The sequence below is a fragment of the Phlebotomus papatasi genome, chromosome 2 (genome assembly GCF_024763615.1).
Source record: "Phlebotomus papatasi isolate M1 chromosome 2, Ppap_2.1, whole genome shotgun sequence".
Taxonomy (NCBI): domain Eukaryota; kingdom Metazoa; phylum Arthropoda; class Insecta; order Diptera; family Psychodidae; genus Phlebotomus; species Phlebotomus papatasi.
Window position 1 is genome coordinate 10,988,275 of NC_077223.1, and position 60,948 is coordinate 11,049,222.

The window sequence follows — 60,948 nt, forward strand, 5'->3', positions numbered from 1 at the left end:
AACTAAATAAGACTGAAGTAAGCCACGAAGTTCTGTCATATTTCTCGTAAGAAATTGCTCACACTGAATGTTCAACAAAGCAATTTCAACTCAAATCATATTCAAATTTTAACGTATTTAGTGTTAAAATCTTCCAAAAAGAACAAATATTTAGATAGAATTCATTATTCATCAAATATTGGAATAAAAATCCATAATTTTAATCAATTTATTTTTAGTGTCCAATGTTATCCTCAAAGTGTCCAAAATAAGAAACTGGACAAAATTATGAGCATTTCCCCTACGCAGAAGTATCTTATAAAATATCAAAATATTACCTTCTTCAGTCAGTATTGCACTGGAAAATCTCAGCTAATTGATATATCACACAATATTACACGAATAATTAACTATTTTGCGCACACATAAACAAAAACATGAAACATTCTAACCTCAAATCTTGGAAAGCCCACTAGAGTGACAGATTCGGTGTTTTTTTAACCTTTAGGGACGATTGAGTCATATATGACCCATGAAAATTATAAAGCTTTCCTGAAAATACCAATAAACTATAATTTTTACTTTGTTGAAAAATATTATGTATAGTTATTAAAGTTTCTAGTCCCAAGAGGTTTTTGCTTAAAAAAATTAGAAATATTAAAAATATTAAAATTCAAGCACCAACGTGAAAATTCGTTATTTTTGAGCTCAAATATTTTTTATATATAGCAAATAGCTGGAGATTTACAAAAAATATCCTAGATTCCTACATCTTTCTACTTTGTGATTTGGTAAAAAAACATTAGAAAGAAATAACTTCAGGTAGTCAGGAAAAAATATTTTCTCTATGGGTCACGGGTGACCCAATCGTCCTTGAAGGGTTAATCCGAGTTAACCCTTTAACTCTTAAAGACACCTTTAAGGACGACGAGAAATGAAGACCAATTATTTAAAATAAATAACAAAAAAAAGGAAAAGACAGAAATAATTGAACAAACAAATATTTATTTACATTTTCTTCAGTTTTAAATTTTTATCAAGGTTTAAAATTAATTCTGGATAATATTGCAAACTTTTCAAACGTTTTATCCTCAATTTGCAAAAAAATTCTCTCAATCTCTGCTCTTGTGCTTCTTTTTTCTTTTCTTGTGTTTCTTCTCCTTTGAGTGCTTTTCTTTCTTTTTCTTCTTCCTATCCACTTCATTTTTTTCCACCCATTTTTCTCCTTTTCTATCGCCTATTATCCCAAGAGTCTCCGGAAAGTTTCGTGCTGGAATGACTTTTGCAGGGTTCTGAAATGTTGGCGGAGGCAACTTAGGACCAAAAATCTCTGGATCATCTTCATCCTTTGGGCTTTCCTGAATTTTCTCCGTCTCTCTGGCATCTTGGGCATTTTTCTCTAGCTCTTCCTTCTTCTTTTCTGCAGCTTTACGCACGAAGAAAATTTTTGAGAAAATCCCTTGGGGCTCTGAAGGGTTTCTCAGCGGATTGATATCTTCCTTGACAGGGACTTTCTCCTGAGGTTCCTCTTCCTTTTCATCCTCTGATTCCTCGGAATCCTCAAAAATCGCCCTGAAGAGATCCTTTTTGTCAGCTGGATGCTTGTCTTTGGCTTCCAAAACTGCCATTTCCAGCTCGTTTTTGGGACGCTTAATCGGCGGAGGCACTTCTTTGGTTTCCTTGGGTTCTAGACGTTCTGGACGTCCGGGAGGAGGAAGCTCAGGTTGAATTTTGGGCATTTCAGGAGGAATTTCCGTCTGAACCTTTGCAGGTTCAACTCGTTCGACAATTTGAGGGATTTCTTTAGGACTTTCTTGGATTTTGGACGCTGTAAAATCTATCCTTTGGCTTATTGGATCCCTCAGGCACTCGAAAATGTTGGAACTCTTCCTATGCTTGGTCTTCTCTTCCTTCCCTGTCATCATCCCGCCAAATGGTTCGGGTACATTGAATCTCTTGCAGAGAAGAGAATCTGGCTTCCACATTACCTTCACCCTTTTGCTATAGAACCCAGTATTATCCGGACCTTCTGTCTGCCCGAGGACTTCTTCAGGTTTCTCCTGGGAAGGTTTTTCAGGCTCCTCCGTGGATTTTAGAGTATTTTCCGAGACGAAACGATCCGACATGAGTCCCGCTAGGGGTTTGTGCATTTTTCTAGCCTGCAGAAATTCCCTCTGTTCCATTTCCCGGGCATACTGGGAGAGATTGAGAGGTTGATTGGCTTGAAAAAATGCCTTGACTTCTGCTTCGCTGGATTTTTCGCTGATTTCCAGGAATTTATCAAACCTCTCTTGTTTATCCGGATCATTGAGAAAGAGTTTGTAGTTTCTCTGTGGTTTCTGTGGCTCCTGGATTTTGGGAGGATTTTCCTGGGATGTACCTTGGCGACTAGATTCTGGTTTTGAATCAGAGAGGGCATGCTTATCGCTCTTAAAACTTTCTTTGAGATGTTTCTCAATTTCTAGAGGAAGTGGAGCAAATCTGCTCTTCCGCTGGAGGAAATGGCGTGGCTGGAAGTCTCGTGGAAGGTCTATTCTGAAGATTTTGCATGAGAACTTGCCAGTAGTGGGATCAGCTGCAGCCAAAAATCCCTCAAGTGTTCCCATTTCTATTCCTTGAACTTTTCCCCGGTTCTTGGGAGTTTTCTGATCATCCAGGGAGAAATCATACTGCGTCATGTCATCTCTTGAATAAATATCCTCATCATCATCATCCTCCAGAGCTCCCAGCCCAAATCCCTTTCCCGAAATCATCATCTTCCGGTTGTTCTTTCCTAGAATTGCAAAAGCTTCAGACTTCCCCGGCTTTTGGTGCACGAGGCTCCGATCCAGGCCGGAATATCCCAAACCGAAGGTATTGTCCTTGGGAGAGATGGTGAAGGTGTCAAAATCATCTGGAGCAAAGGTAACTTCTGCACCTGAATCGTCAGAACTTGACTCTTCTTCTGATTTTTCATTGAGACCGAGATCACAGCCATATCTCCTGGCTAGTTGCTGTTCTTTCCTGTGCTGCCGCTCAGCCTGCTTCTTAGCACGCTTGGTAAGCCGAACACCCACTCCCTGACCCTCCCTCCAGCCCATTTTCCGTAGCAATCTTGTCCCAATGTTATCCCGTGATGGCATCATCAACTTCTGCAACACATTTTCCAAATTTGTCGTCTCAAAGGCAACTGTGTACTTTCTTTTTTGCCCTCCTGATCCACTTGTAAAATCCTCCTGAGCCTGGATCCTTTTGGGCGCAATCCCAAACTCTCCAGTATCTTCACTGTCCATAAAATCTTCAATACTCTGTGTAACTTTACCTGCTTTGTCTTTGCGGGAACTCTTGAAAGTCTGCGGCTTCCATCCTTCCTGTGAGCCCACTGTATTCCAGAAGCCCGCGGAAAAGCCCCCTGTAAATGCCCCATGAAATCTCCTCCTGCCATTGGCATCCACGGCTATTTGATCCTCCTTTGCGATGGGCTTCTTCGATGGTACTTGATCTGAAAATACAATAAAGAGGTATTACAGGAATGCAGAAATAATTTATCAATGAAGAAAATGTGTTTTCCCACACGGAAAAGGTCAGGGAAGATCCTTCTTGTACCCTCCGGAAAACATCAACAAAATGAATTTTCTGAACTTTATTTTTATATCTTACCCTCTTCAATAGGATCAAGAGGTGTTCCATATCTACACAATTCATTTTCCTCATCCATTTTCTGTTGAAATTTTAGGAAAATGGGAAAAATTCACAGGACTTTTTTTTGTAAACAAACCCCTTTTCACTTTGACATTTGAATTTGAGGTTAGGTTTGCAACGAACTTGCATGCAATTTGAATGAAACAGGGAGAGCAGAAAAAATTTATAATTTGTTTTTATTATTTTTATTGCCCCAAAAAGTGCTTAAAATTCAGTGAAAATACTTTTAAAACACTGTGTAAAGATTCACAGAGCTCTTAAATATCTAATAACGTTGAAATATAGGTGAAAAGTGTGTGGAATAATAGTGAAAATTGTGTTTGTTTTGTTTGGTTGATGGAAGTTGATGAATCCAGAAGGAGAGTATCAACAAAAATGAAGAAACTGAGTAACCTGGCCACTGAAGGACGCATCTTCCTGGTTAAGATGTACTACTATCACCATATGAATGTGGATTATGTGAAAAATGCCTACAAATTGTCGTATGAAGGAGTAGAAGTGCCATCGGAGGAAGCAATCCTGGCAGCAGTGTCTCTATTTGAGACCACAGGATCAATTCACATTTCCCAGGATTTCTGCAAAGAGAGCACCTTTGAAATTGTCCAGGTGGAAGACAGTGATGTGCCGTTGGATGTAAAAACCGAGCCAGAAGATGAAGATTCATGCAAACCTGAAGTTGTTTATCTTCCGGAAGGTTCTTCAGGTTCTGCAGAAATGCCAAATTCTCCCTTTGAGACTCTGGATGAGATCAAGGAGGAGAATGTCAAGAGTAATGTAAAACAGAGAAAAGTCAAAAAGAAATCCCTGGTCGGTGAAGCATCTCAAGAGACTCTCTTTTGTTCAGAATGCGATCTCAGCTTCAAGACAAAGTTCTGGCTGAAGAAGCATCTCCAGAGGACTCACATCCACAAGAAATTTACCTGTTCAAGGTGCAATAAAAAATACGTGTCTCAAGCTAATTTCGATGGTCACCAGAAAGCTTGCCAGGGGAAGTCAGAAGAAGTCTTCTTGTGTCCAGTGGAGGGCTGTGGAAGAACCCTGAAAACAAAATCCACTCTCAAGACGCATCAGCGCATCCATACATCCAGGGATTTTATCTGTGAAGTTTGTGGCGGGAGATTTCTCACCCAAAGACTTCTTACCATTCACATGGTCATTCACACGGGTATAAAGCCCTTTGAGTGTGATATTTGTTTTAAGAAGTTCACAGCCAAAAGCACCCTCAAGACGCACATTCGTTACCACACAGGAGAACGTCCATATAAATGTGATTTCTGTGAATCCGCCTTTGTGGATCGCCAGACAATGATTGTCCACAGGCGACAGCACACCGGAGAACAGCCCTTCAGTTGTCCCTATGAGAATTGCAACAGATTCTTCAAGCAGAAACAGAACCTCAGGAGCCATCTCAAACACATCCACAACGTCCAGCCGAAGCCCAATGCTAAAAAACCCTCCAAATATTGAGAAATTCTTGGTAAGTTTGCTTCTTGCAATATAATTTTTCTTTCTCGTACTCTTGCTGGGATTTTACAGTACCCGGAGGGAATGTTAGGCGCAAATTATCTTTTTATCTCGATTAGGGCACGTTTATACTAAGTTTAAAAAAAATCCTAAGCTTGCTTGTAAATGAGTTTATTCTAAAAAAAATAAATTGAGTTATTCACGATGGAAAATCTCTCATGGCGGTTTGTTTCTGAAATAAAATCTGTTATAATATTCCCGAATAGTTCCCAAATATGTCTTGGCTAAAATGAAAAGTCTAAAAGGCTTTCTGTTTTACTTTGAAATGTTACAATTTACTTACAGACTCTCTCAAATTCGGGCATTTGGGACCGAAATGTCAACCGAATTAGATAGAAATTCGGGCGACAAACTTTTTGAAATGCAACGATTTTTTATTCATGTGCATATATATTGAGTTTACACACTCATATATAACGTAAATTGCATGAAAATCCCTCAATAATGCAAAATCATATCAAAACTAAGACAAACCATGCCAAATTTAAGCATATTTAATTCATTTGATAATCATAATAAAACTTGAAAAAAAAACAACAAACTTTTTTCAAATGTAATTGCTGCCCGAATTAAAAAGTAGCCCGATCTTAAAAGAGCCGAATTTGCGAGAGTCTACTGTACTTGATTTGGAATTGATGTTTGGATTCGTATTTTGGTGAGAGAAGCCAGAAGTTGACGAATATCAAATGGAAAGGAATAATAGCTTCATTTCGATCCCTTCCTTTTGAGCTTTCGAAGAGGAAAATTTTAGTGCTCCGGAAAGTATAGGAAAATTAACACTGAATTAAAGCTCAGTGAGAGATTTTGCGTGCCGGAAACTGATTAATAAACACGGCGATAAAACTGTGAGACATTTTTATTTCAAAAGGGAATTATTGAATCAAAGTATCTCCAATTTAATGCTGTATAACAGGGGAAAGTTCCTATGCTACGTACGTTCCCAAGCTTTTCATCGCAATCACATTTTAAAAGTAGAAATTGTCCATTTTTTTTAAATATATTGCAGTCATATTTATTCGGAAAGGTAAAAAAAAATTATTCATTACGAAGCTTGGGATCGTACGAAGCATAGGCATTTTGCTCTAGTTTGTGTCTGATCTAAAATTTCTCTTACGTCTGTAATAATCTCGTATGTGTGTCTCGGCTAAAATATAATTACAGGAAATACAGCATTGAGCACAGATATAAGAAATCCTTAATCGAAACTTTAAATCATTGTGCAACTATCTATTCCAAATAAAATTTTTTCAGGAAATAAATATTTAAAATTTAAATGCTCGACTTTAAAAGATTTTTATGCGTAAAAGAGTCGAATACATCAGAGAATGAAGCTTTGTAGCAAGAATTATAACAATTACGGAATTGTGAAATAATTTTTAATCTCCTAAAAACTCTCCTGACTGATTTTCGTGCTAGAGATATTTTTTTCGACAATACTACAAAGCTAACGAATTCTCAAGAAAACACAAAAACATGGTTTTAGACGATTACTGAAGAGCGGCTATATCCAGACTAAAAGCAGAGATCAAATTCTCGAACATACGCAGTAAAACTGGTTACTGGTTGCTGTCTATTTCGTTCGTCGATTGACTGACTAATTGGAAATTTATACATCGCCGAAACCAATTATCTCGTACAAAACTCCATTTTGTCTTAATCCGAGACACTTTCCCTTCTTTTAAGCAGTAAGGCAATCTTTTTAAAATACATAATATTAAGAACTTGGCACTCAATGGGTCAAGTTTTAGAGCACTCGTTCTACGATGCAAGTGTTCCGGGTTCGAATCCCCTTTAGGTCACCAGGAATTTTTCTGGTGTTAAAGATGTTCTTCAGTGAGCATCACTGGACTTGATTTCACGGGTATGGGATTGACAACCTCATCCCGTACAAGAAAAAATAATAATGCATGTCTAGAAATCCCCTATCGGAAAGGCCTTGTTCCTTCATGGAATGTTGTGCCGCCAACTTTATTATGATTAAATAACCACCAGCCAGTCAAAAACTTATCTGGTTCTGCTCGTAAATTTGGACTCAGATTTAAAAAGGCGCTTTAGTCCGGAGGCAGGCAAAATCCCGAACGCCAAAATCCTGAAAGGACCAATATCCCAAATATTCAAAATCCTAAAATGGGTGAAATTATATTTAGGATAATATGTAGAATAATTTCCTAAGACACAGAAAAAAATCCCTCTTGGGATTTTGGTCCATTCGGGATTTTGACCGGGACCCATTTTAGTCTTAAGATGAATAAAAATCTCACTGGTGATCACCAGAATATTCCAAACCAAAATATTCTTCTTTCATTGGTAGAATTTTGGGAATAAGCTTTCAAAGCTACTTATTCAGATTAATTTCATCACCTCCACTGAATGAATTTCTTCAAAAGAGAACACACAGAAACACTTTATAGAAAATAAAATACAAAGTTTAGTTCCCAATAAATTTATTTTTCAATCACTGGGATGTTCTTTAATAAAAAAAATTGTTTTACACAAATAAAACTATTTTTTTTCAAATAGTACGAATGAGAAACACGTATTTTTTAAATCAAATTTGAAATTCAATTTGATCCATTCTCACAAAATTACACTCACTTTTAATGGGAATGAAATAAATTGTTTCAAAATTTTATAGATAAATAAAAGTTATGTTTTTTTACGAAATGTCATAAATTGAGAAATATAAAATTTCCTTTGAATATTTTATAAATTTCATGATTTATTTTACAAAATAAGGTTTTGAAAGTTGATTTACAGAATTACTCATTCAATCCACTTTTATTCGAGATCCATATTTTTCTTATTGTTTGTAATAGTCCTAGCAAGTACTGTAAATTTCACAAATGCTCATACATGTAAAACTGAAAAAATTAGAACTTTTATGATCCAATGCATAAATAATAGGTAATCAGAATAAGCATAATCATGCGTAATCAATTAATTAGTTTATGAGGTAGTGCCTTGAATTGGACGAACGAAAAAATAATCATAAATTAAAATCTTAAGCTAGGGAGGGAAAGAGCTCAGATAGAGTCTCATTCCAAATATCCATTTCACAATCTGCCTCCGAGAAGGGCGAAAGTGAGTTGCAGATGGAAGAAAATCCATCATCCGGTGACAGATTCATGTCTAGATAGTCTTCCTCAGCCTCATAATGTTTATTGTAGGAATGCTCCATGAATATCTTCTTTAGATCATGAGGAGAGTTTTTCGATGGAGGCAATTGAGGATAATGTGAAATCTCTCTGGCGCTTGGGCTTTTCTCGATGGAATCTTCAGGGTCATCAATAAAGTTTCCATCAGAGATCTCCTGGATGTGAACAACAGGGAGAGAATCGTGCAGATTGCGAGAAGGTTGAGCGCCATCACCTTCTCCAGCACGTTTCCCGACTCTGTGATCACTGAAGCACTGCCTAGTACACCTAGGCGCGATTCTATATCCTTCAGGCGTTCCTCCAAGAATGTATTGCGCTTCTGAAGTTGCTCATTCTCCTCAGATAATTCTTTTATTTTTTGTTCCATACTGTCCATCTTCATTTTCTTGCGATCTCTAGAAGTCTGGGCAGCAACGCGATTTTTCATTTTTCTGAAAGAAAAAATTAAAAAAAAAACTATTATACAAACTATTATAAATTTTATTTATACAAGATTTTGAAGGCGTGGCTTATTTTTTAATGGAAAGGCCCCTTCGATCTCATCTATAACACTGTGCAACAATTTTGAACTTTTTTTTTGTCCCTGGGTTCTCATGCTATTTTTTGATTTTGATTTCGTTTGGATTTTCCGCCTGGAATCTAGGCAAAACCGTTTTTGCCGTTTTTTGATACTTGGGTGCCTATATCTCCGATTCTGCTGAACCGATTTATTTCTCACTATGGAATAATTTGTTCTCCTTTAGATGCCCAATAAATCCTCTGAACAGATGAAGTTCGTACAACTGACACCAGGGGCGCTGTAGTCTCAAATATGTCAGAAAACATGGAAAAATCGAACTTTTTAGCAACTTTGATCAAAAATATCTCGAAAACTAGAACTGTCCCTAACAATCTGTTTTGTGGGTTTGATAGAGAATTTAATCAGCTACATTTTCGTCCATGTACAACTTTTCTCTCACTCAGATTATTTTTTAACCTCGATATTGAGGTTCAAACGAAAAACGAGCACTCAGCCAACTAAAGAAAAACTTAACTATTTCGCATATTTTGACTTTTTCTTTTCAAGTTTATATAACCCAAAGTATTATTTTCACTTTTCTTACAGTTGTAGGACTTTATTAATACTTATTGCATTATAAAATGTGTTTAGATATAATACAAGGTAATAACTCAAACAATATCTTCAGTGAGATTTCAGTGTTATTTCAATCTCAAAAGACTATTACAAAAAAGGCATTAACTGCATATTGCAAAATTTTAAATATTTAAAAGAACATTTCTTGTTAAATTTACGTTTTAGAATCAATAAGTATCTATTTTACCTTTTACATACCAGTTACATATGGAAAACTTTGCAAAAAATCCCTTTTCTAAATTCATTTCTTTTTATAATTCTTTAAAAAATTTTCCTACATTTATTTACAATCCTACAATTTTAACCTCATAATTACGTGATTTTCGTCGAAATAAATCTAAAACTAGTTTTTGAACTTGTAATGTAATTGTTACTTTATGAATATCAAATACGTTAAAGTTTTATACAAATTTCCAAGTAATAAAATAATATTTAAAAATTTAAAATGTCATTAAAAAAATCACCAAAAAAACAATAACACTCGATATTGTGAAGGTTTTATTTAGTTGGCTGAATGCTCATTTTTCGTTTAAACCTCAATATCGAGGTTAAAAAATAATCTGAGAGAAAAGTTAGATAAAAGACTCAGATAAAATATCTTTGCCTCCCTTAAAATTTCCCCAGATGTGTCTCGGTTAAAAAAGAAAGTAAATCATTCTCGGAAATTTAATTCAATTCAATTTGGCATACTAAATTGGGGCATGATAAAAATTAAAAAAAGATAAATAATAATACGAATTTAAGAATAATAAAAGAACAAATATTAAGAATTTTAGATGAAAAATTTTGAAAGGAAAAGAAGATAAGGCACGTAAGACTTCCATTCTTTGTATGAAACCCGAAAAGAATTTTATGTTAACGATTTTACTAATTTAAGAAAAGATTTTATTAGTTTTTTTCCTGTTTATCCTGAAAATCATCAATTTTTCAGATTTCAGAGGATATTTTTGCAAAATCCACAATGTATAAGGTTTATTTATTTATTTATTTATAGGTAAACTTATTTATTTCATTGCAATTTTATGAGGGTTTTATGGAATTTTTGCATGAATGTTATAAATTGGTCTGATCTTTTCCACGTCTGACAGTTGATTTATTTATTGATTAATGCATTACATAATGGCAGGACTATACAACACAAATTTTTGAATAATACGATTAATTGGAAAATATTATTTGTTGGCGCCAACACAGGAAAAGGCGCCAATTTAGGTCAGCGCCCCAAGTCGCCAGTGGCGGGTTCTCCAAACTCATCCGAATGACTCATCAATGAGTCATCATTGATCATGGACCGTTAATTGTCACTTTGTGAAAAAAAGCTCTATGCAAATACACGCGAAATTTTGTTCAGCCCAAATTTCTTTAATTATTTTGAATAAATTCGTCCAAAGAAATAAAGAGTGTTTGGTGAAGAGTTGAGACGTGAGTGGATTAGATCCAGACAGTGAAAGTGGTTTCTAACCAGAGGAAAACCCAAAAAGTGTGGAGGTGTCTTGCTGGACAAAGGAGAAGACAAGGAGGCTTTATCACCTTCAGCCCGTTGACCTTCTCACCAGATTGGCTCCTAATTTGTCTAATTTCTTCATTTATCTATTTATTTCAAAGGTGAGGAGCTCACAATTAAAGGAGTAGAGGTTCCCCCAGGCTCCCCTTATCTAATCAATTTGCTTTACTTCATTTTATTTCAAAGGTGAGGAGTGAGACACAAACTCCAAGGGGCTTACCATTGCAGTACAAATATACTTTTCTTTTTTCACATTTTATTTCAAAGGTAAGGGCTCCTTGACCAAACATTTGGTCCTTCGTGGGAAAACAGCGCCAGTCATTACTACAAAATCCACTATATACTGCCACTAATTGGAAATGTCATCAGAAGAACGTCAAGCTCTCGTTGCATCCCGTGGTGGATACAAGTCAAAGTTCACCAGAGTGAAGAACACCGTTCACAAATATGAGAAGGATGAGACACTCCTGACCTTACCTTCAGCCCTCGCCGAGATTGATCGCAATCTCGACCTGATGCCAGCTCTACGCAACAACATTGAAAGAATTTCCGAGCGTATTATCTGCCTTACAGTGGGTGCAGAGGAACAGAAGGTCGAAGAAGAAAGTCTCCAAGCATTACTGGATGAATTTGATATATACGATGATAAACTGATTGAGTTGAGAATCCAGGCAAAGGCAAAGGCCCCAACTTCTGACAGTGTAGAAGGCATGTTAAGCTACATCAACACCAAGCTTGATGAACAACAAATCCAACATGAGGTGGAAAAACGCATGGCAGAAGAAAGGTTTAAAATGACCCTGGAATTTGAGCAAAAAAAGTATGAGGCTACCCTCAACTTGCTGGTCACAGAAAATCAATCATTTATCACATCGAGCCCACATATGAGAGATGCACCTTCACATGCAAAATTGGAACCATTGACTGTTCCTGATTTCAGCGGCAAATACACAGAGTGGACAAGCTTCAAGGAATTGTTTTTGGCCATAATCGACAGGAACACAACTTTAACCGATGCTCATAAGTATTACTATCTGATGAAACACCTGAAGGATGAAGCCAAAATGGTTGTCGAGAACATACCAGCATCTGCTAACATCTACAGTGTTGCATGGAAAATATTGATGGACAAATACGACGATAAGATGAGCATCGCAATGAGTCACATCAGGTCTTTCTTAAGCATTCAAAAAATGTCTGAACCATCTGCTGATGCTATGAGACGTACTCATGTAACTATGGATTCCGCAGTTCAGGCTTTGGATGCATTGGATATGAAAAATAGAGATATTTGGTTGATTTACATTGCATTGGAAAAGTTGGATCCTGAAAGTAAAACTCTATGGTCAAGAAGATGCTATAATAAGATTCCCACCTGGCAAGAATTTGTCGATTTTCTCAATGAACGCTACAAGACGATGGAAATGGCCAATCCCGACAAACCCTCATCGTCAAAAAGACAGGAGGTGAAGTCCAAACCGAAGTCAGCATTATCGGTAACCACTTCATCCGACCAGGAAGACTCAGATAATGCCACTCCAGGCAATCTGTGTGCTTCGTGTGGCAAACCTAATCATCGCACAGTCAAGTGCTACAAGTTCAGAGGCCTAAAAGACACCCAAAGGCTTGAAATTGTGCAACGCGCCAAACTGTGTGTCAACTGTTTGGACCCTGGGCATCCAGTGGAAAGCTGTAAATCGTCAGCATGTAAGCAGTGTGGAGAAAAACACAGCACCTGGCTCCACCTGGCTTTTCATCCCAATGCTCAGATCCCACAGACAACAACCGTAGCTACTGTTCACCCAGATCCATCATCGCCTGCTCCAGTCACCACCGACGCAGAGCAACTATTTGGATCAGCTACAAGATTTACTCTAAAATGCACCACTACATCTTCTTTTCCCACAGTCTTACTGGCTACAGCAGTAATCTGCGTTCGGAATGATGAAGGAGAACAAATTCTGTGCAGGGCTGTACTGGATTCCGGTTCTCAAGCTAACATTATCACCGAGAAGATAAGTCAGATGCTGAAATTGCCCAGAAGGAGGACTACTTGCACATTGGAAGGAGTAGGGGGTCATGAAGCTCCATCAAAATATCAAACCAGTTTGAGTTTTGGCCCCAGAGGTTTCAATAGATGGACTGAGACAGATTGCATAATTCAAGAGAAGATCACCGGCATTCAACCATCAACAAAAATCCCTACTGAGTCACTTCCAATTCCTCCAAAGTTGGTTATGGCAGATCCACAGTGGAACAAACCACAAGTCATTGATATGCTGATTGGTGGACAACATTATTGGGATCTTGTCATGGATCAAACTATCAGATTGGGACCTGGATTGCCTATCCTGAAGCGGAGTGTATTTGGATGGCTTGTGGTTGGAGAAGTCACATCTAGCCCAGCTTCAACCAAAGTGTGCAATCTCACAACCCTTGAGTCCATTGATCTTAACCTCAAGCGGTTTTGGGAAATTGAAGACGTGACTGGTCCCATTAAACAGAGAAAGGAGGAAGATGAAGAGGCAGAGAAGTTTTTCTCAGACACTGTCACCAGAGATCCTGACACGGGCAGATTTATCGTGCATCTTCCGTTCACGGACAAAGTGAAGGAACTGGAAAATAACTACTCGAACGCTGCCAAACAACTTTACTTTCTCCAGAAAACACTGCAGAACACACCAGGAATGAGTGACAAATACCAGGAGGTATTCGATGAATATGATCAACTCCACATCACCGAAACCGTCCCAAAGGAAGAACAGTCAAAGAAGGCATTCTACTTACCTCATCATGGTGTCTACAAAGAAAGTTCCACTACCACGAAGCTTAGAGTTGTCTTTAATGCCAGTTCCAAAAGCAAATCCAATGTCAGCCTCAACGACACTTTGCTTACCGGTCCCGTAGTCCAGCCACCCTTCATTGAAATTCTCTGGCGTTTCCGACAACACAGATATGCTCTTACAGGAGACATCACAAAAATGTACCTGCAATTTTTGGTAACTCCTGAGCATAGAGATTTTCACCGATTTCTGTGGAGGAATCTTCACACAGGAGAATTGGAGCATCGCCGCTTTAGAACTGTGGTATTTGGTGTGGCCTGTTCACCATATTTGGCAACACGGTCTTTAGTTCAGTTGGCCATGGAGGATGGAGACAAATTTCCGGAAGCTCAGAAGGCAGTGATGTCTTCATTTTACGTGGATGATTGTCTGATCTCTGCACAAACAATTAAGGAACTCCAGGAAGTTAAAGATCAACTCTCAAATCTTCTTCAGTGCGCAAGCCTTCAATTGTCAAAGTGGACATCTAATGCGCCTGAGCTCTGTGGAGATGATACCATTAAAGATGTCGGAGCCAACCAAGAAGCAGCCAGCGAACCCGTGAAGGCTCTTGGACTCTATTGGGATCCCACTACTGATGAATTCAGCTTCAGGGTGTCATGTGACATTGATGGAATTCCAACAAAACGACAGTTGCTTTCAATCATTGCGAGGCTCTTTGATCCTATGGGAGTACTCGGTCCGATTGTGGTGAATGCAAAGTGTCTTATGCAGACTTTATGGAAGCTTCAATGCGAATGGGATGCACCACTGCCTGAGTCAGTGGTAGATGAATGGCTGTCGTTTCTGGAATCTTTAAGAAATATTCCAAAGCTAAGAATCCCACGTCATGTTTCGCAGTTCTCTGAAGTCGCTAGATGGGAGGTTCATGTTTTCACTGATGCAAGCAAAAGGGCTTATGGTGCCACAGTCTATATAGTCACAGAAGATTCTTCAGGGAACCGTTACTCGTGCCTCTTAACCGCCAAATCTCGTGTCGCACCAGTAAAATTGGCAACCATTCCTAAACTGGAACTTAATGCTGCCGAATTGGGTTCGAGACTTGTAAAATCAGTACGTGAATCACTCAAATGCACGGATTACTACTGCTGGACAGATGCAACCGTCGTATTATGCCAGATACGATCACCAAACAACCGAGAAGCATTCGTGAAAAATCGTTTGAAAATCATCTTGGAACACACTTCTGCGGAAAAGTGGCATCATGTGCCCACAGCACAAAACCCAGCTGACCTGATCTCAAGGGGAACATCAGCGGAGTTCTTAAGCCAATCATCATTGTGGTGGAATGGGCCGAACTGGCTCCTGGATTCTCCTGACAAGTGGCCTAGTCAGGAAATTGTACCAGAGCAGAAAAGCACCTTGGCAGTCACTATCCAGTGGCCAACTCCACGTGAGTACCTTCTCAATAGATCTAATTCTTTTTCGTTTATTCGAAGAGTCATGGCATGGGTGAAACGCTTCATCACGATCTTCAAGAACAAATATGGACGTCCCTCGTTGCATACTCAACCCCTTTTCACTGGACCATTACAAGCTGTGGAGATCAAGCAAGCAGAAGTTACCCTCGTTAAACTTGAACAGCTTGAATTTCTGGCTGAGGACATCAAGACGTTATCTGGCCAAAACCAGAAAGAGCTCTCCAAGCCATTGCGCCACCTAGGAACGTTCTTGGATTCAGATGGATTGATTCGTGCGAGTGGACGGCTCAACAATGCAGATCTTGAGGAGGATGTCAAAAAACCAGTCATTTTTCCTAGCGGACCGCTAGCAAAACGTTTAGTGTATCACATCCATCATCAGTTAGCACATGCCGGACCTACCCACATGCTTGCTGAAATAAGGAAGAGATATTGGCCACTTTTTGGGAGACGTGTCTTGCAAAACACCTACAAAGGTTGCGTCTTATGTTCCAAACGTAAACCTCATCCTTGTCAGCAACAAATGGGACCCCTTCCGTCACCGAGAGTCAACTTTACCAGGCCATTTGAGTCCGTTGGAATCGACTTTGCCGGTCCAATTTTGATAAAGGCAAATCGTCTTCGTAGATCTCCCACCATCAAGACCTATGTCGCTGTCTATGTGTGCCTCGCTGTTAAGGCTCTCCACTTAGAAATCGTCAGCGAGCTTAGCACTGAGGCGTTCTTGGCATCCTTCCGGAGATTTGTGGCCAGAAGAGGGACTCCAAAAATCATCTATTCCGACAATGGAACCAATTTTGTCGGTGCAGCCAATGTCCTGGGAAAGTTTCTCTCGGAAACTACCAACCAAACCGCCATCATCGATGCGACCTCAGGAGATGGGACCACATGGCAGTTTATGCCACCTCGATCCCCTCATTGGGGAGGATTGTGGGAGGCTGCGGTGAAGGCTCTGAAATACCACTTCACCAGAGTTATTGGGTCAACAATACTCACTTACGAGGAGCTTGCAACCGTAGTCACTCAAATTGAGGGGGTATTGAATAGTAGGCCTTTGACAGCGATTCCTAGTACCACCCCTGATCCTACTATCCTTACTCCGGCGCATTTTCTATTGACGGCTCCAATAACAGGTCTCCCAGAATGGAATTTGAAGGAGATTCCCCATCTTAATCGCTGGCAAATGACCCAGAAAATCTACCAAGACCTCAGCGCGAGATGGAAGAGAGAATATCTGGTCTCACTACAGCGCAGAACTAAATGGACGAAGAATATCACCAATATTCAACCTGGTGATGTTGTCTTGTTGCTCAATGAGTGCACACCAGGAACTTCTTGGCCACTAGCAGTGGTCACTCAAGTGCACCCAGGACAAGACGGGAAAGTGCGACTCATCACTGTCAGGACAATGAAGGGAACATACCAACGAACTGTGCAAAATGTGGCCAGACTTCCCATCGCAACTCAGGACACCGAGGATGAGGAGATTGCCAGCTTTTTTCCTGGGGAGTGTGTTGGCGCCAACACAGGAAAAGGCGCCAATTTAGGTCAGCGCCCCAAGTCGCCAGTGGCGGGTTCTCCAAACTCATCCGAATGACTCATCAATGAGTCATCATTGATCATGGACCGTTAATTGTCACTTTGTGAAAAAAAGCTCTATGCAAATACACGCGAAATTTTGTTCAGCCCAAATTTCTTTAATTATTTTGAATAAATTCGTCCAAAGAAATAAAGAGTGTTTGGTGAAGAGTTGAGACGTGAGTGGATTAGATCCAGACAGTGAAAGTGGTTTCTAACCAGAGGAAAACCCAAAAAGTGTGGAGGTGTCTTGCTGGACAAAGGAGAAGACAAGGAGGCTTTATCACCTTCAGCCCGTTGACCTTCTCACCAGATTGGCTCCTAATTTGTCTAATTTCTTCATTTATCTATTTATTTCAAAGGTGAGGAGCTCACAATTAAAGGAGTAGAGGTTCCCCCAGGCTCCCCTTATCTAATCAATTTGCTTTACTTCATTTTATTTCAAAGGTGAGGAGTGAGACACAAACTCCAAGGGGCTTACCATTGCAGTACAAATATACTTTTCTTTTTTCACATTTTATTTCAAAGGTAAGGGCTCCTTGACCAAACATTATTAAAAAAAATTTGAGCAGTAAGAAGAAATGGGGCACCTGCTAACTAGAGTACCCTTGAAATTGGGGTTTTTACCCTATTTTTAAATGGAACTGAATTTTACCATAATATAATCTTACTCTTCAAACTGAAGGGTGAATAAATGGCTCTCAGAGTACACCGATCTGCAGCCAAAAATCAACAGATCGACATTATTTTGCTAAAAAATCAACAGATCGACACAATTTGGCCAGAAAGCGATAGATCGGCATGTTTATTAGCAGAAAACAGCAGATCGGAACGATTTTAGCGAAGAATCGACAGATTTAAATGTCAATTCACACTTATAAAGTATATATCATCATAACATTATGAAGTATCAATCATAATACGGTTAAGATTGCGCTTAAAAACACGCACAGCCTTATCATAAACAGATTAAGATTGCGCATAAAAATACGCACAGCTCAATCAAAAAATGGATAAGAAAGCGCTTAAAAACAGGCACAGGTCAATGAAAAAACGGATAAAAATTCGCTTAAAAACACGTACAGTTGAATCAAAAACGGTAAAACTATATATACGTGTAACATCATAAATTTTCTACGGACAATTCCAGTGGTAAATTTTTACAAAAGATCGGCACTCAAGTAAACCGCTAGCGGCACAGTTACCCCTTGCATAAAACCATCAAGCTAAATTACATCATAATAAGTCTCAATTTCTTTTGTTTTTTTTTAATTTTCTTTAAAATTTTAAAATTTTCTTTAAAAAGGCATTTTTTAAAAAAATTTCTACTAGTGTGTAGACGCCACACAAGTTATACAAGTTTTTTTAAGCACTTAAATTCTTTAATATCTTTTAGCTGGTTTAGGTCAAAATGGGTTTCAAGACCATTCATTGATAAGGACAAGGGCTGTGCTGAGAGATACGTAAATTGAAGAGTGAATAATGCGGCTCAAGTAAAGAGATTTTAGTATGATTATTTTAAATACAAACTCAGATTTAAATGGATCATTAAAGCTTTTCCTAAAAAATATTGTATAGTCTGGGGTGACATGATAACTTATTTTCGATACTATCGACTGTCGATTCTGAAAAATTTAAACGATAGCTGTACAGAGAGTCTCGTTATAGTCCATATTTGGTTTCAGATTTGACACTTGGGTCGCACTATAGTCCATGTAATTTTTTAAAATTATCAACGACTTTTAGTATTGAAATTGCTCGACGGCTTCCACTTTCTTTGCGATTGTGGTACTTGTCCTTGCTCTCTTCATTGTGGATTACAATTATCACAACTACTTAATAAAGTTTGCCAAAAATATTAAAATAATTATGAATTTCGCATACTAAAAAACATAACCTAACTTAAAATCAGTGTTTTGAAATCAACGGTAGATAAATTGTGGACTAGCGATGGCCTATAGCGAGACTCTACTGTACTTCCTGTAGCTGATATAGTTATTATTTATCAACAGTTGTATTCTTTTAAGAATGTCACAATGAACAGCCTAACAATGCGTAAAAAGTCGACATTCACTTAATCTAACAGATATAGATTTATCGATACTGTCGATTCGATAATGTCGAAAAAAGTTATCATTCCACCCCTGATTTCTAATATATTTTTGGTTAAAAATATAATAGAATATGATAGTATGATGAAAGAATCAGGTTTTGGATAGTCGTTTTATTCTGTTAACATCGGTTTTGAAGAAAAAAGAAGAAATATTGCATAAAGTTCATGAAATCTAGTTTTTTCAATAGGTCAATTAAAAGTTAAATAAAACATTAATAGGTGGAATATATACAGATAATTTGATATCAAGTTAGTAATTTTTAATTATCGTATATACCTAGAGCACAATGTTCTGCCGAAAAATATAAAACAATTCCTCAGTATGCTTTTTGGTTAATAAATCCAATTTGCATTTTATTTGGTTGGCAGACGGTGTAAAATACCTTATCAACATTAAATTGAAACATGTTGGCTAATAGCTCGTGAAAAAAACTATTAATTTATGCGACTTTGATGGTCTTTAGCGATATGAAAAAAAAATCACTTTTATTAAATAAGAAAAATGAACTAAAATTTTTCTAGGATATAGACTTACTTTCTCTCAATCTTCTCTTCCTTGGAGAGATGATCCAGCCGGTGTTTCCTTCTCCTGCCCAGGAAGTCCTCAAGGGATTTCTGGGGCATATGGAGAATCTCCTGGGATATTTTCATTTTTCACTTTTATGCTTTTTTTTAATTCAATCACCATGAACAGTATTGTTTTTCACCACACTTAATTATTATCAGTTCTGGCTGAAAATTTTATTTATCTTTTCCACCTTGTGCCTGCACGAGACAATTACTAAATAACTTCCAATTTGTAGAAGAAAGTTCTTTTATATAGGCGTTCTGGTGAGACTGATGCAATGCTGTGTGGTTCAAAATAAATAAAATGAGCTTCCCTTTGGCGCGCACATGGCGACTTCTCATTGGTTGAAATTTCGCCCTCTGATGGGCAGTAGTTGAAATTGAAATGGTAAACACAGCTGTCAGTGTGGGTGAGATTTTTATTTTGATTTGATAAAATCGCGTTTTTTTGAGGAAAATCCCAGGAGATAAGCAAAGATTGTAGTATCAAAATGTTGAGAGGATTGTCCATGAGGAGTTTGTTTAGTCTGAAGGGATGGAAAAATGCCCAAAGTGTTTTAATTCAGAGGAAGTTGTCGGAAGCTGCGAGGGTACCGGAAGTAGAGCCCAATGCTCAAAAATTGATCAAAGTAGCTGTAATTGGGGTACCGAATTCTGGCAAGAGTACCTTTATCAACAAGATTATCAATCACAGAGTAATTGAAGATAGTAAAATAAATTCCAGGAGGAAAAATAATAAATTTTTGGGGTGGTCTTTTCAGATTTGTCCAACTTCCAGCAAAGTTCACACCACTAGAACAGCTTCCAGGGCGATAACTGTCCAGAAGGGGGCTCAGATGATCTTCTACGATACTCCTGGACTGGTGACAATGCGTGAAATTAAGAAACACAACCTCGAAACATCATTTACTTCAGCCTATCGTCACTCAATTCAGCATTCGAATATTATTGGGGTGATTCACGATGTGTCTAATCACTGGACAAGGGGGGAACTTCATCCGACGGTTCTGGCTACTCTGGAGGCATACAATAAATTACCGTCATTTCTAGTGCTCAATAAGATTGATATGCTGAGATCCAAGAGACTTCTGCTGGAACTTGTGGATAAGCTGACGATGAATTCGATTGAGGGGATTGTCCGGAAGGGAGCCAAGGAACCTGAAGTTGAAAGGGGAAAACCTGTGGGCTGGAGGAATTTTTCCAGTGTTTTTATGGTGTCTGCAATGACGGGAAATGGGCTTCCGGAAGTGGTGAATTTTCTTCAATCCAAAGCTAAGATTTCCAATTGGGAATTCAATGAAGGAACTCACACTGATCAATCAAATGAGACAATCATCCAGGAGACTGTGAGAGCCAGATTGTTGGATTTTCTACCACAAGAAATTCCCTACAGCCTGGAGACTCAACTTGAGTACTTCAGCAATATCCGGGGGACTCTGTATGCTTCCGTTCAGGTCACCTGCCCCAACAGTCGCATTGAGAAGTTGGTGTGTGGTGAGGCGGATGGAAAACTGAAGCAGATTACGGAGAGAGTGAGCTCAGACCTTGTGGAAACATTTCGCATGCCCATCTCAATCACAATTAGCACGACGAGCCGGAAAAAAGAATAAAATGTGTCGTTGAATTTACGTCATTGTTTTTCTTTTTTTTTTGTTTGGGGGACTGCCACCGAAGGAAAGATGATACGCAGCCACACAGCTCACAAAGTTGTATGGAGTGTGTAATGTCTCTTCTCGGCAAAATTGAAGCTGATAATTGCATTTTGGTCTATGCGGTTAATGGATTTAAATGTTCTCTCAAGAAACTCCTGATGAGAATTTATAAACTGGAGGAGCAACAACTCCCAAGTAATCCCACAATTGAAGCTTATTTTAGACGGGGGTTGGCAGGTATTTTCGAGGGTTTTAAAGTGGTTAGGAAAACTTTCTTCAGTCGCAAGCATTGAATTTTCTTTTTGGCTAAATTGAAAATTGCGCAACAATTGGAGAAGTTTTCTTCAAATGATTAATTGCATGAGCTGTAATTTTCACATTTTCTACTATAATTACTTTGCTGGGGAAAATCAAGATGCAGATGAATACTTTTCCCATTCTTAAAAAACGAATTTGTACGGTAATCTAGACAGAAAAGAACCTACAAAGAATTTCTTAGCACATGAAGCATAAGCTTCTTCTAATTTTTCAAAACGCTAATCAATATGGGGGCAAATGGGAATGCTCCCCATCGGGAGTCATTACAAGTTTGAGTGAGTTACAGTCAGAATTTATTAAAAAAAAAAAAGAAATTTCAAGTATAAAAAAATAAAAATGGAAATTTAAAAGATATCTTGGTTCAGATGAAGCATATGCTTCATGTAGTTTTCCAAAATGCAGTGGAGGCGGTCCGGATGGTCGAGAGAGCGCGTATCTTAAGGTTTACGGTTTACCACAGGCACAGGGGGATGTGAAACCAATCAATTTTTTTAATATATTATTTAGGGGAAAGTACTATCCCTTCGAACGTTCATGCCTCCGAATAATGTAAATTTTCTTTTATTTTTCTTAAGAAATTTAAGGGAAAATTTACCACGGATTGGAAAGTTAAGAGACATGCTCCATATTTAATTGAGAATTATAAGCCCCTAAATACTCTTTGATATTTTTCTTTTTGTTATTTGATTTATTAATTATTCATTTAACTCTTTCCGGACCGCAGCATATGCTGCAAGACAATTTCACAATTTTTTAATCAAACATATCTAAGCTCAGGAATTAATTGAGGTCCTATAAAAAATATCTTAATTTGGACATCCTTATAGTTTGTAATCATCTACAAGAATAGGATTTTTATCAGTTCTAAATAATTAAAAAACATTGTTTTTCACAGAACATGCATATGCTGCTTTGGGTACTACAGTCCCAAAAGAGACGAAAGAGTTAAGGACGATTGGAACACCGGTGTCCCATAAAGAAAATAATTGTTCATGACTACCTAAAGTTATTTTTTCCTTATGTTTGTACCTAATTGCAAAGTATAAGGTTGAAGGAATCTAGGATGTTATTTGCAAATCTCCACCTATTTGCTATATAGTAATTTTTTAAGCTCAAAAATGGTGAATTTTTAAATTTTCAAATTTATAATTGATTTCATTTATTTTTTATACTTCCAATTTTTTAAGCAAAACCCTTTTGGCAACAAAAACTACAATACTCATACACACAGAAAAATTTTGACTCTAAATTTAAGAATATATAAGATCCTGGGAACTTAAATTGGACGTGAATCCCCGAGGCGTTTAAGTTTAGAAGCTCTGAGCGAAAGAAATGGGCTAGAATCCCTAGCTCTTTCAAGTTAAAAGATCGGGAACTTAAGTTCAGCATTAGTTGGAAAGTGAAAAATGTCTACACATTCGCAAATTGCAACTAAAACTATAATGATCAAGGATTTAGAATTAAGGCATTGGCATTCATTGGATGAGATTTGAAATTAAATTCCTGGGTGTTTCTGTTTAAGAATTTTCCATTTTTCTGTGTGTACGTAATATTTTTCATTAAAGCGAAAAATATTATTCATTGGTTTGTCAGAAAAATTACTTAAATTTTTGGGCTATTTTTGTCCCTATCGTTCATAGAAGCACAAAATACACCGAATCAGACTCTGTTGGACTTTCCAAAGTTACATGTAAGACTTATCATTGATTATGTTTCACAGTTTAATTTTTATTGTTGATTTTCAGTCCGTAAAAAGTGTCTCGTTGTTAAAGGGTTAACTAAATCAGTGCATTTGAATTTTTAATAGTTACCATAAGGGCAGAATCACATTGACAGTAAAATGCTCACCGGTATTTCGTTAATTTACGCATTTTCATTGCAATTCTTACGCAATTTCTCAATTAACGTATTACCTTATCTGGTAAGGAACCGACGTAATAATTTTTGACAATAATCCGGTGATCGTCGGATGGGAAATTTCAGCCCAGAATAAAAAACTCTTCTTCCCAAAGCTTCCCAAAGAATACCAAAAAGGCGCCAAGAAAAAGAAAAAGAAAGTCATATTAGCCAGAGAAAAAACTTTATTTAACTTGTATAGTAAATTTATTGTGAAAAGTAGAATATCGCTGTAGAATTGTTCGTGAAGTGTTGTGATTCCGAATCCATGTACCCAATGAAGACATCTCTCTGGCCCCCAAGAAAGACAAAGCCCCAGAAACCTGACATTTTCGACCAATTCGCGTAGGGCACCGAAAGCTTTGGGAAGAAGAGTTTTTTATTCTGGGTTGAAATTTCCCATCCGACGATCACCGGATTATTGTCAAAAAAAGTATTACCTTATATCATACTCAGTGGCACTAGGTGAAAATAATATAAGAAAACTGAAGAAATAAAACGCAAATACGATAACTCTTTCGCGTCACATTTTTATTCAGCAAGTGAATTCATGTAAAATTGAGTTTTTCCTAATGCTTTATGATCAAATATAATAGTTCTGAGAGAAAAAAAATTTCCATTGCGTGAAAACTCGGAAAAACTCCGGGTCATATATGACCCTATTGTCCTGAAGGGAAGTGTACATTGTACATACCATTTTCAAAATCTATATCACGGGCTTTTTATAAGAGTTTTTTTGCTTGAAGTTATAAATTTGGCCAAAACCATGGCAAACTGGATTGTCTTGATGAACACTGTACTCCTGGTGCTCAAGGAATCTTCCTGGTAATCCCTTGAACAGTCACTGTCACAATATTTTGAGTGGTATTTGGCAAAAAGAAACTTATCCACATATTTTTTCACACACAAATACAATTGCACAATATGGGACGCTTGCAGAATACTCTAAAAAATATTGCAAAATACTCCCTCCGTTCCGAAATAAGTCGTACGTTTGGCGAAAAATTAGGGATTAAGGAATAGTTTCAGAGAATGTTTTTGTTATTTGCAAATATAATATCTTGTGTATGAAATATCCTCCATGTTCATGGATAATATGGGGATCCTATCAAATTGGTAAGTTGAGGAACCGATGTGTTGAAGTTGTCCATTTTTCGCATTTTTTTCAAAGAGCTCCGGTAGATAGTTAATTACTACAAGATGGACTGTGATTAACATTAGGCTAGAATTTGTTCTAAATTTTTAGTAGGCACAAGTAGAACTCAACAGTTATTACCGTTATGACATTTTTTATATCTCAAATTTTGCAGAATGAGCAATAAAAAGAACATCCTTTTCTACGTGTTCGAATATCTGGATGCAAAATGGTGAGAGATAGGGACTTGGGACTTTCAGCGGACCCCCCATAAGATGACCCTGGGACCATTTATATGTTTCTCTAAAACATATCCAGAATTGAAAAAAGAAATCGCACGAAATGTTTTCGAGCAATCCCAAAAAACATGACTTTGGAGGGGAAGGGGAGGGTTGGGGGCAAAATAAAGGACTTATTAATGGTCCCAGGGTCAACTTATGGGGGGGGGGGGTCCCCCGAAGGTCCCAAGTCTGTATCTGTCATCATTCTTCATCTATTTTAGATGAAAATAAAACGCCAAAAATAAGACATTTTTAAGACATTGTTCCTCAACATCATCAAGACTGGACCCCAATTTTAGTACTGGACATTAGCAATAGTTCTTTACAAGAGATAATTGTTGATACACAAAATATTTACCAACAAACTTTCCCTTAATCCCAATTTTTCCCAAACGTATGATTTATTTCGGAACAAAAAATTTTCTCAAACGTACAACTTATTTCGGAACGGAGGGAGTAATACAGAAAATTGTTCTAAACTCACTATACTTGAGCTGTGTACAGTACCACACTTTAGAAACTTTAACAACACATATTCTTTTTTTCTAATCCTACTTAAGTTAGTTAAACTATTTGAAATAAATTTGATAATGCACTGTAAAATGATTTGCAATAAGATTTTCTTTTTAAACTTAGTGGAACTGTGCCAAATTTTGGACAGCTTGCAATATCGGTCAGTTCTTTTCATTCTTAAAAAAATGTCGCCTATACGAATGAAATACTGTAGAAAGATCATTGAAAGAGTTCTAGAGGGACAAGGGACTTTGAGGAACTTGATGTCCGATATTGTGCACAAAGCAACCTCTACATATTTATTCAATTCAATTTTATGTGTATTAAGAATATTTTTAAAGGAAACAAATATGATAAACTACTTTTTAAGGTTCTACACAACACTCCTGAAAAAGAATTGAGAAAAAATCAGTTTGTATTAAAAATATTACATTTCAAATTTAGGACCTTATGGGGTATAACATGTAACATGTCCGAAATTTGGCACAGTTCCTCTACTCCTTATTTCAAACTTATTAATGCTCACAATTGTTGTCAAAGAAACTTTTTATCTTAACGAGTCTGTTATAAATTTATTAAAATCATAAAGTTTTAAAATTGCAAAAGTAGTGTAGATTATACTTTATGATTATTCTATTATAATGCAAACGGTATTATACGCAACAACTTGCGAAAGATTTTTTTGCCGTTTTCTAAAAATTGGTTACAATTATGCAATTTTTTGCTTCATGATCATTTAAATAAGCTTAAAAGCAATATTTATATATAAATAAATCAAGTAAATAAATTAAAAAACTCGTGATTATTTTGATTTTCTGGCGTTTTTTTTTATAAAAAAAAACAAATATCATAAAAAATAAATAAGGGAGACTGGGTCAAAATTAGTCAGCAAAATGAAATTTTTAATTGTGTATAATTTACAAAAAAAAAATAGTATGGGGTTTATAAATATTTAAAAAATAGAAAGGGAAGTGTTTAGGGGAAACTGGGGCACCACCAAACATGGGGTAGCACCAAACACTGCAGTTTTTTTAATCGAATGTTCGACTTCAGAGGACAAGACTTATAGAAGTTTATAAGCATTATAGGGATGCTTGTCCACTGAAGAAATGATCGAGATAGTCCAAGTAGTTTAGAAATAAAAATTAGTGTTTGGTGCTACCCCGTGTTTGGTGGTGCCCCAGTTTCCCCTACTTCGATAAAGTTATGGTTTCCTCAATATTCCTTGTAAGGCAAACTATTCCAATATGTAATAATAATACCAGCCGTGACTAATTTTGCCTCAGTTTCCCCCAAATAAATGTGTATGAAATCCAGTTTTTTATATTATTATATCCATTGACAGATGATTTCTTGAGACCCCAAAATCCAGTCCTGTTTTAATTTTTGCACTTTCAGAATTGAAAATTGAATTATGATGCTATTACAATTGAAAATTAACATATTTTTAGCACTTTACTGTTCTCAAGTGCTTCTGCATTATCGATTATTCTTTGTATTGGTTCCTGTCTCGACTATTTTCCCTAGTCTTGGCGAGTTATAAAATCAGAAAATAGTTCTGACAAGAACCACAAAACCAGTTAATAATGTAGAAGCACTTGATACAAGTAATGTGTTAAGAAAATGTTTATTATTCATTGGAATAGCACTATTATTTTCTAAGTAAGAAAAATTATATCATGTAACCAATTTATGTAATAGTCAACGTTCTTTACTGTAGCATTAATTTTCAACATTTGATGGAAATAACTCATGTACGTGTTTTATAAATCACGAGTTTCTTTAATTTATTAGAAAATTGTATTTTCCACTATCAAGTGCGCTTTTCTCTTATGCTTGAAGTTAATGAGGAGCAACACTGTGCAATTCTTTGAGTGTCCTGGATGGGGAAGAGAATACTGCTTGGTCATGCCGTCTTTCCAGTCTGGTGGACTTGGAGACAACAACAGGCGCGACCCCAATTCCTCGTGGAGAGGGAGAGGATCCCTGACGACGGAAGTGATCACTTTATGGGAAATGGCAAAAATTGACAAATCATCGAGAGGGTGTCGGTGATTCTGCAATTGAAACTCTTGTACGCAGCAGCAACACCGAAGAATCCACCTTCGGCACGCGTATAAATTCAACGGCGGGATCCAACTGGGAGTCAGTTTTCTGGTGGCAGCCTCAGCAAGTGGCCTGGCCTTCAAGTGATCCAAAGTGTGTATTTAAGTGAGGAAATATCTTGCTATATAGTAGAGATTTTTTGCCAATTTATTTTCATCAGTCTTTTGTCTCAAAATTTATTGGGTGTGTTTTGAAATAAATTAATCCCAAACGGTGTAATGTGTCGAGCTCAAAAGAAAATTGTTTTTGTTTTTCAAAATTTAAAATATTTGTGACTTTGGTATTCACAGTGAATTAGAGTTGAATAAGAGAGAGAGAAATCCAAAATGAAAAGAGCCCTCTTCCATCATTTTAACGTGATTTATTGAAGAAGTATTTTAGAAAAGTGGAAAAATTGAAACTCAAAACACAAGCCCACCATTCGCCCAATTTTTCCCCGTTTGATAATCCGCGCACAAAATAAATTTCTTGAGACATTCTTTTCCTCAAAAAAAATTTTTTCTTCTGTGAATAATTGGTGTTTTTTTTCCTATTTCTTTTCGGCGCGCTTGGGTTAGTCAACAAATAAAAAAAAAGAAAGAAAACTGAAAAAATGCCCGTTCCGGATATAATTAGCTTGAAGAATTAGTGATCTCCTTGTGACGCCTGAAATCGAAAGAAACCTCCTGATTTTGGTGAATTGTTTGTCTTGTGAACAAAATGGTGAGTCCAATCCATCATGTTAATGCATAACAAGTTCTAGTTTTGTGAAAATGTTGTGAGAAGAAAAACCAAGAGAATTTAATAAAAGTTCCTTTTCTGCCTGATTTACGACTCAAACACGCGGAATCCGCCGGGGAAAAATGGTTTGAGCAATAAAACAAGGCATCACACATCCTCTTCAGGTAAACCCAGAAAGAAAATTGGTATTTCCCTCCTGGAGAAAAAAAAAATTAAAACTTTCTTCATAAGAAGCTCCTCTAATTGCGACAGAGTGGCGCATTCTTCAAATCACGGAACACACCTAAATTTAAAAAATTCATCAGACTATATCAAAAAAAAAGGGAGGGAAAAGCCATTTTCCGCTCAATTCTTCCACCAAATCAATTTCCATTGCGTTCTTTGCCCTCAACCATTTGTTGTAAATGTTGCGGGACATGACCAAAAAAACACTATGCAACTCTTGCTATGCTAGATAATTAATTTTGGGTGAATGTTTGTCGGGAAAACCACAAAAATGATCCAGGGATTGCTCTAAATAAGCCAGTTTATTTTCTTTGATACAACATTCTATTGAACATAGGATATTGATTGTTACATAATATTGGTCAATTTTAACAAATTATTCTCGAAAGACTCACACGGAAAGAGGATTTTCCGCAAAACGGAAAAACGCAGAATGTAATGATGTGTGAAATATTCTTTTATTTAAATATACCAATCTTTTTTTTTCTGTGATTCGTAACAAAAATGAATATTGAATATGTTGCACTCAGAAAAAATCACAGAAAATTTGTAACTTAGCATTATCATCTACATTGTAATGCATTATTTGAAAATAAACAAAATATACTATATTTTAGTTCTATCGCATTCTCTAATTGGCTGGAGCTTTTGATTGCTTTAAAGCTCTAGCCAATCAGAGGACACGAAAGATGTGAAATATTTCAACAAATTTAATACTTAAGTTGCATGTCAATAAGGCTTTAGATTAGGTGTATTTAAAGCATTTAAAATTATCTATTCCGAAAAGCAAGGTCGTAGCGGAGAATGGACATGAAGGGGCGGTTGCACCTCAGATCGCCTAAAGGACATTTTTACCCAAGAAAAGCACTATTAGGGGAGACCGGGGTACAATTAGCCAGGGGCAGAAGTAGACAGTGGATTTTTCTCGGTTCTCTTAAAATGTACCTTGAGCAAAGTATTTTTTTAATGAAAGTAGGAACACATCCCCATATTCCCAGAAATATTTATAAGTCTGATCCTGTTATCCTACAATTTAGAAGCATTTTTATAAAATGGGTATAAAACTGCAGTTTTGATGTTTCAGTTTTTGGACCAGGATTTTGTTTTCTGAGTTTGTAGTCAAGATTTCATAGTTTTGCCTCGTTTCTGGTTTCATAAACCTAATTAAAAATATATAAAAAATTGGATAATTATTATCCAATTTTTTATATAAGATGAAAAACACTAAAACAGCCCTCGGGGCAGTTGTAGCCACTCTTCCGTGGCCGGATAAAACTATCAATGATTTTTCACTAATACATGGATAATTGTTAGATGAAAGAGTACTATTGATATTCCAAGCAATATTGCCATTCGGATGAAAAATTTGTGAAATAGATTTTTTCAGGATATTTTCATCAATTTTGCCACAATTACAAAAATGTCATAAAAAAGTCGGCTAAAGTCTTTTTCATTAGGTTTAAGTTACATATTTAGTATCAGTGGGCTTCAGTGGATCAAGTGAAATAACACTTGGTATTTCCAGTTTTAAAATTTCGTCTGGAAAACTGGTGGCAAATAGCACCCCGAAAGTGGCTAAATCTACCCCAGGCCGGGACAGGTGTAGCCAATGTGTCATACTTTTTTCATTATCATCTCTAGAAAAAGCCAAGGATTTGAGAGCTCTGAACTATACGGTTTTATACAGCCAATATCTTAATGCTACTTATGAAACATAAAAACATTAGACAAACTTTATCATTTTTTCACAAATCATGCGCGAAAAAAAAGCTTCATTTGCTGGCTAATTCTACCCCTGTCTCCCCTACTAACTCATAATCGTCAGTTAACACTAAACCTACCAAGACCCGGTCAAATTGACCGGTTTAAAATTAATACATATTTCAATGGTACATTGTCACTATCTTAATGAATTTCTTAAAATTTGCATGTAATATATTTTTCAGTGTTTAAATTTTAATTTTTTGCTCTTTTCCCATACAAATTTGTTGAATATCATACACCCTACCGCGCTTTGTAATTTGACCAAAAAACGGCCAAAAACGGTCGGTAGGTTTAGTGTTAAATAATTAGCATTTGTCATAACTAGGGGAAAGTGACCATGCTTGATACGATCCAAGCTTGATAATAACTATTTTTTTCTTGTGTTAATCAATAGTTGTAACTCTTGGCAATATATTTTAATAGCTGGTCCTAAGACTCACACTTCCTGAAAAAATTAGGAACCTAGCTCTTTTTTCCTAGTTTCAGGAAGCAAAAATCAAAAATAGGTCCAAAACTGTAATTTCAATACATGATATTTCATAAGTTTTTTCTTAATTAATGTCGCTGTTCAGGAAAATTGCTAATCATAGGCACATAGAGGGTTCATCAGTATTAATATTTATGTAAAAATATTTTTACTTGGGGACACTGTTTTTGAGGGTAGTGACAAATTCATAAATTCTACCTGTGTCCATCCTATATTTTAAGAAGGGTCCATGAATGATAATTTAAAAGTGGCAACTCTGTCATTAGATGTGATTCTTTCATAATTACACCTATTGTAATCCTCCAATTTTATCGACAATTGACATAACCTTCAACCCTGTTGCCTGAATTTTAAGGTTGCAAAGTGACATTTTCTTGGACTCAAAGTGAAAAAATGGTTTTCGCAAGTGCCCTAATGTCATAAAAAAATTACATAAAACTGATTTTAAAACTAAAAACCAGTCGTACAAATGATTTAAGCAGATAGATTAGAGTTCCGTCTAAATATTAATGTGAAATTTTTTGTATCCGGTGCAATTTTTACAGTGAAAATGGGCCTCCGAATTGTCGAATCAATTATTATACAGGAAGGCACCGGACCCAACTTGTATAAAAATCGCCACTGAATTTCCATTTTCTTCTTGAGGAAAATCTAAGGTTTTTCAGGAACTATTTGAGGTTGGATTATGAACCTAATAAGTGAGACATTTTTTTGTCATAGTGGGAGAATCGCTTCGGTTTGTGTGATAATCAGAAAATAATCACAAACCTTGGAAATCATTTTGCAGTATAAAGCATGGTCACTTTCCCCTACCCTTTGAAAATTTTTCCGGAGAAAAAATTTCAGTTCAGTTTTATTTTTCTTAAAACGAGCCCTTAATGCGATAACTTTTAATAAATAAATTATAAAACTGTAAGCTAACACAGATTGATTTTATCGTAACTACCAAATCATTCAATTCGAATTTAAAATGGATTTATATCGATTTTTTTTAAAGAAACGCTGTACATAATCTTAAGAACTTCAAAACGGATATTTAGAAGGACTTTGGGAAAGCTTTTGAGGAAATTTTTCAAAGAAATCTGTAATATGTTTCTTAGAATAAGTAAATCACTCAAGAGTTCTACATCTGCACAAAATAATCAAAATCTGTGCAGAATTAAAGTTTTTTTTTAAAGAGTTTATAAATGAAAACTTTACATAAAATATTTTGACTCTCTAAATAAAGAGTGTTTTCCATTAAATTTATTGTCGATTTCAAGGCATTTTCTTCAAGAAAAAGCTTTCTAAAAAAAAAAGTCTTCCTGTCAAGCTTTTCATATCTGTCTAAAATTATTAAAATCGGTGCAGTATTAATTTTTGTATGAATTTCTAATAGGAGCTTTACAGAAAATATTTTTAGACTCTAAGGCGGCATTTATAGGGGGGACTTTTGATTCGAAACTGTTCTTTCGAAATAAAAATGTCTCACTGAGCTTTCTGACCGTGTCATTTTGCCTACTCTCAGGCGCACAAAATATCGCACTGAGCTTTCTCTGAGTGACAATTGCCTACCTTTTGACGCATAAAATATCGCACTTTTCATCATCCATTAATATTTACTTAGTAACCCTTTGGTTTCTATTAAATTACCACGTACCTCAAAGCAATTTTGAAACGTTTTGGAATAAAATAGAAAGTCTGCTAGACTTTCTATTTTAGTCGAGACACAAATGGGAGTATTATAACAGCTAACTGAGAGATTTTATTCAGACACAAACCTCAAGGGGAGATTTTCCAAGACTCGCCGGTGCATAGCACAGTGGGGTGCATTTTTTAAATGCCCTCGTTTAAATGCAGGCTAAGAGTATTTTCCATTCAATTGTTGATGAATTTCTTGGCATTTTCTTCAAGAAAAAGTCTTCTTGCATGATGTATTTAGATAGCTTTCACCTTACGAAAACCGCAAGGTGTTTGCGGTTGTTAGGTTTTGAAATACGTAAAAGAATATTTTTGTCGGAATTTTCACCAAGAAAAAAATCACAATTTAGAAATGTTTGAATATTTTAAACAATTTGAATTTATTGGTGTAAATTTTAAACAGAAGCTTTGTAATTTTCCATAAAAAGAAAGCATCAGAAGAAGATTCAAGCTACTTTTGATCCATTTTCTCTAGAGCAAAAAAAAATGCTAATATTCACTGTTTGAATAACTAATAAAAAAGTTTAACAGCTATCCTCATCACTTTTAATAATCAAAATCGGATTAAAATAAAATAATAAAAAGATTTGTGCAGCTCCGAGTTAAGTCTAAAGACCTTTAAATTTAAGGATATTTCTTTTGGGATATTATTCTCAAGCTAAAGTCATAATTTCGCCTGAATAGACCTATTCAGATCCCGTAAGAACGTTTTTGTACCTCTGAATTCGTCAAAATCGTCAAAAAAAATGCAAAAATGGATCAAAGAACACCTTTTTAAAAAAATAGTTCCTAAATGGTTATCTAAAGATTTAAGGTCGCTTAAAGAATTTTATTAATTTTTAGCTTTTTAATAAGTTTAAATTCATTAAGGCTGTATTAAAACGATTAAAACTAGTTTCTTTTTGTTTGATTTTTCATGAAAACTTATTCTTTAAGTTAAAAAATTGGTTTAACTCTTTAATGACGAGAGGATCAAAAATTGGGAGTCAGAAAAATTCTTTTTTCTGACTTCTTAGAGCAAAATATATAATAGAAAACCGTAGAAAAAATTGTTTTTTTTTTTGTCACCCGTGATACAATCATCCTTAAATGGTTATTCCTCCAAAAATATTCTCCTCAAATACCAATATTGACATAATTTAAAATTTAGAATGTTCAAGCAATGTTCTAAAGCAATGTTCAATGTTTATTCAGAGAATGTTTAATCCTTATTTTTTATTAAAAGTCACTGATTTCTGGAATTATTTTTTGATAGTTTAGTAGATATTCGACACCTTAATAACACAAACTAGTCCAAGTATAAATTATTTTAAATTTATACCAAACTTTCATGGTAATGATTAACTAAAACTGTCATATTCCTTGGAAATTCTAAATAAAAAGGCTCACTTTGGCTTCATTCTTTAAATTAGTAAATAGATTCACAAAGTTTTTGATATAGTCATCGGTAGTTTTTCATTATACTTTAATTATTATTAATAATCGTGTCGAGAAATTTTTAGCCTCGTGGTGGAAGGATTAGTCAGTCCCCGGGGACTGTCCAGGAGCACCGATTTAGTTCTGAAAAGCTCTAAATACACGTCGAGGTTCCTTGCCATGCTCCCATACATTGATTGATATCATGCAAATAAAGTCATATAATTAAAATAAAAAGTCACATTTGTTCAAAGAAAAGTATAACTGCAAACTTGAGCAAAATTTGAGATTCATTAATCTCTATTTTTTGCGTTTAAGTTGCGTATTTTTTTCTATTAAAAAATTCAAAAAATTTATAGACATATTTTACTTTCAATAATTTTAAAAGACTGAAAAGCATTATTGGCTACTTCTTTACAAGATGGAAATAGCCGTGGCGTTTTATTAAATTGGGTTTAAAAAGCTTAAGATGCACAGCACATCAATAAAGCTCTTTAGTTATTTTTCGCACAAACACCTTAATACGGATCTTAAAAATATCAAAAATCTTTTAAATAAGAGCAAATTATCAAATAATTTCTTAAATTAAATTTTCTCTCTGTCCAATCAAATTTTCATCTTTATTCTGATTATATTTTTCAAAATTGTTATATACAGTAGCTAAATCGTAAAACTTCTGGCTTAGGGCATTAATATCATTCTTTTTTTTAAATTTTTTGATTTTTTTTAAAAGACTTTTCCATGTTCTTTCCTGAAATTATGAAGTCAGTTTGTTAGAATGTTTTTTTAGTTAGTCTATTTCCCCAATTTGACAATAGATTGATATGTTTATGAAGGTTTAGGTGTGAATGATTTTTTTTAAATTAAAAACACATATCAAAAATGTAACAAAACCATAAATATATTTCACTAACCCTTTTATGTTTGTCTCTTACATAGGAAAATTGTGAAAATATTACGAGAAATTCATAGTGCTACATACAGCTTGGAAAACTTTATTACGGTTATGGTCAGCATAATCTCATACTAACTTACGCTTTAGGTACAATTAGAAATTTAGTACCATTATTTAAATGTTTTGCAAACAAGCGCGAATATATAGTTTATTAAGAGTAAAGCACTCTTGCAAAAATAGTCATGAGCTGTGTCTATTATGAAAATAGCGATATCTTCATTATCCTCTGTCCTTGCTTATTGATATTATTAAATATACTTCCGCAAACACTCATAATAATGACTAATTCTCAAGGAATATTAAATCCAATATGACAATTTTTAGAAGAAGCCTTTAGATATTTAAAACAGACCCAAGGAGCATTTATCGCTATAAATGAGTAGAGATGTCTGACATATATGAAAATAATGGCGAAGACTTTACAAATTTCTTCTATATAACCGTATAAAAGAGGTCCATATTCGGGTGAATGGGGAATTTTTACATCCAAAATATAACAACTTTTTATTTTATATATAATCACGGCATTATGTACGGCAAAATGTATCGATTATGACTGAACAAAATATAATCACTCAGTAATGTCAGTATTATAACTATCGGCTGAAGAGCTGTCATTTCTTTGGAATTTTTCTTTAAAACTTACTCAAATATTTTCCTCGAATCAATTATTATTTGTCCTCAACAATTTAGTAACATTTTGTATGTCTCGTGCACTTTTATCGCGTATGAAACTTTAATGCAATGAGTGTTTTCCGTTAGAGGATACAATTTTAGTGAACAATATTACATTCCCAACTTGAAATTCGTAATAGAAAGCCGGGAAATTAAAGAAAATAAAATTATGTGGTTTTATTGCTTTTTCCAGCATATCATTAAAAAAAAACTTATAGATCTCAGGTTTTTATTGAGTCTATTGATAGAATACATCAGTTTAAACACAATTCTGGACAAATATCGGTGCTCGTCAATGTTTTTTGCATACTTTTTCCATTAAATTGAGTTTGCCATCACCTATTTTCTGTAATTTTCCACGCCATAATCCTATTTTAGTTCCGATAAAATAAAATTAAGATATTATAACCTGATAGAGCAAGAAATGCGGAAGAAAATACGTTTTTACACATTTTTGTTATTTTATCTACATTATGTCGTGCAGTATATTTACAATGCAGATTCTTTACAACAATAATGTAACTACACAACATCAAGTGTCAAAACAGGCCAATTTTATGATTTTGGTAAAATTTTTCGACATTTCTGGGCATATTTTCTGCAACTCAGTTTTACAACAAATGATTAGAAAAGTGTGTTCTAACGCTTTCACTCCCGCTATACACTGCAATTAAAGAAAGAAATTTTTAGCAAACAAACACAGTATTAATTGACTATTTATCCGTGAATATTCCTTATCTTGCTAAATTTTATCACTTCTAACTCAGTACTCCACTCTACTGCTGACATTGATGCACTTTCATACTCTAATTTTGTGAAACACATCACTTTTTTCACAAATTTGAACTCAGGGTGATATCGCTGATTAGTAAATAAAGCAGATTTTGACAAACTGTCAGTGTTATATAAAAAGAACACAAGTTGGACATAACTTGTCTCCTTCACGGAACAAATGTAACTAAAATATATCAAAACATGATGTTCATATAATTTAACGACATTATGTGAACATAACAGCAAGAATATGTAAAGTAATTATACTTTCGATATTTTCGACATAGATTTACACATTTTCACTCAAAAGTGGATTATATTATGACTTATTTATGGATTATAAAAACATGTAGTCATAATTTTAAGGGAAAATACCAACATATTAACTCGAATTTATCAAATAAAACGTATTGTTTGTATTAATAGAAAATAACTGATATTTTCTATACATTTTTTAGTTAAGTTATTTTTATAGCATACAACGCACATAATTTTCAGATAATATACCTTCATAATGTTCATACATTATATTTTTTAGTAATAGCTTGATTACGTTGAAAATATGTTGGTTACATTTGAGACATACATTATTTATATATCTAATGCCGCTTGGGGAGCTTTTAAAGAAGAGATAAGTAGCGGACTTTAAATAGTCTAATCTCTAATCCTAATTTTTTAGTTTATTAAAAGGAAAGAATGATTGTCAATTCTGTTTCAAGGAAACTATTGGTGGTTAAATGTAAGTTTTAGAATATTTTAAGTGACGTAATTTTATTTAAATACGATATAGGACATTTCTCTAAAAGACCTTAATACTATTTCTATTTTCCCCCCAGAGAGAGTTAATTTATTTTTTATTTTTAAACATAAATTAGCTTTAAAAGCGTTTTATGAGGATTAAGACATTTTGCACTAGGGGAAAGTGCTCTCCCTTCGAACGTTCATGCCTTCGAATAATGTGAATTTCTTTTGTTTTTCGTAAGAGATTTATAGTAAATTAACATGGACTTATCAACATTTGACAATAAGCCAACTAATATTTAATAGAAATGTGTAAGTTTCTTAGGAAAACTAAAAGAAAATTCACATTATTCGAAGGCATGAACGTTCGAAGTACTTTCCCCTATTTGTCTTTTTCAAATAATGTTTTTCCTAATTTTACTCTTGATGGCTCCTGCACACCTTTTAGATCAAGAAAATTTCATGAAGTCGAAATTGGAATCCTTGTCTTTCTCACACGCTTTTCATATGTTTATCTTATTCTTTCGTACTCTTCTTCTTCGTTTAAACATCACTCTAAATTCAATTTAGCTTAATCGAATTTGGGGCGCGAAAGAATAAGATAGACATATACAAAACGTGTGAAAAAGACAAGGATTCCAATTTCGACTTCATGAAATTTTCCTGAACTAAAAGGTGTGGCGGAGCCATGACGATTGAAGATTTTTCCACATAGAAAAATAATTAAGGTAATTATAGTGTTTATAATTATCCCTCTCAATTTTGTCATGCTTTTCTCTGAGTGCATCGTGAAATCTTTTTACAGAGAAAAGTCATTCGCTTTTTTTTACTCAAACTCAAAGCAATCCAGTGAGACTCTACTCTCGAGGGAGTGAAGAATTCTCAAGATGCATCTCTAAATATTTGCAGAAAGTCAACCACGGAGGAACATGAGCGCCAGATCCATCGAGAAGATTGTCTAATAAAGTCGCATTAGGCAGTCGGAATATTTGCGCGGGGGTTTGGCATCAAAAGAAGATAAATACGGGAGGTTACCAGTACCCGGGGCAACATGACGAATGAGGACTTGATGAATACATCTGGTCAGAGTGGTGAGGGTGGAGGGAAAGGATCGCACTGGCCAGCGGCGGAAGGTGAGCGAAATGCAGCGTCGGAGGACACGGGAGAGGCGCATCCGACGCCAGCCAAAGAGAGTGACCCACTCCAACCCAAAATGGTTAATACCAACAAGGAGGTAAGTTACTGGAGGAATATTTTCAAGAAATTCCATGTAATGTTTTATTTTATGGCGTGCCATCGAAGGGCATAAGTGTATATCTGTAACTGTTTAACCTGTAAAAATTAATACATTCAGTTTAGGCATCTCAATATTTTTCACATGAATAAAAACTCCGACAAATTGATTGAGAATTAAACCTTGAAGGTTTAATTATGAGCCTTCAAAAATCATAACGTCCATCTTTTCGGGTCAAAATAGAAGGATTATATTATCGCTCTATCTATAGAGTACGGAGCAATAAAATTAATAAGGAAATATTGTGCGAGAAGATAAATTCAATTATGCAGCACTTTCTTGGATTATCCCCCTTTTTTGCAGCGTGTCCTCGTTGTCTCCCTGACGCAGGAGAATGGCCGCGAAACTTGGGGTCAGAAGGCGGAATTTCTGCTGGCCGTTGTGGGATTTGCCGTGGATCTAGGCAATGTATGGCGCTTCCCCTATATCTGCTACCAGAATGGTGGTGGAGCTTTCCTGATACCCTACTGCATCATGCTCCTCCTGGGCGGACTACCGCTCTTCTACATGGAACTGGCCCTTGGGCAGTTTCATCGATGTGGCTGCCTCAGTATTTGGAAGCGAATCTGTCCAGCACTGAAAGGTAAGTGGAAATCTCTCGAATTTGTCCTGGAGGCACATATGTTGATTAGCCTTTGGGAATCAATCTGAGAGTGATTCTTCCTACAAATTTGCAACTCTTCATCATTTTGATTTGATTCTCGGCAAAAGAAGGGGAATGAGCTGTAGATTTTCTCTTATGGAATTCAATTACGACGAATAATGTTCATGTCACAAATCATTAAATTGTCGTGTTAGGAAAATATAAAAGGGAGAATCATCCACTTTTCCATATGTGTCTCCTCGGGATGGTTTTATTTGCAAAATTACACAGATGGAAATAAATTTCATTTTAATTATTGCTCTATCTCTTGCATTGGAAACTCACAGAGACACAATTTCATATTAAACACCTCCATGTCTAGCTTTTTTTTCCAATGGTTATTGTCCTTTTCGTCCTTGTTTATCAGACTACCGAAGATTAAATTTTCAGGTTCATTATTATAGTATTTAGCAAATTAAATTCTAACTATGGTAGATAATATTTGTAATGCTGTTTGTTAAAAGTTTGTCAAAAGGATGTTTTTGTTTTGACAGTTAAGTCAGATACACATCTTTCGGACGATTTGTAACAGAGAAATAAATTTTCATGTATTTTATTATTTTTACAAGCCAAAACGTAGTTAATAATTAACTTAATCTCTTAATTTTAAGGACTTGCAAAGCAATAAACTTCTTAAAAATGTGTGATAATTAAACAAGCGTCAGCATTTTGTGACGAGTAGCAGAAAGAAAAATCGCAGAACTTATCCTTAACGCTAAGTACTTAATTAAGATCTTTGTGCAAACCCTTAAATAAGTGTTTTGTAAGGAAGACATATTGATTGCTTTTAACCGAATATTCAATTAAATGTATGAAATTGAGGACCTTAAAAAAATATAACATGAAGAGTTAAATGATAGGGGAAGGCTTGCAGCACTCTTAGAAAAAATTAGTTAGGAGAAGCTCATATACAGTTATTAGAACTATAAAATATAGTAAATATAGACCCAACTTCATATGTAGTTCGGGTAACTAAATGAAATAGTTGACCAGAATTAGTTGAATAACCCTGCGTAACTCTTGCAAAAGTTGACAGAACTATATAAAAATATAGGCTCATGTATTTATATTGGTAGTTATGACTAAATGAAATTCGTTACTGATATTAGTTGCAATTATCAATTTCATTTAATTAACACAACCATGTAATATTTTGTGAAATCTATATGAAATAATTGCCATAACTTATCTACCTAAATATTGCCTTTCGTTCTTATTACTAATAAAATTGTTATGAAAAAAATATTTTATGATTATTGTAATCATTTTAAATTAATATGGCAATAATATCCCATTCTACTATTATACATTAGTAATCATGTCTAAACTTTTCTAAGGGTGAGGCTTTGCTAGTCTTAAGTCACACATTTCCTGAAAAAATAGGTCATAGTCATTATAAAGTTGTGTTTGAGGTGTTCGTGTGTTCTTTTCAGGGGGGTGACATTAGCTCTGAAAAATGCGACCGGTTTTAGTATAATTTTTTCCCTATTTTTGTACACATTTCACGAGATATCTCCAAAACTACGAAAGTTGACAATTTAGGGTTTTCAGTTGCCTCTTCGTTATTAAATTGGCTTTTATTTTGTATTAGTATTTTTTGCTAATTCATTCTATAATGACAGAAAACAGCTAATAAACTCAAAAGTTTTTTCGGCTCGCTAGAAATATATGGGAAACATAGGACATGTTATGCCCCTGGTTCTTTTCGACACTCAATTTTAGCATCGTGGTGGAAGGATCAATCAGTCCCCGGAGACTGTCCAGGAGCACTCATTCAGTTCCGATACGAGCCCTAAATACGCATGGAGGTTCTTTCTTGCTCCCGTAGTCATCAAAGCAATATGGAAAAAATATGAAACTTGAAAACCTTTCCCTACAACGAGGATAAGTCGGTAAAAAATATCGATATTCTCAGATACTGATACAGTAGAGTAGACTCTTGCTTATCCGTTAGAAATGTCACACGAATTAGAAGATTGATAAATATCAAATCTTTTGAAAACCAACGATTTTTTTGTTTACTTAGTATATTTATGGAGTGAATCCTGACCAGACCGATGCGACGTTCCTAATTCACATTTTTGCCGTTGCATTTCGCTAATACCGTCTAAAAAGTGCTTTATTTAGGGACTTAGTAAGTCCTTTATGAATTAATGTTTGTCCTTAACCAATAATGCTTTTAAATAAATGTATTGACAATGCCTTAAATCATGGTATTGGACTAGTAACATCATTCCTTGTATTACCCAGAAATCACTTTTCAAATCAAACTTTTTATTTACGATTAAAATAATACTCAAACACTGTAACATTTCAGAATTTATTTAGGGGAGGGTGGGGCAGTTTCACCCCTAAATTGCAAAATGGATTTTGGGACCATTTTGCAAAAAGATGATAAACAGAAGTAAAACTTTGTATATTCTGTGAATTACAGTTGGGTTTAGGGTTAATAAAAATAATAACAATAATCCCTTAATTTCATTAGTCTACTGTGGGGAAATTCATTTCACTTGAGAGGCAGAATGTGTGAAAGTCCCCCATTGCGGGGCAATTTCAAGATAAATATGAGGCAATTTTTGAGAAAGATAAAACGTGTTTATAGGAAACTTGCGATACTAGAATTGATTGAAATTACTATTTTGAAGTCTTCTAATACTCTAAAACCTAAAAATATAATCAAATAAGAACTTTATAACAGAATTTGAACACTAATTTATCATACAGAGAAAATAAAATATCGCCAAAGATTTCCAAGTGTAGGGGGAACTGGGGCAGTAGTAAACTGGGGTAGTTGTAAACACTGTGATTTTTTTCATTAATTTTAAGACTCCAGAGGATAAATCCCATAAGCATTCATAGATACCATGGGGATGTATGTCCACAGATGAATTGGTCAATAAAATCCTAATACTTTAAAAATAAAAATCGTTTTTCCCGAAAATGTTGATATTTTGATTATTTTAGTCATTTTGATTTCCACCTGGAGATTAAAAACTGTGTAAAATAATCGAAATGTAGCAATACCAGTTCTTTCCTACATCTTTTAGGATTATATTTATGCATTTACTAGAGAAATTGAGATTCTCATTATTTCAAAAGAATTAATAATTGGTCAGAAAACAGCATTTGGGGTAGATGTAAACAGGCAATTTCAATTTCACAAAATGAGTAGGTAAAAGAGCGGAAAATTGACCTTTCATGCGAAATATCTATAATTCATTCATTCATTTTTTTCATTCATTTTCAACCGCTTATCCCTATTGGGGTCGCGGGCCCATGACATCCAATCTAGCAGCCCACGCCTGTCGGTCCTCCGCCACTTCAGGAAGATGTTCGAGTTCGATCCCGAGGCGTTCCAAGGCAAGATTCTGAATTTGATTCAGCCACCTTGTCCTAGGTCTGCCTCGAGGCCGAGGTCTCCTCACAATGGCTTGCATAGCTTTTCTATAATTCATTTTCATAATTTATAATTCATTTTCTATAATTCATAGATTACGAAAAAATTGGTGGTGCTGTGTTCAATAAAAAGTCACATGATGTCAAAATATGGGGAAACTCCATTGAAAAATGTCTTTGATATGCATGCTTTTACTTTTTTTGCTATTTTAATTATTCTTTGTAAAAAGTGTCGTGATTTTTTGAAAAGTATGCTGTCTTTATATATCTCTTAAGTAATTAAAATAATCGAAAGTGGTGCAAAGTTAATTTCAAGGGTGGAGAAAAGGGTGTTTACATCCTCCCCAGAAAGTGTTTACTTCTACCCCAGGTATTTTGTGAAAAGAGAAAAATGCACAGTGAAACAAATTTTATTTTTATGGAAAACTCAATTCTTTTCCAGCATCCGCATTACCCTCGATGTATTGCCTATACCCAAGGGTAAAACATTAGCTAAGAAAGATTTTCTAAAAAATAACTGTGTGCTTGGAAAATCACCTCAAATTCGCATCTATCGAAAATGGTTACATGTGCCCCAGTCTCCCCTATTTCTCATTAATTAAGCAATTTTCTTTGAATTTTTATACGAAAGAAATGTCTTTTGTAATGCTAAGCCAATTCTGTACATTGTTGGATCATTATAACGCCTTAGAACATGCCCTTTTTAGTATAACAGTATTATAATAGTATTTTAAAGACTTGAATTTTTATAATACTAAAAAAATTTACAATATCTTGGAGAAAACATTCAGAAAATATATTAAAACAATTAAATTCATCATTTTTAAGCACTTAAAAAACACTAAAAGATTATTTTTAAAAAAAATTTATGAACTTTTAGTAAATACTATTTTCTATAATTTCGAAATTTATATACAAAATAAACTACAAAACGTTTTCAATGATCATTTTAAGTTAATTTTGATTAAAAAAGTAAATTGTTAGACTCTGGAAACTTCTCCGTGTGCTTGCATGAAACTGCCCCTCGCGAACTTTCGGAACTCAAATGAAAATTGTCAGAAGCGCCTTAGATTTCATTCAATGCTAAATGCCTTATAATAATCATAAAACCACTAGTAAATTAATACAATAAAGTTACTTCGATAGATAAGTGCAATAGTTGAGAAATTGTTGAAAATAAAACATTACAAAAAGTTTCATTTTGATGCAGTTTTATAAAATCAATTACAGAATTCAAACGCGAAGCGTCACGAAATTAATTATTTTTATGAACATGGGTCTCGGTTATCTCTTCAATAACATAAAGGTTTTATCCCATTTCTTTCAAAGGGATAAGAAGAATATGCAAAAATTGAAACTGCCCCGTCGTTAAACTACCCCACCCTCCCCTAATTTAATTTAGTTATTTGTTTTATTTTCTATTTTTTCCATTAAAAATAATAAAAATTCTACTATAACTTTTAAGCTCTTTTGAAAATGCTCACTTAGTTAAACTGCCGCTAGTGGCTCTGTAAGTAATTGAGTTGCGAAAATGAATTACTGGCGATTCTAATGATTCGCAACAAATTCTCTGGACTGTAAAGGGATATATACAAGGCTAAACGTGCTTTGTTAGCTCCGATAGAGCTACCAATGCAAGATATTTTTCTGCCATCCTTGATGAAGGCAATAGAGACACGAACGTTCGGGAAATACGCTGATTTTTTTGCTGTTCAACATTTAAAAGAAATGGCTGTAAAAATCAACAGGACTGCAAAAGTCAAGAACGCAATTTAATTTTATTTACTAAAGCAATACTATTATGTGATAATTTTGTGAGAACCCGCATTTCTCAAGTATGTTCTGGACACAATCAATTGTGTTAATCATTCTTGCGCGGTTGACGAAAATGTTCCCAAAAGAGTTAAAGAGCCTTATTGATTACAGTTTAGCTACATAGAAGAGCCATTTGTTCACCAAAAGAGCTTCTTTTTTACTTTTCTGAGTGGAAAATCTCAAATGATGGGAAACTCTTGAGGGTGTCTCTCCAGAAAATAGCTTTTCTGTGTAATATTTGCACAGCAGAGAAGGATGGAATATTGAACTAACTATTTTCAAATGCACAGAAACAGCCACTCCAACTCTTTGTGGACAAATGCTGAGGTGATATTTATTTTCGTGAGATCTCAAGGGAAATATCTATTAAACACTTTTTTTCACATTCTCATATTATTCGCCTTTATTTCGTGACAAACCTGTGGTTTGAAGCAACTTCCGAAATGGATTAAGTTTCACCTGTAAATTTGATATTGATATTGTTTTTGTAAAGAAAAGATTTTGGTTAGTTTGAGGACACAGAAGATAGATTGTATTACCTCTAGAGAATTGACTAAAAAAGCATCCTTGTGTAATTTAATAAATAGCTATCGCTTAATAAATTCGTGTAAATAGTTTAACATTTCCATTATTTATAAATTATTTAAGCGTGAAAATCCATTTATTGCATATATTTTGCCATTTTAGCTGATATTGCTCCACAGGTGTCCACTCGATTTATGGTAAATTCAGTGGTTATAATTCATGAGAATCTTTGTCATCTAAACACTTATTAAAATAGATGGGATTCATAATAATTTCACCTGTTCAAAATACAATTATTTGTTTCAATAAATATTTTTGATTCATAAATTTTGCTCATTTGAAATCAAGTCTTATGCCCAACGCACAATAACTTTTGTTTTAGAAACATGTTATTGACATTTCAATGAGAGTGAGCGAGATCTAGATCTAGTCATCTCGCTCACTCTTATATAAAATTTTAAAAACATGTTTACAAACAAAAGTTATTGTGCGCTACTCATTATACACAAATTTAATACGAATGAAGATGCGGATTTAACGGATAGGGGACACGGAAGCAGAACTGGTTACTGTCTATTTCGTTTGCCAATTGCCTGGAAAATCGAAAATTTAGCCATAGCCAAAACCAATTATCTCGTACAACACTGCACTTTGTATTTATCCGAGACACTTTCCCTTCTTTTAAGTAGTGACGCAAAATTATCTTTATAAAATATATTAGCCAATAACCAGTGAAAAACTTATATGGCTACGCTCATGAATTACCTAGAATTATGAAGAGAGATGTTAAAGTTTTTCTAATAGAAAGAATATTAAGCAATTTAACATATTCAGTCTTAAGGCGTCTACACATTGGGAGCAATTTTCGTCAAAAATTGCGTTTTTGACAGAAATTTGACGTTTCCACCTACAACACTGCAGGGAATTTCCTTCAAAAAAGCAATTTTTGACAAAAATTGCTCCCAATGTGTAGAGGCCATTATGGCCTCTACACATTGGGTGTAATTTTCGTCAAAAGTTGCTTTTTAAAAGGAATTCCCTGCAATGCAATAGGTGGAAACGTCAAAATTCTGTCAACATTTGCAATTTTTGATAAAAATTGTTCCCAATGTGCAGAGGTCTTTATTCAAACATGTTTTTGTATAAATAATACGCAAAGAAAAATTAATTTTTCTGGCTGATCTACCCTGGTCGCCCCAACGCGATGTAAACTTTAAATAAATTTTCGGGAGATTTTTCAGGTCAGGAAAATTTCAAAAAATCAAAAATTCCATCCACTTCTTCTTCAAAATTAATGCATATGTCTATCTCAATTTGTAGCACTCTGCTTCTTCTCATAAACATCACAATAATTTCAATTTAGATTTCAATGTTAAAGAGTACGATCAATATTTACAATTAAGTTTTATAAAAAAAGGTATATGGTAATTTTAATTTCACGACATTTTTTTGATTTAAAGTCCTGAAGGTAGTGGAAATTGGGGCATAACCGAACATGGCGTTGCACCTAACGCTGATTTTTATTTCTAAAACTAGATGACTTAGAATTGAATAAAAACAAATTAACGTGAGAAATCAATTTTGAATTTATCCTAATTTCCTGATTTGTTATCTTTGGTTTAGAAGATAGACTATAATCTTTAGACTTCTTATGGCTGCGGCAGATTTGATAGTATTTTAGTAAAAATGATCAGTAAAAAAAAGTTTATCAGTCGCAAATCATAAAAGATAAATATCCAAAAATATTCTAGTTAACACAAAAATTTACGACCCATCTTGGTATTTTTGTTTTGATTTAAAAATATATTTTGAACACTTTTCAATTTTTTACTGAATAAAATTGTAGTTTTTCTACTAAACCATTTTTAATACTGACCGATTTGAATGTTTACCGACGTGAAATATTTTTGAAACTTGTTTTGGAACTGCCTATAAGAGTGAGCGAGATGACTAGATTTAGATCTCACTCACTCTAATTGAAATGGCAAAAACGTGTTTACAAAACAAAAGTTAGTGTGCGTTGAGCATTATGACCAGCTCACAATAACTTTTGTTTGTAAACAAGTTTTCAAAATTTCTCATGAGAATGAGCGAGATGACTAGATCTAGATCTCACTCACTCTCATTGAAATCTCAAAAACATGTTTACAAAACAAAATTTATTGTGCGTTGGGTATTATACGTAATGTTAGATTTATGCATAGGAATTATTCTCTTATAAAAACTTTATGGATATAACTCTGGTATAAAAGCTTGATCTTGTTTGAAAAACATCAACTTTGGTGATAAGTCTCACACTGAGATGATACTTCTGTATCACGCAGGTAAACCGACATTATAAGGGGACTTCCCAGAGGTTTGTTTTATTTACCTAATACCTTTCGGCTTTCTCCCCTGAAGTATATGCTTAAGTGTTGATAACGCAAAACGCACAAAATTGATAAAATATTACTTGACTTACAGAAAAAATACTGTAATTAGGGGGAGGTGGATCTATTTTGAGCTGTGGGGCTACATTGTTATACGATTTTTCGCATATTTCTGAAGAAAATTTGGTTTAGGGCAAAATCACATTGACAGTAAAATGCTCACCGTCACCGTCAAAGCCCTCACCGTATTTCGTTGATTTACGCATTTTCATTGTAATTTTTACGCAAATTCTCAATTACCGTCTTACCTTATCTCATACTCGATGGCACTAGGTGAAAATAATATAAGAAAATTGAATAAATAAAGCGAAAATGCGATAAACGATAAGCAAAAAAAACTGTAGGATTTTTTTGCTACAGTTTTTCATACAGTTTTTTTTGCTCACCGTTTATCGCATTTTCGCTTTATTTCTTCAATTTTCTTATATTATTTTCACCTAGTGCCACCGAGTATGAGACAAGGTAATATCGTAATGGAAAATTTGAGTAAAAATTACAATGAAAATGCATAAATCAACGAAATACGGTGAGGGCTTTGACGGTGACGGTGAGCATTTTACTGTCAATGTGATTCTGCCCTTAAACACTCGCTCCTGGCAAGTTGCCTAAAATTTGAAGTCACTTTCTCATACTTCGATTTAAATTATGGGATTTTTTTGCACTCGCGACCGTGACGCTAAATATCTAAAAATTGAGAAGTTTTTTCGTATTATAAGATCCCTTACCGCGTCGAGGGATAAATATACTAAATTTTTGTTTAAATACAACTTTTCCTCGGAGCACTGTGAGCTGAGTCCGAGATGAATTTAGGGAATTAGCTCCAAATAGCTCCATATAAAAAAGTCAACTTGCCATGTGCTTGTTTTTAAACATGATGTAATTAGGATAGACAAAACAAAAAAAAAGATTAAGTGTGGATCTAAATAAATAAAATAATTGTAATGACTCCGGCACACCTTTTAGATCAGGAAAATTTCATCAAGTCGAAATTCGAATCCTTTTCTTTCTAACATGTTTTCCATATGACTATCTCATTCTTTCGCACAGCAAATTCGATTGAGCTAAATTGAATTTGGAGTGATGTTTAAAAGAAGAAGAAGAGTACAATGGAATGAGATAATCATATGCAAAACATGTGAGAAAGAAAGTGATGCGAATTTCAACTTCATGAAATTATCCTGATCTAAAAGGTGTGCCGGAGCCATAAGGACCAGATTCATTTAGAAATAAGCTTCGTTTTATCCAATTTAGCCCCATAGCTCAAAGTAGCCCCACCTTCCCCTACATATAATTTTCATCCAAAAACTTTAATAAAAAGCATCCTTTTATTTATTTAGATTTAAAAAAAAATTGAAAATAAAAATTTAAAAATAAATTATTTCAATCCTCGTCCTTTAGTTCTTTTCAAATTTATTTTTACTGGAGTCGAAAACATTGAAAATTTATGTTTCCACATTGGTTTTTCAATTTTCTTTTAGATAAGCGTGTGTCTGTTTTAAAATCATCATGTAATAAATTTAAATAACGAACTTCAAATGAAGTTCTTTTGGACAAAATTAGTGTGAATTGTTGATCTATGCAAATATATACTTTTAGGGAATCTCTCTTGAAGAAGAGACATTCATTAAATGAATTAAAAGTGAGGATTTCTTGGAAGAAAATTAATTTACTTGTCTCAATTCTCATCTCATTGGGTTGGTTTAATGAATTTGCAAGACACAAAACTGCAAGCAAAAGGAAAAGTGCGGAAAAAAGGGCTTTTTCCATCCTCAACTCTATTTATTCATCATTATTTTGGATGAGTCTAACGATTTGGTATTCATCCACTTCAGGTGTCGGCTACGCAATCTGTTTTATTGATGTTTATATGGGGATGTACTACAACACTATCATCGGCTGGGCAGTTTACTACCTATTCGCATCATTTAGCTCAGAATTGCCATGGACATCGTGTGGCAATGAATGGAATACACCAAACTGTTCACGCGTCACGAACCTCACCATTGTCAATGGCACGAGTCCGGCCAGGGAATTCTTTGAGTGAGTTAGCCAAAATGCTGATAAATCTGCTAAAAATTTGCATTTTTGTTTGGTTTGGGGGTGGATAAAAGTGTTAAGTGGTCGCACAATTTATGTTTGTGGAGTTTTTATGAGGAACTCTAAGTGCTTTCCCAGTTATTGCTTGCAATCCATAAAATTGATGGATTTTTTTGTACATCTAATGTAATTGATTGATTGGATTTTGGTTTTGGGATTCGTATTTTTATTTCGAGTGAGTTTACTTTGAAAATAGATTTATTTTTTAAGACCTTTTTTTAAATAAAAATTTATTAAATTTCTTTTAGAGTTAAAATATATTTAGGATTTAAAAAAGTGATTAGGATTTATCCATATGGGGCATTTTTAATATTTTTCAAAGACGTAAGGTTCTGGAGCAGCAAAAATCCGATGGATTATCCTACATGGGCCCTGTGAAACCATCTCTAGCCCTCTGTGTCTTTGGTGTCTTTGTACTGGTGTACTTTTCCCTATGGAAGGGTGTCCGGAGTGCAGGAAAAGTCGTCTGGGTTACAGCCCTAGCGCCCTATGTTGTTCTCCTAATTCTCCTGGCACGTGGAGTAACTCTTCCTGGCGCAGCTGATGGTATTCAGTACTATTTGACGCCAGAATGGCACAAATTGAAGAATTCTCGCGTATGGATTGATGCTGCATCGCAGATTTTCTTCTCCCTGGGTCCAGGATTCGGCACCCTTCTGGCACTCTCCAGTTACAATAAATTCAACAACAACTGCTACCGTGATGCTCTCCTCACCAGCAGTATTAACTGCCTCACCAGTTTCCTGGCAGGCTTTGTCATCTTCTCTGTGCTGGGCTACATGGCTCATGTGCAACATAAGTCCATTGATCAAGTGGGATTGGAAGGTCCAGGACTTGTGTTCATTGTATATCCGGAAGCCATTGCAACAATGAGTGGTTCGGTGTTTTGGTCCATTATTTTCTTCCTTATGCTCATTACATTGGGCTTGGACAGCACATTTGGGGGATTAGAAGCTATGATTACAGCTCTCTGTGATGAGTATCCACGGACAATTGGACGGAAGAGGGAATTCTTCGTCCTCATCCTCCTCGTGGGCATTTATCTCTGCGCTCTACCCACTATGACCTATGTAAGTATTCATAATTCCGATTTTTCATTGCTTTTAGATATTTTAAAGCTTTAAAATTTAGACTATGAAAAGCTCCTGATCCTTCTAATGCCTTAAAGATTGAAAGAAATTGTCTTTGGATAATTGTTCAGAGACTAAAGTTAATTCGTCTCTTTTACCACTCATTTAGGACCTAAATGAGAGCTCATCGAATGCAATTGATGCTCTTGTAGGATTTTCTCTATTTGTTGCGATAAATGACAAACACATTCAATTGGAGATTTAAGTAAATTGAATCCTCCTTTCACCTTTTTCCTCCTATTTCACCCTTGCATCCGAATTTCAAATGTAATTCTCTTTAGTGATTTTATTGGGATGTCTCTCGGTTTCAGCTGAGTTTCTTTAGGATCTGAGCTTCTTTGGGTTCGAGGTGAGATTCAATCCCGTAAGATTGGGCAAAAACTTTGTAAAAATACGTTTTAATACTTATAAGCGGTCTTCAGATTAGAGGTTTAAGGCGTCTACACATTGGGAGCAATTTTCGTCAAAAATTGCGTTTTTGACAGAAATTTGACATTTCCACCTACAACACAGCAGGGAATTTCCTTCAAAAAAGCAATTTTTGACAAAAATTGCTCCCAATGTGTAGAGGCCATACAACGCTGCAGGGAATTTCCTTCAAAAAAGCATTTTTTGACAAAAATTGCTTTTTTGAAGGAAATTCCCTGCAGCGTTGTAGGGGGAAACGTCAAATTTCTGTCAAAAACGCAATTTTTGACGAAAATTGCTCCCAATGTGTAGACACCTTTAGCCTAGTTCCTGAAGGTTTCACAATCCTATAACAACGTTTTTTTTAAATTAATTTTTAAGAATCTAATAGCTCTTAATAATCTAATTGCTATTAATAATTTGATCCTAAGTTAATTTTTCCCAAAAAATCTTAAATGGCCTCAGGTCTGAAGCCCTTTATAGATCGATACCCGCTGATATCTTCCTGGCTGTTTCTCTTAAAAACCCTTCTGGAGAGAGAACGGAAAGAGTTATAGATTTGCGGTTAGCTGATTTTTGATAGCCAAGCTTTAGAATTTTTCTATCAAATAAATACTTGCTCTCTTCCGACCACCCAGGTCCGAGATATCAAGCGTACAAAAATTAATCCTCTACACATTGTTGGCAGTTTTCATCAAAAATTGCTGTTTTGAAGGAAATCGTCCGCACTGTTGCAGGTAGAACGTCAAAATTTTGTCAAAAATGCGATTTTTGACGAAAATTGCTCCCAATGTGTAGAGGCCTTAAAAGAAAGAAAGATAGCTAAGATTTTTTGTAAGTTGACGAGCCTTGCGATTTTTGTAAGCTGAAAGCTTGATAAATACATTACATCAAGAAAGCTTTTTCTTGCTGAAAATGTCGGAAAATTGATTAAAAATTAAAATGGAAAACATTCTTTATTATGTCAAAATATTTTCTATGAAGTTTCTTTCAAAAAATTCACAAAAAAATAATATTGAACCGATTCCGATTATTTTGGGCAGACATGAAAAGCTTGTAAGGTTCTCTAAAGGGTTTACACATTGGAGCTTATTTCATCAAGAATTATTTCAAAAATTCTTGAAAGAAAAATTCCTATTTTTGAAGGAATTTTTGAAGAAAAATGCCTTCACACGTTCACACTGGATGTATTTCCCATCAAAAATTTTTGACAAATTGTTATCATTCCCAAGTCTCTTGCTCTTGTAATTGTTTTTCATGAAAATTTGTTGTATCTCTGATGAAAAAAAGCGAGAAAAGTGTTTGTGGAAGTTCCTTGGGATAGGAATTAATGAATTTATGTAGAAAATTCCCCAAAAATGCAAAGGAAAAGTGTTTTTCTAAAGATGTCGTTCCTGGTGAAATCCAAACCAGCTTTTGAAGGGACATTTCCTCTGATTTTTCAATTTTTTTTTATATTTTGTTTCAATGTATAGCGGGTAATTTCTTTCAAAAATTTTGGATGAAAATTACCATGAATTGAATATGATTTTTAAAAGTAATTGCCTACACATTAGACAAATTTTCTTCAAAAACCCACCTTTTTGTCAAAAATTCATACCAATGTGTAGGAAAATTTTTTGATGCACACTTTTGAAGCTCATTTACTTCACATATAGCTTTCTTTAGGGAAAAGTGTATTAGAAGCTTCCCCAAAGTCCACTCAAAAATCCATTTTGAAGTTTTATGATTTTGTGCAAAGTTTCTTTAAAAAAAAATCGGTAAAAATCCATTTTAAATCCGAATTGAATTATTGCTGACTTTTCGCAAAGGTCATACAGTAGAGTCTCGCTATAGTCCATATTTGGTTCCAGATTTGACACTTGGGTCGCACTATAGTCCATATCATTTTTTAAAATTATCAACGACTTTTAGTATTGAAATTGCTCGACGGCTTCCACTTTTTTTGCAATTGTGGTACTTGTCGTTGCTCTCTTCATTATGGATCACAATTTTCACAACTACTCAATAAAGTTCGCCAAAAATATTAAAATAATTATGACAACATTGCATGTCGCGTACTAAAAAACATAACCTCAGTGATTTGAATTCAACGGTAGATAAATTGTGGACTATAGAGCGATGGCCTATAGCGAGACTCTACTGTATAAGATTCAACAAAAGACTTTTCAAGCTAGTGGCTTTACTTGGGGTAAAATGATCTTAAGCTGCGATAAATCCCAGTCTTATTAATTTTTCTTAGTGTTATGCTTTTACTAAATTCATTGAATATAATTTAGGCTATGGGTGGGGCCAACGGCCCCTTTCTGCCCCTTCCTCACTACGCCCTTGCTAAAGGATCATTTTAAACAAAAATGCACTCTCTGTGGTTTACACTTCTGAGTCTTGGGAAAGGTCCTTAATGGTTCGTGTCTGAAATAAAACCTATTCGCCGTCTGTTATAATCCCTTAATTGTGTCTTGGCTAAAATAAATTAATCTAACAGATTGTCTATTTTATTTAAAAAAAAATTATGAAGTTATGAGAAAAAGTGACTCAATCGAATCCGAACTACAACAAGCTGTTATGATCTTATCACTGGCGTTTTTTTTACAATTCACTAGAAATGTTCTCTTTCACTCTCCAGTACTCAATCCAGAATTTAATCTCGATGGGAAATATTTTCGAATGTAATTAATATTTTTTCCTGTTGGTTTTTATCTGACCATGACAAAGAAGAGGAGGAATTGTTGGATGCGAAAGCATGTTAATTAGGAAAAGAAGGTGAACATCACCATTGTCTTATCGAGAGTAGAGGCATTCATACGATTTAGTGGTATATAAATGTTGGTGGTTTTTCTTTGAGAAGCCAGAAGGATGGAAGAAAAGCAATGAGAAGTGGCTGCTAATGAATGTTACATGAGCAAAGATTCCCCTTGAATTAACTACCCACAATGGGATTTTCATGTAAAATAGTCATCACGGCTGATTTTTCTCTGTCCTAAAGAGATATTTATTCCTTTGCCATTTTCAGGGTGGTGTTTATTTGGTGAATTTCCTCAATGTCTACGGACCTGGTTTGGCAATACTATTTGTCGTGTTCATCGAAGCAGCTGGCGTCTTTTGGTTCTATGGCGTGGACAATTTTTCCGCCGATGTTAAACAGATGCTTGGCCATCGTCCTGGCATTTTTTGGCGTATCTGCTGGTTCTACATTAGTCCTGTTTTTCTATTGGTAAATTAAATACTAATATGCTTCTAAATATAATCTCATTCTCAAATGAAATTTTCTTGAATTTTTTTTTGCAGGTGATATTTATTTTCTCATTTTTGGGCTACGAAGATATGCTAGGCACCGAGTACACCTATCCGGATTGGAGTATTGGCGTAGGATGGGGTCTTACGGCATCGTCAGTTCTCTGTATACCAATTTATATGATTTACAAATTTTTAAGGACACCAGGAGGATTTTATCGCGTGAGTACTTCTTTATTGATACAAATTTATCAGTTTTAAAAAGTGTCCTAATCCTGACCAGGAGGGGAATTCTGTAACGCTCTGGCAATGCCATATAACAAATTGGGTTCGAATCTTAGGAGAGCTTTTTCGAAAATGCGATTCTGTAGTCGTGACATTGTCATTTCAGCTCACGTGACATTGTCAGTCACACATTTGAGATTTCTGGCAAATCAAATGACAATGAATTTTGTTAAAACAAATCCACCAAGATAGACTGTATTTTCATAAATTCATCAAGTAAAAGGATTTCAATAAAATTTCAATGAATTCCATTTTCGAACTCATATGATATGACAAAAAAAGCTCGAATGGCATTGTCAGGTTTCGAACTCACGCGTGACAATGCCAAGAAAATTACAAAATTCCTCTACAGACCATGAAAATTACACTGAAAAAAATTGTAAATTCGAACCGAATTTACTGCTTGAAAGTGCTGAAACTCATCTAAATTCACATGAAGCTAAGGCTTTACGGGAATTGAAATACCTCAGTCAGGATTTATAGCTAAAATGCAAATGAGATTCAGTAAATTATCGATACAAAGTAAATGACCAACAATATTAAAATTTATCACTTTTTAAAATCACAGTAGGGGAGACTGGGGCAAAAAGTCACAAATCGAAAAATTCAAAATTCAATATCTCCCAAGGTAAAAAAGATAGCAGCTCAAATTTTTTTCTATATATAGCCTCCATAGACCTTCTTCAATGTCGTAAGTTTCTTAGAATTCGAACAAGGAATTTAGAAAAGAAAAAATATCGAAATTTTTAGCCCTATTTTTGAAATATTTTCCTTGCAGAAGATAACAATAATTACCTACTTATTTTCCAAAATTGCTGGTGAATATTTTCTAAATAATTTGGATTTTTTGAACACGAATCCGCCATCTATTTAAGAATTTCACAAAAGTTCTTTTCTCCAGAAATCCTTTTATTAAAAATGGCCACTTGGGGTTAAAAGTAACAAAAGGTATAGAGCAAAAAGTAACAAAAAAGCGAAGCAATTTCTGATGTCTCACGGCGAAAAGAAACGTCATTGTCATGTCTCGCCGCTTGTTCTTTGCATTGGTCAAACGATTTGTAGTCTTTTGTGTTTTTTTTTCTAAAATAGCTTGAAAAGCGCTTTTCTCGTTTTCTTACTTTTCTCGTAGAGAAAACGGTGTTTTACAAAGGTGTAGATGAATAAATTTTCTAAGAAAATATGTCCTCTAGGTATTTTTTTCAAATTTACAAAAGCCTGTAATGAAGCGAATGAAAATATGATAATACCCAATGTCTGGTACTATTTGCCCCAGCATTTTTGAGAATAGTCACAAAATTACCTTTTAGAAATTGGCTCTATAAACGCATTTCCTTACAAAATAGAGGAAAATTACTTTCACAAAGTTGCAGAGCGGTAAATTTCCTATAAAACTGCGCTAATTAGAAATTTTTGAAGCACTCGAGTAGCTTGTAAAAAAATAAAATATCCGTTTTGTGACTTTTTGCCCCACTCTCCCGTACTATTCTTAAGGAGTTATGTGGATTAAGACGACTAAAAATAGTAATATTTTTCTTATTTTTTCACATAATAAGAAAAAAATAAGCTCTAAAACAGAGGTGCGAAAAAACCGTTGAACCCGAATTAACGTCAAAGTAAGTTTATTATAGTAGCGTTTTGACCATTGACGTACATGTTTCATTTGACGTTTATTCGGTTTCAACGGTTCTTGCACGCCTCTGCTCTAAAAAGTGCATAAACGTAGGGAAAAGTACTCATGTTTCGTACGATCTCAAGCTTCGTAATGACTAAATTTCTCCTATGTTTCTGAATAAATGTTCTCCTATGTTTCTGCTCGGTTTCTCGATATCCTTTCTTCTCATTCTCTTTATTGTGTCCCCTTTAATCCGACTAGGCAGGGATCTTTATTAGATCTTCTCATTCTGCCTTATAGTAATAGACAGAAACTAATCCATCATGGTCAGGAGCCATTACCTGGAATTTCTGATCATGACATGATCTTTGGCTCATATAATTTCCGTTTACCCAAGCCTAAGAACAAATATAAGGTAATTAGTGATCTTTCCAAATGTAATCGAAGTGTAGCCTTGCTAACAGCTTCGCAAATAGATTGGAGGCCTTTATATTATGCCCCTAACTCTTCCGATAAGGTGATTGTCCTGACTGAGAATCTTAACTACCTCTTTGACAGAGTCGTACCTAAAAGGCGGATTCTTGAACGGGATCTGCAAACTCCTTGGATCAATGAATCAATACTTTGCCATATCAAAAGACGCAACGCAGCGTATAAAAAGTGGAAACGCTCGGGCTCTATCCATGATGGTGTTCGTTTCCGAAAATTGCGCAACAAAGTTTGCTGTCTAATAAAAAAAGCAAAACAAGCCCACTTTCACAAAAATTTGAAGCCTGAGCTTCCCTCTAAAAAGCTTTGGAGGAACGTTAAGAAACTTGGCTTACGTCCTTCGATAGGCTCTCTGGGGAGTGGATCTGTTTCTGCAGATGAGCTTAATCGATTTTTCTCATCACCTTCTCGTGTTGTCTCTGTAAATTGTCTCCCTCTTCCTAATATTCCTTGGGAGGGTTTTGGCTTTGGTTGCGTTTCGCAAGAATGCGTAATTCATGCCATCTCCCGTGTCAGGTCGGATGCCGTTGGGTGTGATGGCGTCTCCCTTAAATTCATCAAAATCTTGCTCCCGGAAATTATCTCAGTGCTCACAAATACTTTTAATAATGTGTTAACTACCTCCTTGTTTTCTAATTCCTGGAAGACAGCATTGGTTGTGCCAATTCCAAAAATTTCTAATCCAACTTGTCCTTCTGATTATAGGCCAATTAGCTTACTCCCAGTTCTATCTAAAGCTTTTGAATTTCTTCTCCATCAACAAATTTCTCAATATTTTTCTAATAATGGTTTGCTCAGTGACTATCAATCAGGCTTCCGTTGTGGTCACAGCACCACTACAGCCCTTCTTAAAGTGAGCCATGACATATCGGCGGCTATCGATCGCAACCATTTTGTGGTCTTGGTATTGCTTGACTTTACTAAAGCGTTTGATAGTCTGCCGCATGACTTGGTTTGCTATAAACTCTACAAGCTTTTTAATTTCTCCTCATCCGCGGTCTCTCTTATTGCCTCCTATTTCAGCGGAAGATCTCAGAGAGTTAAATTTGTAGATAAATTGTCTGCCCCAGCTTCTCTGACAAAAGGCATTGGACAGGGATCCATTCTTGGACCCCTGCTTTTCTCTCTACTTATCAATGACTTACCAACTGTCTTACGCAATTGTTCATACCACTTGTATGCTGATGATCTGCAAATTTACATTGAAGGTGATTCTTCTGACCCATCCTCTACCTTTCAGCTCATGAATGACAATTTGGCGAAAGTCGAGCACTGGTCCGTTTCAAATGGCTTACTCCTAAATCCCAAAAAGTCACAGGCTATTATCATAGGCAAAAAGGCAGCCAACATTACTCCCTATCCTCTAGTGCTTCACGGCGAAGTTATTCCTTTTGTGGATCAGGTGAAAAACCTGGGTATTGTCTTTAACAAGACGTTATCTTGGTCTGACCATGCATCCACCATTTGCCGCAAGGTGAACTTTTCTCTCTATACACTTAGACGCTTCCGGGACATTACACCTTATGTTATTCGCTTGCTCCTAGCCCGAGCACTGCTACTTCCATTTTTTAATTATGGAGCAGACCTCTTCTTTCTGTCGGATGCTGACACGATTCGCCGGCTTTCAGTTGCTTTCAACAATTGTGTGAGATATATTTGCGGGTTGCGCCCTCGTGATCACATTTCTTCTTATAGAAATGTTTTTGTAGGATGTGATCTCCCATCGCTACTTCAAATGCGCGCTCTCATCTTTCTTAACCGGTTGATTGCATCGGGATGCCCTGGGTACCTGGCCTCTCTCTTGACTCCTGGCGGGTCGGCTAGAGTCGGTGGACTGATTGTCCCTAAGTCACACCATGAGTCCTTCAGACGAACTCTATTTGTCAAAGGGTTTTTTATGTATAATTCTCTCGCTCCTCAGAAGCGTAGATCGCCTGACACTATTAAGGAGCACTTCCAGTATGGACCTTGCTAATTTCTCTTTTCATCTTTTAAATTCTTGATTTGTTTTATAAGCTATATTTTATTTCACTTTGCTTTATTTTCCTTTTTTTAACTATTTTTTTTTTATTTTTTTCTTTTATGCCACAAATTTGTAAGAGCACACAGAAAAATTTTGACTCTAAATTTAAGAATATATAAGATCCTGGGAATTTAAATTGGACGTGAATCCCCGAGGCGTTTAAGTTTAGAAGCTCTGAGCGAAAGAAATGGGCTTAAATCCCTAGCTCTTTCAAGTTAAGAGATCGGGAACTTAAGTTCTGCATTAGCTGGAATATGAAAAATGTCTACGGATTTGCAAATTGCAACTAAAACTAAATGATCAAGGATTTAGAATTAGGGCATTGGCATTCATTTGATGGGATTTGAAATTAAATTCCTGGGTGTTTCTGTTTAAGAATTTTCCATTTTTCTGTGTGAGGGAACTACCCTAAGTTTTGCGAGTCAATAAATTGAATTGAATTGAAAATGTGACTCCGCAATATATTTTAAAAACTGGATATCTTCCCCTAGTTTTTTAAAAATATGGGTGCGATGATTTACATTTATTGAGAAACAGGAAGTGTTTGTGTTCTGAAGCTACCATTCATACCGATTTTCAATATCGGACTTTTAGCACTGTCCGACTTTTAGAAAATTACCCTAGTACCGTAGATGCAGGTGGCTTAACCCTTTGTACTCCTGCTTTTCGTAAGCTTTTTTTTAATTCTAGCACTTAAAGGTGGTCTACACTGAATAGATCGGATAAATAAAGACCATCCTTGAGTGCAAAAACTTACGAAAAGTAAGGGTGCGGAATAACCCATAACTACGGTATCCTCAAACGCCTAAAACTTGAATGTTATCCTATAATGTTTAAGTTATATTTAGTCCTTAAAATAGATAATTAACTTGAACAATCAATTTCAGCGTTTAAGGAACACGTTTAAGCCTGAACCAGTAATTCAGAGTGCAGTTCCTGGCCAGGTGGGCACTTCGGTGTGACATGATGGCGTTTACAGCAGCCAAATGCTTCGCTTCGAGCGAGAGGCGTTTTCACCAACAATCCCATCCACTTCCAACAGCACATGTGTCCGATTTGTGAAATTTATAGACAATAATCGCGATGAGTGTTTGCCAGCAACCAAGAATTCTCCCCTATCCAATGGTGCGTCGGAAATTGTGCCCAAAAGGGGCCAGTTTAAGTGTATCAACCTTGCGGATGATTATCCCGTGTCGCTGTCCTTTGCAACGGAATGGCTTGTGTAAAAGTGTTGATTGTTATATCATCGTTCTCTATTTAGGCAAAAAATGACGTTTACAGGTTGAAGAGTTATATTTTTAGAAAATATGAAAAGAGAATTGACCCAGTAAGTGAAAAAAAAATCTATACAATCAAACCTTTATAGTGAAAATGTTTAACCCTAGATGTTATGTCTAAAAATTGTTAAGGGTAGTAGAGTAAGTAGAAAATTTGGGTTTTTTGTTTATTCGAGAAACATAAAAAAATGGTAACATAAGCTTTTATGGACTTCCCTCACTAGAATTGAAGCCAATTGTGGGCTTTCCAACGTGAAAGTATTAAATTAAAATGTTTTTTTTTCTCTGATTTTCTCAATTGCAAAAACAGCCATATTTGCAAATGAGAAATTCTTATAAAGTTTTTTTTCTTTGAAAAAAAAAAGAGTGTAAAATTTTTAATATGCCAAAAAGGAATTTATAAAAAAAATCCAATTTGTCTAGAGAAAAAATTAATTGTGAAAGTCGAATAACTCATTGTAACTTATATTGTTGGTCGCCTTGGAGAATCATCGGATTGTGCTAAAAAATAATTGTTGAATATTCTAATGAATTTTGTAATTATAATAGAAATGACACATTTTTTGGGAAATCTAAAAATGAAATTGCGTAAATGTGATTCCTCTGTGCAACGCAATAAGTTAAATTTCTTCTCTGAAATTCTATTAAACAGCCATATAGAATTTCATTCATAAGAAATTTTGGAAATGAAAATCAAAATATTTATTTAATTAAGTAATTCTGTTGAAGTTCAGAGAATAATTTTAAGGGCGACACAATTTACAGATGTATACTATTTTCTGCCAATATCATTTAGTGAAATTTTATAAGTTAACTGGTGTTAATAAAATCTTTATTTTACACATTAAATTAGAGTTTTTTTTAAATTTATTTTCGCAGTGAAGTTGAAGTTTTTCAATTAAATGACTCGTATTATTTCCGAAAGTAGAACATCTTTTTCAGATTCAGAAATTAAGATAAACTTACGTAAAATCCAAATACGATTTTTTTTATTTCATTCAAGGATAATACTTTTCTTTACTTAATAAAACTTTTCAGTCATTAAAATATTGTAATATTAGGAGCTGTGATTTTCAGCTTAACTCGATTATATGAGTTGACTTATACGGTCTACTGAACCAGGGTTTCTGCCGTTTACCTGGGGAGACCGGCAGTGGTAAGTCGGCGGCAGACGCAACCTAGGCACATTTTTGGGAAATAAATAAATAAATAAAATAAATAAAAAATAAAAAAAAATATTACGTGATTGATTCTTCTAAAGCCGTTGAAACTCTTTACTTAGTTCAGGGAATTTGTTTTTTGTTCCTAATATTTCTCTCGTACATCGTAAAAATTTTATTTTTAAAATTTCTAAATTTATATTTTAAATTTTTATTTTACTCCTTTTGTTTTGATCGCTTCTGATATTCTTAGTTCTTACATCTATTTACTTATTTCCAGAATTTCATCCTAG

At 35.0% G+C, this 60,948-nt stretch overlaps 5 protein-coding genes across 6 annotated transcripts; 3 read left to right on the top strand and 2 right to left on the bottom strand.

Moving 5' to 3' along the window:
* Positions 1 to 964: 964 nt before the first annotated feature.
* LOC129803757 (G patch domain-containing protein 1 homolog) lies at positions 965 to 3,791 on the bottom strand. Its single transcript, XM_055850539.1, has 2 exons — positions 3,619 to 3,791; positions 965 to 3,460 (listed from the first exon to the last, which is right to left on the bottom strand). Exons 1-2 carry the CDS (start codon positions 3,674 to 3,676, stop codon positions 1,092 to 1,094), a joined length of 2,427 nt encoding a protein of 808 aa, XP_055706514.1. The 5' UTR covers positions 3,677 to 3,791; the 3' UTR covers positions 965 to 1,091.
* LOC129803792 (zinc finger protein 32-like) lies at positions 3,772 to 5,599 on the top strand. The gene has a single exon (XM_055850595.1). The coding sequence runs from the start codon at positions 3,997 to 3,999 to the stop codon at positions 5,125 to 5,127; it is 1,131 nt and encodes a 376-aa protein (XP_055706570.1). The 5' UTR covers positions 3,772 to 3,996; the 3' UTR covers positions 5,128 to 5,599.
* A 2,012-nt stretch (positions 5,600 to 7,611) lies between these two features.
* On the bottom strand, positions 7,612 to 19,804 carry LOC129803829 (X-box-binding protein 1). Its single transcript, XM_055850641.1, has 2 exons — positions 19,469 to 19,804; positions 7,612 to 8,770 (listed from the first exon to the last, which is right to left on the bottom strand). Exons 1-2 carry the CDS (start codon positions 19,582 to 19,584, stop codon positions 8,374 to 8,376), a joined length of 513 nt encoding a protein of 170 aa, XP_055706616.1. The 5' UTR covers positions 19,585 to 19,804; the 3' UTR covers positions 7,612 to 8,373.
* A 65-nt stretch (positions 19,805 to 19,869) lies between these two features.
* On the top strand, positions 19,870 to 21,128 carry LOC129803795 (GTPase Era, mitochondrial). The gene is made up of 2 exons (XM_055850600.1): positions 19,870 to 20,195; positions 20,262 to 21,128. The coding sequence occupies exons 1-2, from the start codon at positions 19,992 to 19,994 to the stop codon at positions 21,108 to 21,110; spliced, it is 1,053 nt and encodes a 350-aa protein (XP_055706575.1). The 5' UTR covers positions 19,870 to 19,991; the 3' UTR covers positions 21,111 to 21,128.
* Positions 21,129 to 27,337: 6,209 nt separating this feature from the next.
* On the top strand, positions 27,338 to 60,344 carry LOC129803768 (sodium-dependent serotonin transporter). Of its 2 annotated transcripts, none has more exons than XM_055850550.1 (9): positions 27,338 to 27,494; positions 27,959 to 28,103; positions 37,748 to 38,072; positions 38,436 to 38,715; positions 48,773 to 48,980; positions 49,360 to 50,107; positions 53,589 to 53,789; positions 53,864 to 54,031; positions 59,106 to 60,344. In XM_055850550.1, the coding sequence occupies exons 3-9, from the start codon at positions 37,890 to 37,892 to the stop codon at positions 59,178 to 59,180; spliced, it is 1,863 nt and encodes a 620-aa protein (XP_055706525.1). In that variant the 5' UTR covers positions 27,338 to 27,494; positions 27,959 to 28,103; positions 37,748 to 37,889; the 3' UTR covers positions 59,181 to 60,344. The 2 variants fall into 2 exon arrangements, with proteins under 2 accessions (XP_055706525.1, XP_055706526.1); XM_055850551.1 differs by having other exon boundaries at positions 27,433 to 27,506.
* The last annotated feature ends 604 nt before the right edge of the window (positions 60,345 to 60,948 follow it).

Coding starts and splice junctions, on each gene's coding strand:
- LOC129803768 (XM_055850550.1), top strand. CDS start 37,890: ATGACGAATGAGGACTTGATGAATACATCTGGTCAGAGTGGTGAGGGT. Junction 38,716..48,772: donor AATCTGTCCAGCACTGAAAG/GTAAGTGGAAAT, acceptor CATCCACTTCAG/GTGTCGGCTACGCAATCTGT. Junction 54,032..59,105: donor CACCAGGAGGATTTTATCGC/GTGAGTACTTCT, acceptor AATCAATTTCAG/CGTTTAAGGAACACGTTTAA.
- LOC129803792 (XM_055850595.1), top strand. CDS start 3,997: ATGGAAGTTGATGAATCCAGAAGGAGAGTATCAACAAAAATGAAGAAA.
- LOC129803757 (XM_055850539.1), bottom strand. CDS start 3,676: ATGGATGAGGAAAATGAATTGTGTAGATATGGAACACCTCTTGATCCT. Junction 3,461..3,618: donor TCTTGATCCTATTGAAGAGG/GTAAGATATAAA, acceptor TTGTATTTTCAG/ATCAAGTACCATCGAAGAAG.
- LOC129803795 (XM_055850600.1), top strand. CDS start 19,992: ATGTTGAGAGGATTGTCCATGAGGAGTTTGTTTAGTCTGAAGGGATGG. Junction 20,196..20,261: donor ACAAGATTATCAATCACAGA/GTAATTGAAGAT, acceptor TGGTCTTTTCAG/ATTTGTCCAACTTCCAGCAA.
- LOC129803829 (XM_055850641.1), bottom strand. CDS start 19,584: ATGAAAATATCCCAGGAGATTCTCCATATGCCCCAGAAATCCCTTGAG. Junction 8,771..19,468: donor GAAGAGAAGATTGAGAGAAA/GTAAGTCTATAT, acceptor TTTTTCTTTCAG/AAAAATGAAAAATCGCGTTG.